Source organism: Oncorhynchus mykiss, chromosome 28 (assembly GCF_013265735.2).
Source record: "Oncorhynchus mykiss isolate Arlee chromosome 28, USDA_OmykA_1.1, whole genome shotgun sequence".
NCBI classification, from domain to species: domain Eukaryota; kingdom Metazoa; phylum Chordata; class Actinopteri; order Salmoniformes; family Salmonidae; genus Oncorhynchus; species Oncorhynchus mykiss.
The window spans coordinates 29119383-29191471 of NC_048592.1; the positions used below are offsets into that span (position 1 = coordinate 29119383).

At 42.6% G+C, this 72089-nt stretch overlaps 2 protein-coding genes, 1 long non-coding RNA gene and 1 other non-coding gene across 5 annotated transcripts; 2 read left to right on the forward strand and 2 right to left on the reverse strand.

Moving 5' to 3' along the window:
* Positions 1-1001: 1001 nt before the first annotated feature.
* LOC118944842 lies at positions 1002-4424 on the reverse strand. Its single transcript, XR_005040213.1, has 3 exons — positions 4291-4424; positions 3051-3142; positions 1002-2314 (listed from the first exon to the last, which is right to left on the reverse strand). It is a non-coding gene; the product is annotated as an uncharacterized LOC118944842 (long non-coding RNA).
* Positions 4425-18769: 14345 nt separating this feature from the next.
* LOC110508284 lies at positions 18770-21631 on the reverse strand. Its single transcript, XR_005040227.1, has 3 exons — positions 20812-21631; positions 20514-20603; positions 18770-20270 (listed from the first exon to the last, which is right to left on the reverse strand). It is a non-coding gene; the product is annotated as an uncharacterized LOC110508284 (transcript).
* Positions 21632-23605: 1974 nt separating this feature from the next.
* LOC110508871 (protein phosphatase 1L) lies at positions 23606-52652 on the forward strand. 2 transcript variants are annotated; one of them, XM_036966606.1, is made up of 5 exons: positions 24422-24491; positions 33189-33250; positions 46142-46316; positions 49587-49748; positions 50425-52652. In XM_036966606.1, the coding sequence occupies exons 3-5, from the start codon at positions 46280-46282 to the stop codon at positions 50775-50777; spliced, it is 552 nt and encodes a 183-aa protein (XP_036822501.1). In that variant the 5' UTR covers positions 24422-24491; positions 33189-33250; positions 46142-46279; the 3' UTR covers positions 50778-52652. The 2 variants fall into 2 exon arrangements, with proteins under 2 accessions (XP_021445416.1, XP_036822501.1); XM_021589741.2 differs by lacking the exon at positions 33189-33250 and having other exon boundaries at positions 23606-24491.
* A 4725-nt stretch (positions 52653-57377) lies between these two features.
* Positions 57378-59515, forward strand: LOC110508872 (ADP-ribosylation factor-like protein 14). The gene has a single exon (XM_036966793.1). It carries the CDS (start codon positions 58474-58476, stop codon positions 59086-59088), a length of 615 nt encoding a protein of 204 aa, XP_036822688.1. The 5' UTR covers positions 57378-58473; the 3' UTR covers positions 59089-59515.
* The last annotated feature ends 12574 nt before the right edge of the window (positions 59516-72089 follow it).

Here is a 72089-nt window from a genome sequence, read left to right on the forward strand (position 1 = left end):
AGGTACCATGTGAAAGTCTTTGTCTCAACAAGCACAGTGAAGTAAAAACTGTCCCAGTTACCATTTATTTGGCATCGTATCAGTTTCTCTTTTCTGCCTAAAATTTCCTGAAAATCACGTGACTTCTTGTAAATCCCCATGTCTAACTTCTGTATTTGTGTTGAGTGTCGAACTTTACCACATAAATATGCAGGGACATGTGATGACTTTCAATCAACGTGGAAAACTGACTGGATTTGTAAAAGTCATCAACATCAGTGCATTTCGTCTTTTTTTTCACCCAACTTTTACTCTAAATCCAATGACATGGTGACATTTGTTGTTGATTTCACGTTGAATTCACTGTTAGTTGACAACTCAACCAAATGTAAATCAAAACTAGACATTGAAAGGACATCTGTGCCCAGTTGGTAATAATGCATCATTGCCATTGTACAATTGCTGAATCTTTTGAACAATTGCCAGAGAAAGCACCGCAAATGATTTTCTCAGATACTTACAGCTGTTTAACATAGAGAATTGACACCGATAAATATCAAGTGTTCATTGACTGCATTAATAAGTACTATGTTCTGTTTTGTTTGTAATGAGATGCTCTCTTGTCCTCTGATTAGCACGCTTGTATCATGGAACTGTTTACATGTTCTGGAATGTTTTTAAACAGGCAGATTGTTAACACTGGTCTAATTTACAGTATTCATCTCTCATTCTCATCCTCCAGTGACAGTGGTTTTTCCAGTCAGTCACCCATTAAGGTTTAGGTGTTAATCCCATTGAACTTTGTTCCTTAGTGGCAACCTTACTTTAAGACATGACCATTCCAGTACATTTACTGAGTGCATTTTCAAGAGGATGAAAAAAACAGCATTAACAATGCTGGGCTGATGATGCAAGACATTTTGTTCCAAAGCTCTGACTTGGTAAGAGGGAACAATTTGACCATAGTTGAAATACATAGTTTAAAATGAGGATTGCATTAGGACAAATAAAGCATCACTGAATAGTTTGTCACAGTTTTTATTGCATTAAAAAGCTAAGCCAGAATATAAGATAATGAAATGCTAAATATAGTTATAGGAGCAATGTGAGTATGACCCTATTATAACCTTCTAAATGTACATTACTTAACTGAATATTGTTAGTAGTTTAGCCTCATTATCTGCTTCATCACATTTCATAGGCGCTGCACAAATCATTGATAAGCTAAGTTGATAAGCTACAGAGCAGCACCCCTGGATGGAGAGCAGTTTTGGGGTTTAAGTCCCATGCTCAAGGGCACAACGGCAGGAGGGAGTACCTGGAATCATAGACCAACAGTTCCCACAGTTCTGTTTTTATACCCTGTCCGTGGATTGAATCAGCAACCTTCCACCTCTCTAAAGCCTAATTTTGCAGCTTCTGCGCCGTCCGTTAGGTTCGTTTAAACAGAATTATGCATCGAAAGTTCGCTTCTGTCGGCACATCTCTGCTTCCGCATCTGCACACCTCCTTTTTCCAGCATGACATTTGCTTACAAATGATATGTGAAGCTTCTATGTATGTAGTGTAGGACATTATGAAGGCATTATGATGGTGTCATGAAGGCTTTAATAGATATATGTGGTTTAAAGTGTGACTATGTAGCTTCAAAGTATACATAAAACATAAAACTTCAAAGTATACATACTGAATATTTTCCAGTGTGCATGTTACAAAATCTGGTGGAATATCTAAGCTATTCCTACGTTTGCGTCTGTCTAAAATATCAGAATCTGATATGATGGAACGCTGAGAAGAGTCTATGATGTTGTTTTTCACACTCAATGTCTGATCTGCACCCTCTGTACTTATGAAGATCTCAGTTGCAGAGCTAAAATGTAAAGGCTCCGTTATGTTTCTCCGACGTTTGCGTTTGAACAGAATCATTGTCGGCTGCCCAGAGTCAGAAAAATCTTCTGCCTCAAGTTCCACTCCAAAGGACATTTTTAAGTCACGCGCAAAATCAATATTACAAATCTTTTTGAATTTAACCATATATATCTCAAATAGTCTGACACAGGTAGTACTGGGTTTCAGTGTCACCAGTAGCAATCTTTTTTAACTGACCTGACAGGTTATTAACATAGTCACACTTTAATTCCAGGATGATGAAAGAAAGAGAGAGAGAAACAGAGAGATAGGGACAGAGGGAGGGAGAAAGCGGAGTGGTTGGCGTTATCCGTCCGGGAGCCTCCAGCAGCGGTAACAGGAGGGCAGCGATGGCACATAAGTCCTCAGGGGGTCCGTGTGTTCTCCATCCACTATCTTGGCCCCTGCTTTAGCCCTGGCCCCAGCCCTGCAATGTGAAGAAAGGTTCTCAGATCAAAAATATGTTTACTCTCTTAAGCAATCAATAATTAGATTTGCATGGTATTTGGTATTTATAAATGATGAATTTGCTGATGATAACGATAATGAATATAAAGGTAATGATAAGGATTGACATAACAATCTTGACAATAGTGTCTTCAGAAAGCATTCATACCCCTTGACTTATTCCACATTTTGTTGTGTTACAGCTTAATACTTTGTAGAAGCACCCATGTCAGCGAATACCGCTGTGAGTCTTTCTGGGTAAATCTCAAATGATTTGTGAAGCTTTGCACAACTGGATTGTACAAGCTGTCAAGTTGGTTGTTGATCATTGCTCGACAGGCATTTTCTAGTCTTGCCATAGATTTTTAAGACTACTTAAGTCAAAACTAACTAGGCCACTGAGGAACATTCAATGTCGTCTTAGTAAGCAACTCCTTTTCATTGTGTATTAATTTGAAAACAATTTGAATTCCACTTTGACATAAAATCAAATCTATTTTAAATTCAGCCTGTAACACAACAAAATGTGGGAAAAAGTAATGGGGTATGAAAACAGCCCTTGACTTTTCCACATGTTTTTGTGTTACAGCCTGAATGCACTGTTTGCAACAGAATGAAGCCTTGAAAAATTAATAACATTATTGATAGTCTTCCTGACAAAAGAGACCAGACAGCGTTCATTGACAGTTAAAGTAGAGAAACATGTATATATTTACCCATTGGGAGGCCGAGGACCACACGTCCAGAAATGTATTGTTTTCATTGTGTTTTAATACATGTTGCCGATAGGAGTAGGTCTCATGATATGCTGTTGAAAGGGAAATAATAATGATTGAACCAGCTATGTAAGACTGCATGAAAGTATGAAGGCATCATGAAGACTTTATTAGATTTGTTGTATCTCCAAAGTATACTTAAAGCATATATATTTTCTAGTATACATGTCACAGCTTCACTCAAAAACGTGGTGGAATTTTTTATCTATTCGAACGTTTGAGTCTCCAAAATATCAGAATCTGATTGTAAGGTCTGCTTCCGACTCACACACTCAAACACGTAGATCCCCTGAACACAGCTCACTTTCCAGCCCACTTTTCAGCTCACACTCTCAAACCCCTAGATCCCCTGAACGCAGCTCACTCTCCAGATCCCAATCACCTGAATTCTGATCACCTGTTCACACAACTGTATATCATTATCACACCCTATTTAGTTCAGTTCTTTGCCCCCCATCACTGTGAGATATTGTTTGTTTTGTGACATACGTCTTTCAGAGCTCTGTCTTTCCTCTGATTTACTCCTCCCATGTATGATCATTTTTGCCTGCCTCACTAACGACGCCTTTTTGCCTATTCCCTACCTGTACTTTTTCCTGTTATCTACCTTTTTGCCTGATCTCCCGGATTACGTTACTAGCCTTTTCCCTGCCTTTGGACCCATGTGTATGACCTTCTGCCTGTCCCTGGACCCAGCTATCTGCCTCCTCCTGTGGTCCTTTTCAATAAACACCTGCTGCGCCCTGCGTTTGAAACCAGCTCTCTGTCTCCCCTTGTGTTCATTACGCTGATAGGACAGTGCAGAGAAGTCATTGTTTTTTACTCTTAATGGAGCATTACTAGAGCATTTTGTATACATTATTTGTATTCAGGAAAGCAGTGAGTTGCTGCACAACAGTTTTTTCACTCTTGATGCTTTATAATCTGCATCATGTATACCTGGTATATACTTGGTATGTACTCGGTGTTCTCACTTGCAGAGCAACATTTGCGTTTGTAATTAATCTTTGTCACCTGCTCAGAGTCAGAAAAGGGTTCTGCTTCGAGTTTCACCCCATTAGCCATATTTAGGCCTATGTCACACATACGTTGTTAGTGTGATATAAACAATGCAATAAGAAAATATATATTATGCAGTGTAATAAAATGCAGTCTTGATATAATGAAATTAATAATTTACCTGAAGGTGGTCAAATCACAGGACTAGCTTTGGGCTAGTGCTCTTTGAATGTAAAATTGTTTGAATGTTGAACAAGAAACCTGTTTCCTGGCTGTAGGCCTGTGTTCATGATTGGTCTCTGAAAGAACCTGACTGTACGTGTGTGTTCATGATTGGCCTGACTGGGACTTCCCTGATTTTGGTATAAAAAAAAACGTTGCCACAATTTCCTATGTCAAAAAAAAGAAAGATTTACTGTGTTCTATGAAATGAAACCAAAAGAAAGTGACTTTTTCTCTGTGGTTGTTCAATGCTGCAAGCACTATTGAATGATTTCTGATTGCATAGGGACGCAAATCTCCAGGAAATATCCCAGTTGCAATGTTAGCTGTTTGAATGTCTATTACTCTAGTGGCTAATATATCGTCTCAGAATTTCACCAATGTTTGCATTCATATGAATCAAGGCCTTTTTTCCCCATAGTTGGTAATCAAGTTAGCAGTACTGAAGACATAATTAACTGGAGCTGCAAATGCATGGGAGTCGACCAATGTATCAAAACATTATATGAAATAAGTACTATGCATTTATAGTGCATTCAGAAAGTACTCAGACCCCTTGACCTTTTCCACATTTTCTTATGTTACAGCCCTGTTCTAAAACAGATTTATTTTTATTTTTTTACCTCATTAATCTACACACAATATCCCATCAAATTCGGATCCTTCGCTATGAGACTGGAAATTGAGCTCAGATGCATTCTGTTTCCATTGATCATCCTTGAGATGTTTCTTCAACTTGATTGTAGTCCACCTGTGGTAAAGTCAATTGACTAGACATGATTTGGAAAGGCACATACCTGTATATATAAGGTCCCACAGTTGACAGTGCATGTCAGAGCAAAAACCAAGCCATGAGGTCGAAGGAATTGTCCGTAGAGCTCCGAGACAGGATTGTGTCGAGGCACAGAGGAACTCTGGAGCTCTGTCAGAGTGACCATTTGGTTTTTGGTCACATCCATGACCAAGGTCCTTCCCTTCTGTCCGTTTAGGAATGATTGAGGCCACTGTGTTCTTGAGGACTTTCAATGCTGCAGGAATTTTTTGGTACCCTTCCCCAGATCTGTGCCTCGACACGGTCCTATCTCTGAGCTCTACCGACAATTCCTTTGACCTTATGTCTTGGTTTTTGCTCTGACATGCACTGTCAACTGTGGGATCTTATATAGACAGCTGTGTGTATTTCCAAGTCATGTCCAAACAATTTAATTTACCCCAGGTGGACTCCAATATAAAACGAGTTTTGTCATTATGGGGTATTGTGTGTAGATTGATGAGGATTTTTTTTTCTTCATTTAATCAATTTTAGAAAAAGGCTTTAAAGTATCAAAATGTGGAAAAAGGGAAGGGGTCTGAATAGTTTCAGAATTCACTGTATATCCTGCGTGTTGTTCACTGTGTGTTGTTAAATGAGAAAAGACTGCAGTCAGGGACTGTTACAGTCGAGGAATACGTGTAATATTACCCATGGGGTGACCGAGGATCAGTTCTCCAGAGGAGTAATGTTGTCATTGTGTTAGTAGACTAAATGTCACTGACAGGAGATTATCCACTGGGCACAGACTTCAGTTCAATGTCTAGTTTTGATTTGCATTTGGTTGAGTTGTCAACTAACCATGAATTTAACATGAAATCAACAACAATTATCAATCAAGTTAAAATTTGTGTCCATAGGTTGATGACTTTTTGCAAATCCAAATAAGTTTTCCACGTTTATTTAACGTCATCACATTGATTGTTTGGGGTTAAAAGTATGTGTAAACATCATAGATTCACCCTGTTTTTTCTAAGTGGGAAATGTGATAATTCTCTCATGTCACGACTCCTACCGAAGGTGGCTCCCCTTCCCGTTCGGGTGGCGCTCGGCGGTCGTCGTCACCGGCCTACTAGCTGCCACTGATCCTTTTTCCTTTTTGTCTGTTTATTAGTTGCACCTGTGTTTAGTTAGGTTAATTGGTTGGGCTTTATTTACCAGCCGGCCCGCCTGCTGGTTGTGCGGGATTGTTTTCAGTGTACATTTGTACACGCCTGTAAGTCAAGGTTGTCCGTGTGTGTGGTTTTTGCTGTGCTGTTTAGTTCCCCGTGTTTGGGGCATTTGTTTGGGTTGGCGTTGTTTTCACCGGTGTGGTGTATTAAAAGTATCGCTACCCATAACTCTCTGCTTGCTGTGCCTGACTTCTTCCTCCGCTACACCCCGGGCGTTACATATGTATGTTTATAACTTTTCTATATTAGCTACCTTTACTCTGCTCTGCTGGTTCTATTGCTACAGCTACTTATGATAATTATTACAATAACCACAACAACAAAAACTATTCTTTAAAATAATAATTTTTCAACAAATTAATAACTATGAAACATTAGTAAGCACTTAATATATTTGATATATTCCCATTTTCACAGATATACATCAAGCACTGAAGTTGCTGCTCAATCATCAACATGTGCATCGACAACAATATAGTATAACTAAATCCTTGCTTTGTATTTACATGCATTTTAATTCCATGTTGTGGTGTGTAATTTAAAATATGTATGTAATGCTGTGTTGTTACCTTGTCGGCTCTGGGATTCAATAATGCAACCTTACGGTTACAGGCTACCTGCCGCCAAACATGCATTCAATATAGTAAAATAAATAACAAATTACCTGGATATTGGAAGTGCGTCCTGATTTTGCTGAAAAAAGTGGTGAAGTGACTGAAACATCTCTGTTTACCAGTTGTCATGACTGTACATGTGTGTTTGTGATTGGTCCCTGACAGGTCCTGACTTTATGTTTGCTTCATGATTGGCCACTGCTATCAAAGATAATAAAGGGAAATAAAGTAAATAAAGGCAATTTGATTTGAACCAGACTGGTTGACTGGAACATAGTGGTCCAGAGTCCAGGGCGGTGGTTGGTATGTGCCAGGGTAGGGTGAGTGTCAGCTGGGCTGTGCTGGCACATCATCCCCCTGAGTGACCTGAGTTATATTCATTATGATCTAAAAGGCAATACTGATCCCAGATCAGCACTCCTACTCTGAGACACTTTAGGAATATGCACCTAGACCTCCAGCAGACACACTCAATGTTCTCCCTTATTGAAGTCGTTCTGACGAGCAAATAACGTCATGATTTTGACGGGACAAGTGACTCCAAGTCATAATTGGACTTTTCTGTCAAATCCAAATCTGACGGTCTAGACAAGATGATGCAATGAGTTGATAAGTTAATGATGAGCAGTACAGTCCCTGATAACTCTTACCCAGTCAGAACGCACACCTTCGGCCGACAAATCAAAATGTGTAGGGAATATGTAGTTTGCACATTGGTAAGATGTCACAGAAACATCAGAATAGAATGTTGATGTCTGGCCGACGTATAAACGATGTAGAACTGTAGAATTTAGAATGTAGACATTCTATATACATCTGCAAATCAAATCGAATCCAATTTTATTTGTCACATACACATGGTTAGCAGATGTTAATGCAAGTGTAGCGAAATACTTGTGCTTCTAGTTCCGACAATGCAGTAATAACCAACGAGTAATCTAACCTAACAATTCCACAACTACTACCTTATACACACAAGTGTAAAGGGATAAAGAATATGTACATAAAGATATATGAATGAGTGATGGTACAGAACGGCATAGGCAAGATGCAGTAGATGGTATTGAGTACAGTATATACATATGAGATGAGTAATGTAGGGTATGTAAACAAAGTGGCATAGTTTAAAGGGGCTAGTGATACATGTATTACATAAAGATGCAGTAGATGATATAGAGTACAGTATATACGTATACATATGAGATGAGTAACGTAGGGTATGTAAACAATATATTAAGTGGCATTGTTTAAAGTGGCTAGTGATACATTTTTACATCAATTTCCATTATTAAAGTGGCTGGAGTTGAGACAGTATGTTGGCAGCAGCCACTCAATGTTGGTGGTGGCTGTTTAACAATCTGATGGCCTTGAGATAGAAGCTGTTTTTCAGTCTCTCGGTCCCTGCTTTGATGCATCTGTTCTGACCTCGCCTTCTGGATGATAGCGGGGTGAACAGGCAGTGGCTCGGGTGGTTGTTGTCCTTGATGATCTTTATGGCCTTCCTGTGACATCGGGTGGTGTAGGTGTCCTGGAGGGCAGGTAGTTTCAAATCAAATCAAATCAAATCAAATCAAATTTTATTTGTCACATACACATGGTTAGCAGATGTTAGTGCGAGTGTAGCGAAATGCTTGTGCTTCTAGTTCCGACAATGCAGTAATAACAAGTAATCTAACTAACAATTCCAAAACTACTGTCTTGTACACAGTGTAAGGGGATAAAGAATATGTACATAAGGATATATGAATGAGTGATGGTACAGAGCAGCATAGGCAAGATACAGTAGATGGTATCGAGTACAGTATGTACAAATGAGATGAGTATGTAAACAAAGTGGCATAGTATAGTATAAAGTGGCTAGTGATACATGTATTACATAAGGATACCGTCGATGATATAGAGTACAGTATATACGTATGCATATGAGATGAATAATGTAGGGTAAGTAACATTTATATAAGGTAGCATTGTTTAAAGTGGCTAGTGATATATTTACGTCCTTTCCCATCAATTCCCATTATTAAAGTGGCTGGAGTTGAGTCAGTGTCAGTGTTAGTGGTGGCTGTTTAACAGTCTGATGGCCTTGAGATAGAAGCTGTTTTTCAGTCTCTCGGTCCCAGCTTTGATGCACCTGTACTGACCTCGCCTTCTGGATGATAGCGGGGTGAACAGGCAGTGGCTCGGGTGGTTGATGTCCTTGATGATCTTTATGGCCTTCCTGTGACATCGGGTGGTGTAGGTGTCCTGGAGGGCAGGTAGTTTGCCCCCGGTGATGCGTTGTGCAGACCTCACTACCCTCTGGAGAGCCTTACGGTTGAGGGCGGTGCAGTTGCCATACCAGGCGGTGATACAGCCCGCCAGGATGCTCTCGATTGTGCATCTGTAGAAGTTTGTGAGTGCTTTTGGTGACAAGCCGAATTTCTTCAGCCTCCTGAGGTTGAAGAGGCGCTGCTGCGCCTTCTTCACGATGCTGTCTGTGTGAGTGGACCAATTCAGTTTGTCCGTGATGTGTATGCCGAGGAACTTAAAACTTGCTACCCTCTCCACTACTGTTCCATCGATGTGGATAGGGGGGTGTTCCCTCTGCTGTTTCCTGAAGTCCACAATCATCTCCTTAGTTTTGTTGACGTTGAGTGTGAGGTTATTTTCCTGACACCACACTCCGAGGGCCCTCACCTCCTCCCTGTAGGCCGTCTCATCGTTGTTGGTAATCAAGCCTACCACTGTTGTGTCGTCCGCAAACTTGATGATTGAGTTGGAGGCGTGCGTGGCCACGCAGTCGTGGGTGAACAGGGAGTACAGGAGAGGGCTCAGAACGCACCCTTGTGGGGCCCCAGTGTTGAGGATCAGCGGGGAGGAGATGTTGTTGCCTACCCTCACCACCTGGGGGCGGCCCGTCAGGAAGTCCAGTACCCAGTTGCACAGGGCGGGGTCGAGACCCAGGGTCTCGAGCTTGATGACGAGCTTGGAGGGTACTATGGTGTTGAATGCCGAGCTGTAGTCGATGAACAGCATTCTCACATAGGTATTCCTCTTGTCCAGATGGGTTAGGGCAGTGTGCAGTGTGGTTGAGATTGCATCGTCTGTGGACCTATTTGGGCGGTAAGCAAATTGGAGTGGGTCTAGGGTGTCAGGTAGGGTGGAGGTGATATGGTCCTTGACTAGTCTCTCAAAGCACTTCATGATGACGGATGTGAGTGCTACGGGGCGGTAGTCGTTTAGCTCAGTTACCTTAGCTTTCTTGGGAACAGGAACAATGGTGGCCCTCTTGAAGCATGTGGGAACAGCAGACTGGTATAGGGATTGATTGAATATGTCCGTAAACACACCGGCCAGCTGGTCTGCGCATGCTCTGAGGGCGCGGCTGGGGATGCCGTCTGGGCCTGCAGCCTTGCGAGGGTTAACACGTTTAAATGTCTTACTCACCTCGGCTGCAGTGAAGGAGAGACCGCATGTTTTCGTTGCAGGCCGTGTCAGTGGCACTGTATTGTCCTCAAAGCGGGCAAAAAAGTTATTTAGTCTGCCTGGGAGCAAGACATCCTGGTCCGTGACTGGGCTGGATTTCTTCCTGTAGTCCGTGATTGACTGTAGACCCTGCCACATGCCTCTTGTGTCTGATCCGTTGAATTGAGATTCTACTTTGTCTCTGTACTGGCGCTTAGCTTGTTTGATAGCCTTGCGGAGGGAATAGCTGCACTGTTTGTATTCGGTCATGTTACCAGACACCTTGCCCTGATTAAAAGCAGTGGTTCGCACTTTCAGTTTCACACGAATGCTGCCATCAATCCACGGTTTCTGGTTAGGGAATGTTTTAATCGTTGCTATGGGAACGACATCTTCAACGCAAGTTCTAATGAACTCGCACACCGAATCTGCGTATTCGTCAATGTTGTTATCTGACGCAATACGAAACATCTCCCAGTCCACGTGATGGAAGCAGTCTTGGAGTGTGGAGTCAGCTTGGTCGGACCAGCGTTGGACAGACCTCAGCGTGGGAGCCTCTTGTTTTAGTTTCTGTCTGTAGGCAGGGATCAACAAAATGGAGTCGTGGTCAGCTTTTCCGAAAGGGGGGCGGGGCAGGGCCTTATATGCGTCGCGGAAGTTAGAGTAACAATGATCCAAGGTCTTTCCTCCCCTGGTTGCGCAATCGATATGCTGATAAAATTTGGGGAGTCTTGTTTTCAGATTAGCCTTGTTAAAATCCCCAGCTACAATGAATGCAGCCTCCGGATAAATTGTTTCCAGTTTGCAAAGAGTTAAATAAAGTTCGTTCAGAGCCATCGATGTGTCTGCTTGGGGGGGGATATATACGGCTGTGATTATAATCGAAGAGAATTCTCTTGGTAGATAATGCGGTCTACATTTGATTGTGAGGAATTCTAAATCAGGTGAACAGAAGGATTTGAGTTCCTGTATGTTTCTTTCATCACACCATGTCACGTTGGCCATGAGGCATACGCCCCCGCCCCTCTTCTTCCCAGAAAGATGTTTGTTTCTGTCAGCGCGATGTGTGGAGAAACCCGTTGGCTGCACCGCTTCGGATAGCGTCTCTCCAGTGAGCCATGTTTCAGTGAAGCAAAGGACGTTACAGTCTCTGATGTCCCTCTGGAATGCTACCCTTGCTCGGATTTCATCAACCTTGTTGTCAAGAGACTGGACATTGGCAAGAAGAATGCTAGGGAGTGGTGCGCGCTGTGCCCGTCTCCGGAGTCTGACCAGAAGACCGCCTCGTTTCCCTCTCTTTCGGAGTCGTTTTTTTGGGTCGCTGCATAGGATCCACTCCGTTGTCCTGTTTGTAAGGCAGAACACAGGATCCGCGTCGCGAAAAACATATTCTTGGTCGTACTGATGGTGAGTTGATGCTGATCTTATATTCAGTAGTTCTTTTCGACTGTATGTAATGAAACCTAAGATGACCTGGGGTACTAATGTAAGAAATAACACGTAAAAAAACAAAAAACTGCATAGTTTCCTAGGAACGCGAAGCGAGGCGGCCATCTCTGTCGGCGCCGGAAGTACGGAAGTAAGTAGTTTGCCCCCGGTGATGCGTTGTGCAGACCTCACTACCCTCTGGAGAGCCTTACGGTTGTGGGCGGAGCAGTTGCCGTACCAGGCGGTGATACAGCCCGACAGAATGCTCTCGATTGTGCATCTGTAGAAGTTTGTGAGTGCTTTTGGTGACAAGCCAAATTTCTTCAGCCTCCTGAGGTTGAAGAGGCGCTGCTGCGCCTTCTTCACAACGCTGTCTGTGTGGGTGGACCAATTCAGTTTGTCCGTGATGTGTACGCCAAGGAACTTAAAACTTACTACCCTCTCCACTACTGTCCCGTCGATGTGGATAGGGGGGTGCTCCCTCTGCTGTTTTCTGAAGTCCACAATCATCTCCTTTGTTTTGTTGACGTTGAGTGTGAGGTTATTTTCCTGACACCACACTCCGAGGGCCCTCACCTCCTCCCTGTAGGCCGTCTCGTCGTTGTTGGTAATCAAGCCTACCACTGTGGTGTCGTCCGCAAACTTGATGATTGAGTTGGAGGTGTGCATGGCCACGCAGTCGTGGGTGAACAGGGAGTACAGGAGAGGGCTCAGAACACACCCTTGTGGGGCCCAGTATACATTTGCACAGGGCGGGGTCGAGATGCAGGGTCTCGAGCTTGATGACGAGTTAGGAGGGTACTATGGTGTTAAATGCTGAGCTGTAGTTGATGAACAGCATTCTCACATAGGTATTCCTCTTGTCCCGATGGGTTAGGGCAGTGTGCAGTGTGATTGGGATTGCATCGTCTGTGGACCTATTGGGGCGGTAAGCAAATTGGAGTGGGTCTAGGGTGTCAGGTAGGGTGGAGGTGATATGGTCCTTGACTAGTCTCTCTAAGCACTTCATGATGACGGAAGTGTTTAGCTCAGTTACCTTAGCTTTCTTGGGAACAGGAACAATGGTGGCCCTCTTGAAGCATGTGGGAACAGCAGACTGGGATAAGGATTGATTGAATATGTCCGTAAACACACCAGCCAGCTGGTCTGCGCATGCTCTGAGGACGCGGCTGATGATGCCATCTGAGCCTGCAGCCTTGCGAGGGTTAACACGTTTAAATGTTTTACTCACGTCGGCTGCAGTGAAGGAGAGTCCGCAGGTTTTGGTAGCGGGCGTGTCAGTGGCACTGTATTGTCCTCAAAGCGAGCAAAAAAGTTATTTAGTCTGTCTGGGAGCAAGACATCCTGGTCTGCGACGGGGCTGGTTTTCTTTTTGTAATCCGTGATTGACTTTAGACCCTGCCACATACCTCTTGTGTCTGAGCTGTTGAATTGCGACTCTACTTTGTCTCTATACTGACGCTTAGCTTGTTTGATTGCCTTGCGGAGGGAATAGCTACACTGTTTGTATTCGGTCATGTTTCCGGTCACCTTGCCCTTGTTAAAAGCAGTGGTTCGCGCTTTCAGTTTCGGGCGAATACTGCCATCAATCCACGGTTTCTGGTTTGGGAATGTTTTAATTGTTGCTGTGGGTATAACATTGTCAATGCACTTTCTAATGAACTCGCTCACCGAATCAGCGTATTCGTCAATGTTGTTGTTTGACGCAATGTGGAACATATCCCAATCCACGTGATCGAAGCAGTCTTGAAGCGTGGAATCAGATTGGTCGGACCAGCGTTGAACAGACCTGAGCGCGGGAGCTTCTTGTTTTAGTCTCTGTCTGTAGGCTGGAAGCAACAAATTGGAGTCAGTGGTCAGCTTTTCCGAAAGGAGGGCGGGGGTGGGCCTTATATGCTTCACGGAAGTTAGAATAACAATGATCCAGAGTTTTACCAGCCCTGGTTGCGCAATCGATATGCTGATAGAATTTTGTGAGTCTTGTTTTCAGATTAGCCTTGTTAAAATCCCCAGCTACAATGAATGCAGCCTCAGGATGTGTGGTTTCCAGTTTACATAGAGTCAAATGAAGTTTGTTCATGGCCATCGATGTGTCTGCTTGGGGGGGGGGGATATATATGGCTGTGATTATAATCGAAGAGAATTCCCTTGGTAGATAATGCGGTCGGCATTTGATTGTGAGGAATTCTAAGTCCGGTGAACAGAAGGACTTATGATCACACCACGTCTCGTTAATCATAAGGCATCAACCCCTTGTCCCTCTTCTTACCAGAAAGATGCTTGTTTCTGTCAGCGCGATGCGTGAAGAAACCAGCTGGCTGCCCCAACTCCGATAGAGTCTCTCGAGTGAGCCATGTTTCCATGAAGCAAAGAACGTTACAGTCTCTGATGTCTCTCTGGAATGCTACCCTTGCTCGGATTTCATCTACCTTGTTGTCAAGAGACTGGACATTGGCGAGTAGTATGCTAGGGAGTGGTGCGCGATGTGCCCGTCTCCTGACCAGAAGACCGCTTCGTTTGCCCCTTTTACAACGTCGTTGTTTTGGGTCGCCGGCTGGGATCTGATCCATTGTCCTGGGTGGAAGGCAGAACACAGGATCCGCTTCTGGAAATTCGTATTCCTGGTCGTAATGATGGTGAGTTGACGTTGCTCTTATATTCAGTAGTTCCTCCCGACTGTATGTAATGAAACCTAAGATTACATGGGGTACCAATGTAAGAAATAACACATAAAAAACAAAATACTGCATAGTTTCCTAGGAACGCGAAGCGAGGCAGCCATCACTGTCGGTGCCAAGACGTCTTGCCAATGTGTTAACGCTCTCCATACTCCATCGTCCCAATGTATCATTTATATACATGCATTTGAGTCCACCATTGTAAAAGAGTGTAACAAAAAATAATATCATACATCACCTTAAATATTCAGAACACTTAACTGACAATAAAACTTCATTGGGATAGGGGGCAGCATTTTCACTTTTGGATGAAAAGCGTGCCCAGAGTAAACTGCCTCCTACTCAGTCCCAGAAGCTAATATATGCATATTATTAGTATTATTGGATAGAAAACACTCTGAAGTTTCTAAAACTGTTTGAATGATGTCTGTGCGTATAACATAACTCGTATGGCAGGCAAAAACCTGAGAAAAAAATCCAAACAGGATGTGGGAAATCTGAGGTTTGTAGTTTTTCAACTCAGCCCCTATTGAAGATACAGTGGGATATTGGTCATCTTGCACTTCCTAAGGCTTCCACTAGATGTCAACACTCTTTAGAACGTTGTTTGATGCTTCTACTATGAAGGGGGTCTGAATGAGAGGGGATTGAGTCAGGTGTCTGGCAGAGAGCCACGGCTCGTGACGTGCGGTCATGAGAGAATTAGTTCTCATTCCATTGCTTTTCTACAGACAATGGAATTCTCCGGTTGGAACATTATTGAACATTTATGATAAAAACATCCTAAAGATGAATTCTATACATCGTTTGATATGCTTCCATGACCAGTAATATAACTTTTTGGAATTTTCGTCCGACCTTTCCGCTGGAAGTTGCACTCGCGTTTCGATTTGTTTACCAAACGCCCTAACAGGTATATGGACATAAATGATGAACTTTATTGAACAAATCAAACATTTATTGTGGAACTGGGATGCCTGGGAGTGCATTCTGATGAAGATCCTCAAAGGAAAGTGCATTTTTATAATGCTATTTCTGACTAATGTTGACTGCGCATCATGGCGGATATTTCTTTTGGCTGGTTTGGGCTCTGAGCTCCGTACTCAGATTATTGCATGGTATGCTTTTTCCGTAAGGTTTTTTCTAAATCTGACAAAGCGGTTGCATTAAGGAGAAGTGTATCTAAAGTTCCATGCATGATACTTGTATTTTCATCAACATTTATAATGAGCATTTCTGTGAATTGATATGGCTCGCTGCAAAATCACCGCATGTTTTGGAACTACTGAACATAACACGCCAATGTAAAATGAGATATTTGGATATAAATATGCACTTTATCGAACATAACATACATGTATTGTGTAATGTGAAGTCCTATGAGTATCATCTGATGAAGATCATCAGAGGTTAGTGATTCATTTTTATCTCTATTTGTGCTTTTTGTGACTCCTCTCTTTGGCTGGAAAAATGACTGGGTTTTTCTGTAACTTGGTGGTGACCTAACATAATTGTTTGTGGAGCTTTCGCTGTAAAGTATTTTTGGAATCAGACACTGTGGCTGGATTAACGAGAATTGTATCTTTAAAATACTTGTACTTGCCTAATACTTGTATGTTTGAGAAATTTGATTTATGAGATTTCTGTTGATTTGTATTTGGCGCCCTGCACTTTCATTGGCTGTTGGCGAGTTATTCTGAATGAGATAACACAACACTATTATCACTATTATCATAGGTTCAGAACTTTTGTGAAATAGCACAGTTACAAATAGAAATCAAACTGGACGGACATCAGAAATAGAGGAAGGAATAAAAACAAACCAAATGTAACTATTGTAAAATAGATTGTGTCTGTAAAATGTGTATAAGATATATAAACTGAAGGTAGAAGCCTAAGTGTTTGTTGGTTTACTCCAACTGAGGGAAGGTTGGTAGGGTTTGGGAGGGAATAATAAAGGTATATTCTAAAAAAAAGGTATGTATGTCAATATAGGTATGTGTATGTATTTATGTGTATATGTATGTATGCGTGTATGTATATGGATATATATATATTTACCCCAAAAATATGTGGGGGATTGGAAATGATGCAGACAATTACATTGATGGAAGCAACATTCTTTACACAATATTATGCTGATCCACCCCTTAAAAATAAAAAATAATCATGGTGCTGAGTTTTTATTCCACACATCGATGTTTGGCTTTTTTCCATACCTTTTTAAATAGTTAATCTAATAATATCCTGCTCTCCCTCAATCCAACTCCAAGGAGATGACATCATGGAGGTCTTGGAAGGTCATTGGCCACTCCTGATAACTGTCTCCTTTTCTTTTTTCCATCTGATGACAACTTCCTCCTCTTGTTTTGGGGAAGAGTGTCTCCTCAGAGCTCTGTCCGTTCCCCTGCTCGGAGCTCGCTTCTCCTCCCTGCTCTGTGCTCGGCTCAGAGTTCTGAGAGGGTCTCTTCTGGCTTTGTCTCTTGCTGGATGTCGGCCTTCCTCTTGAAGCAATTCGAAGAGCTTTGGCAGCATCTGATGGTGTGTTTACCTGCCCTTACACCACGCCGGGGGCTACTACTGCTTCCTGCTTGCCCAGGTAGAGCAGTCCCATCCTGGGGTGAGTCAGCAGCAGTGTTTGGGGCCACTGGTGGGGCATCATCCACAGACAGACTGGGATCCAGATTGAGGGTCTTGGTGTTCCCACAGAGGCGATAGACACCGCCACTGTCCTCCACAGCCTCACAGCCAGGCTGGGACTCCTCCAGGCTGGGGCTAAGGTCTCCAGAAGAGAGGGTGAACAACACCACTTCCAGGGGGGATCTTGGTCCCTGGTTAAGCCATCAGAAGCCAGTGGAAAAGCATCTCAGCTGACTGTTTGGGTGGCAGCTTCGATCATGTCCACCTCACTCTCAGATGTCGAGAAGTCCAAATTGCTGAGATCTCTTTTGCTCTTAGGCATTATGGAAGCAGAATTGGTTGTGGAGTCTTCACTAACACCACCCTAGCTATTTTGTAGAAGTGGGGCCAAATCAATTGTACCATCCTCACTCTTTGGCATCAGTGGGGCAGAATAGCTGACATGCTCCCCTCTTTCTGATGTGGAAGAGTATGAGCCGCTATATTCCCCCTTACTCTCTGACCAAGATGAGTCGTTGACACTGGATGAATCACTTAGTTCTACATAGTGATCCCTGAAGATGGGAACCAGAGTATGAGGTGAGGAATCACTTGAGTCTTCTAGTTCATCCCGTGAGGATGGTGTCTGTAAGGGAGTGAAGGATGTCTACAGACTTCTAAGCCATGCTGTGACAAAGCCATCATAATTGGAAGGGAAGGGCTTAAATCTTGCTTTTGGTCTTGTTGCATGTCTTAATGAGGCGGCAGGGTAGCCTAGTGGTTAGAGCGTTGGATTAGTAACCGGAAGGTTGCGAGTTCAAACCCCCGAGCTGACAAGGTTTCTGTCGTTCTGCCCCTGAACAGGCAGTTAACCCACTGTTCCCAGGCCGTCATTGAAAATAAGAATTTGTTCTTAACTGACTTGCCTGGTTAAATAAAGGTAAAAAAAAAAAAAAAAAAAATGATCATTCTGTATTTCAACTTGCTTTGGATCATTCATAACGTGCGTGACTTGACATGTCACCTTTTTGGAAGTCTACTTGAACAAGTTGCAGGCTGACTGACTGGATGTCATATTAGTTGTCCAGCTGATCGTCTTGGCAAGATGTTATTGGAGGAGATGGTGATTCACTGACATCTTCATGGTGGTCTCTTATAGGATGCTTGTCATGATCCTGCTCCCCTCTTGGGACTCTTCAGGGGCAGGATTCTCCCCATCCTTCTGTCCTTACCATCTATCTATATGAAGTGAAGATTAGACAATCTTTATAAAAACATTATGTTACTTCTCAAAGGTCTCACAGTAGAGAACTGATAGAAATCAAATGTTTCTGTCTGCCACTGTGATTGCTATGGTATTCTAGAATGTTGTAGAACTTGTAGTTTCCATGGAGATTTACTCTTCTAAAAGAGGGCCAGTGACATCACAGTGCTGCTTTGTGACTTCACATTTTCTAACTGTAGAAGGCCTCCTCTTAGTTTTCTATCAATATCACATACTTTGTAGTAGTTTTGATACATTTACATGTAGGCCGTGGTACATGGCAGCTAAATCCTGAATTACGTATACAACACATACAAGTCATTAAACAATGAAACAAAAACAGTAAATCAGGAAGTCAGGGATGGAGCTGAAGCTGTTTGTCTTGGTAGCATCAAACAATGGCTTGAGTGGTGGGAGGCAACATCACAGGTCACAGGGATGAAGCATGACAGTCACCGCCAGGGGGGAATTGTGCTAGTACAAACCTGCTTTATTTTGATTTAAATGTATGTGGGTGGTGTAACATAAATAATTATAGCATGTGTGTGTTTTCCCCCTCTACATTTGCTTGAATATCAACATTATTTTAGTGTATTTAAAAAATAATTTTACATGAGACTGTAGAATTAATACAATCCTCATTCAGCCCTCCTCTTCAAACTGTGATGTCCCAGTGCCCTCTAGTGGGGGAAATAACATGCACGTTTCATTCAGATATATTTTGGTGGTGACCGTGGACTAGTACATCAGTAGGCTATAAAAAATAATGCATTCATACATCACTCACCATCACCCACAGACCTTGGAGCTATATTTCTATGGCACAACAATGATGACAGCTTTTTACTCTTAGGATCACATTAAAGTAGTAATGGGTGAGATTGTCCCTAAGCAGAGCTGGGATTGGGCAGTTGACAAATCTAAAATCAGTCGTAGTAAAGTCTAGATAGGTTCAGACCTAAACTCACAGAATTCAAGCAATTTTAACTTCAAGCATTAGCAGTGTTTTATTGCATTGATAGCAACTGTAAGCGTTGTATAAAGCAGGGGTTCCCAAACTGACCCACCGATTGAGGTGTCTTTTGAGTCGTGACCCAACATAAGGGTCGAGCTGTTAAAAAAGAAAAAACAGACACAGACCAAAGAATAAGTAACAAATATTATCTTGGCATCTAGATAAGAAAATGAAGCAGTTTCAAAGCTAATCTCCTGCAATTCCACACATCCTGCCATGGAGCTGAAAGAACATTTTGCAATTTTAAAGTCAATTCCCTGCAATTCTATGCGTTTTGCCACGGAGCTGAGATATTTTGTTTTCTGTTTTTAAGCTAATTTCCAAACGTTGACATGGCTGGTGTTCTTATGCTCAAGCATTTTAACTAAATCAATGGGGGCCTGATTGTCTAGCGCTATTTTCTTGATTGTAAATTCTCAAAAATTATAGGCTATTATTGAAAAAAATATAGGTCCATTATCTTTTATACATACATTATATTTGGTTTTAGTCATTTAAGTTTACACTGAAAAGTTTTTCCACTGTTTGGGAACCACTGGATACAGTGTTACAGCCTTTACCATCAAAATACAGCAAGCATTTGGTCAGATTATTTTGATAGCAATAAGCAGGAACAAAGTTAGCAGCAGTAGCTATATTGAAAGAGATGATTTATCAGAGTAGTGAAAAGAGTTTGGAGGCGATCCAGTCAGCATAAGTTGTCAGATAAAGCTCATGCAGAGGTCAAGCCGGGTTCACAGACGAAGTCGTAGGTCAGGCCTTGGGTTCGGCATAGAGCAGGAAGACGGTGAAGATGCTGTCGTTCTCGCTTCTGGAGTAGACCTTTCTATCCTTGTCTCCCAAGTTGCCCCGGAGCACCAGGCAGACCCATGTTTCCTTGATCTCCTTTCTCACCTATCATAAGAAAGAGAGAAGGATTGGTATCTGAAACATGTCAACATATGAGGATAGATATCAGTCTCAAGCATGAATATTCTATTTTAGATCAAAATTTGCGATTTGATTAAAAACAGCACCAGATAACGACGTATTCAGGAATGAGATAACAGATAGCATAGCAGCTCACACTTCGGACTGTAAATGTATAAACCCAGATTACCTCCTTTAAAAGTTGTACATGAGAATTGACAAGCTTACCTTTATCTCCTTCCAGTCCAGTAGCTCCAGCCATTCCATCCAGTCCAGGAGGTCTCATGAGTCCAACATCCCCTGTCACTCCAGGTACACCTGAAAGAAAACAGGGGGAAGGAGGGGAAGAGCAAAGGTATGAGGGATGGGGATATGAGGAGATATTTAGGAGTACACACCATGAAGACAATATAACTGCAAGCACACCACACACAACCTACAGTAATGGTCACAAGCCACTACAGTACTATGTATACTTTTAGTCAACCTATACTGAAATAAACACAATGTATATTATTTAGTCTACCTGGAAGTCCCCTCTCTCCTCTCGGCCCTGGGGGTCCCCTCTCCCCTGTGGCCCTTCCCGGGGGACAACATGGCATCTGGTTGGAACTCTGTGGTGGTGTTCTGCCTGAAGCCCAGACGGGATGGCAGTGAACCACCTCCTCCCACTCCACCACCTCCTCCTCCTCCAGTGCCACCTCCGCGACGGCACTTCTTGGTATTCTGAGGCTTGGGCCAGCAGGTGTGTCTGGCTGGACCTGAGATGGAGGCAGGACCTGTACGCTCAGGCGTCACAACGACCACACCACGCTGGCAGCACCTCAAAGTGGAAGGGTCCAAAACACAACCCCAGAGGGAGGGATGAATGTCTCAAACGAGCCTCCATGACCAGTGAGCACCTTGATGCAACATCCTACCAACCTTTAGGAAACCAAAGATTATGGATATACTGCCAAGATACATGTCTCACCGCCCTAGCAGTGGGAGTCGTTGTCCACAAAGTGGCACGACGGGCTGTCTAGCTCCAGTACTGCTGACTTTTACAACTCCTCTCAGAGGGCATTATGGGTAGGATGTCCACCTTCTATCTTGACACTGGTTGGGTGTGGCTTGAAGTTGAACAATTGAGCCCCCTAGTGTGCTGCGTTGTGGCCTGGTCAGTGAACCCAACACCACCTCCTCAATAGGTACACAACACACCCCTCTGAGGCTGTGTAGGTGCCTCATGACAGGGTCCTACACATAGAGATATACCATATATATGAAGTATTCAGACCCCTTGACTTTTTCCACATTTTGTTACATTACAGCCTTATTCTAAAATTGATTTAAATTGTTTTTATTCCTCGTCAATCTACACACAATACCCCACAATGACAAAGCAAAATCAGGTTTTTAGAATTATTTGCAAATGTATAAAAAAATATATGTTTTTTAAATATCACATTTCCATGAGCTTTTCTGACCCTTTACTTTGTTGAAGCACCTTTGGCAGCGATTACAGCCTCAAGTCTTCTTGCTGTACAAGTTTGGCACACGTGTATTTGGGGAGTTTCTCCCATTCTTCTCTGCAGATCCAGGCTCTGGCTGAGCCATTCAAGGACATTGAGAGACTTGTCCTGAAACCACTCCTGCATTGTCTTGGCTGTGTGCTTAGGGTCGTATTCCTGTTGGAAGGTGAACCTTCATCCCAGTCTGAGGTCCTGAGCGCTCTGGAGCAGGTTTTCACCAAGGATCTCTCTGTACTTTGCTCTGATCATTTTTCCCTTGATCCTGACTAGTCTCCCAGTCCCTGCTGCTGAAAAACATCCCCACTGCATGATGCTACACACTACCATGCATCACCATATGGATGGTGACAGGTGTCCTCCAGGCGTGACGCTTGGCATTTAGGCCAAAGTATTTAAATCTTGGTTTCATCAGACCAGAGAATCTTGTTTCTCATGGTCTGAGAGTCTTTTAGGTGCCTTTTGGCAAGCTCCAAGCAAGCTGTCATGTACCTTTTACTGAGGAGTGGCTTCCATCTGGCCACTCTACCATAAAGGCCTGATTGGTGGAGTGCTGCAGAGATGGTTGCCCTTCTGGAAGGTTCTCCCGTCTCCACAGAGGAACTCTGGAGGTCTGTCAGAGTGACCATTGGATTCTTGGTCACCTCTTTGACAAAGGCCCTTCTCCCCAAATTGCTCTAGGAAGAGTATTGGTGGTTCCAAACTTCTTCCATTTAAGAATGATTGAGGACACTGTGTCCTCGGGGACCGTCAATGCTGCAGAAATGTTTTTGTACCCTTCCCCAGATCTGTGCCTTGACACAATCCTGTCTCGGAGCTCTACGAACAATTCCTTCGACCTCATAGCTTGGTTTTTGCTGTGACATGCATTGTCAACTGTGGGACCTTACATAGACAGGTGTGTGCCTTTCTAAATCATGTCCAATCAATTGGATTTACCACAAGTGGACTCCAATGAAGTTGTAGAAACATCTCAAAGATGATCAATGGAAACAGGATGCACATGAACTCAATTTCGAGTCTCATAGCAAAGGGTCTGAATACTTATGTAAATAAGGTATTTCTGGGTCACTGCCCTGGGGCATTGGGATATGTTTTAGACCAGAGGAAAGAGTGCCTCCTACTGGCCCTCCAACACCACTTCCAGCAGCATCTGGTCTCCCATTCAGGGACTGACCAGGACCAACACTGCTTAGCTTCAGAAGCAAGTCAGCAGTGGTATGCAGGGTGGTATGCTGCTGGCAGTAAGATGCTAGATCGAATCCCTGAGCTGACAAGGTATAAATCTGTCATTTTGTCCCTGAACAAGGCAGTTAACCCACTGTTCCTAGGCCGTCATTGTAAATAAGAATGTGTTCTTAATTGACTTGCCTAGTTAAATAAATAAAAAAATAGGACTGGAGTCAGCCGCCAGAGAGCTACAACATTTCTCATGTTGTGCTTTGGATGCAGTTTATAGGCTAGTGGCTATTCAATGGTCACCAACCGTTTCCCGGGCAGCCTTTGGTGGGCGTGCAGGCTTTTGTTCCCTCCTAATACTAACAACTGATACCAGTGTAATATGCTTATTAGGCCTAATAATTTTAAAATACATTTGATAATAAAATGTGCAAAGAGGAACGCTATAGACAGACCTACATTAAGACAGACCTACATTACAAATCCTGAATATTAAGACTATTATAAACACCCTCGCTTGCTGCAGCTGTTGTGATCATGATCCATCATAGGACGTTGTGCAGCAGCTGCGCACACTGTCATCACTGACTATAGAGTTGAAGACGGGGGGGGGGGGGTGCGCAAGGGGGTTGTTGTTGACGCGGGTGAGTAGAGGCTGAATGGGAGCGTTTCCCACACAAGAAACGGGGTCACCGCAAAAACAGGCCACCGAAACTGAAACCCCTACTCCGCCCCTGGTGACAACTCCTCCTCACATTCCGGTGGGTCGTCTCCCGTTATTCGCGAAGCCTACAATGGGCTACAGACTACAGCGACTTCATTACGAGTTTTTTCGGCGAATCCTCGTGCTTCAGCTGTTATTTCGCGAGCCAGGACAGTCTCACTTGTCTTTCAAGCCCGCTTTCGTCATTCGCTCTTGCTCTTCAGTGTTACATTCCGTTGAGCGTTAAGGCTGGAAATAGCCTGCATTGACAATTTAAAGCCAGTTTGATATATTTATAGCAGTTCTGACATCAAACATTGATGGTGGACGTTTTTTATTTTTCCCTTGAACGGATATAATGGAGTGAATTGACCTGCACGAGAGAGGCAACCGTCAACAGTTTTCTTGCGTGTGATGATAGGAGACACAATGACGCTGTTGTCTCTTCTGGGTCGGATCATGCGTTATTTCCTCCTCAGGCCAGAGACATTGTTTCTGCTATGCATTAGCTTGGCCTTATGGAGTTACTTCTTCCACACGGACGAGGTGAAGACCATCGTCAAGTCCAGCCGGGATGCCGTGAACATGGTGAAGGGGAAAGTGGCGGAGATGATGCAAAACGACAGGTTGGGGGGGCTGAATGTCCTAGATGCGGAGTTCTCCAAAACTTGGGACTTCAAAAACAACAATGTAGCAGTGTACTCCATTCAGGGGCGGCGCGACCACATGGAGGACCGATTCGAGGTGCTCACCGACATCACCAACAAGAGTCACCCGTCTATATTCGGGATATTTGACGGTCACGGTGGTGAGGTAGGTGCAGTGGCTATTTTAGCATGTAAATCTTGATGGGGCAAACTCCCCAAAGGTTTTTAGATGCAGCCACAACACAACACTAAACAATACATTCATTGCACTACAACCGTTAGGGCCTACATAAAGCTGTCCCAACAGCAGAGCTTTCTATTCAGCACTATGGAGTGAATGAATCCTCCCCAGCGCTACACCTGGCTATCAGCGGAGTCTTGTCTGGCAGCGAAACAGTTCATTCAGCCTCCTTTACTGCCTTTAAAAAAACATAACTGATATGACTTGTTTAAACAAATGTGGTTTCTACTGACAATTGAGATGTACAAACTATGGCATAAGGGAACAACGAGCGAATAAGAGGCAATCCGAGCTAGGACTGTCATTGTCAAGAACTATTTGTTCAGTACTTTTGAAATGTACAGCAAAATAATTCAGAACATGGGCCATTCTTACAGTATTCTCCCAGAACACCAAGTCAGAACCGTAGGATAAATAAAGGGGGCATATAAGCAGACAATGAAAGCTCTTACAATGTTTGATGACATTTCTCTAAAACAGGCTATAGGCTACATGTGCACCACCAAGTCAGAACAGTAGGCTAAATTATGAGGGGGAAAGGGACCAAATTATTAGGGTGAGGCACATGGGCTACTAACAGCTTACTACACAACATGCACTTAGTATTACTTTCTTAGCTACAGACTATTACACAATTTATGCAGCAGCATAAAATACATTTTTGGACTCACCTGCTGTGCTAGCTTGAACAGGAAGTTGGCACGGCGGTCCTTCTTGTGGCCACATTTTGTAATCAATGACTGCCGTTCTCTGGTTTTATGGTGCTTTCAAGACAACTGGGAACTGAAAAAAAACAATCATGATGTCGGTGAACTTCAGGTCGGCGCTGTAGAAAGAGGCCCGAGTTCTCGATTTGGAATTCCGAGTTGGATGACCTTTCAAAACTTATTTTCCCAGTCAGGGCTCACTTTTTTCCAGAGTTCCGCAGTTGTCTTGAACTCACTGAAAATGAGATTTCCCAGTTTCCAGTTGTTATGAGCGCCGCAGAAGTAATGCTGGATTGACAGCATGGACAATCTATTCAACCTTTTCTGTCCCATGGCATATTAATGTTTATCCTTTTAAGGTTGGAAAAGAGACCCTTATAACTTGTTTTGGCTGCAATCTCGCAAACAGGATCGATATGACAACTACCAGTGAAAATAGAGGGCGCCAAATTCAAACCACAGAAATCTCATAATTACAATTCCAAAAACATACATGTGTCTTATATCATTTTAAAGGTAATCTTGTTGTTAATCCCACCAAAGTATCCGATTTCAAATATGCTTTTCAGCAAAAGCACTACAAACGATTATGTTAGGTCTCCACCAAACCACAATAAGCACACCCATTTTCTAGCGAAATATAGCATTCACAAAAAGCAGAAATAGAGATAAAATGTATCACTAACCTTGAATTATCTTCATCAGATGACATTCATAGGACTTCATGTTACACAATACATGTTTTGTTTGATAAAGTTCATATTTATATCAAAAAATCTGAGTTTACATTGGCGTATTAGATTCACTAGTTCCAAAAACATCAAGTGATTTTGCATAGCCACATCGTTTCAACAGAAATACTCATCATAAATGCAGATGATAATACACATGGAATTATAGATATAGCTCTCCTTAATGCAACCACTTTGTCAGATTTCAAAAGAAGTTTACGGAAAAAGCAACCCATGCAATAATCTGAGACGGAGCTCAGAATATTAGCCAAATTAGCCGCCATGTTGGAGTCAACAGAAACCAGAAAATACATGATAAATGTTCCCTTTCCTTTGATGAACTTCATCAGAATGCAGTCCTAGGAATCCCAGGTCCACAATAAATGCTTGATTTGTTCGAAAATGTCCGTTATTTATGTCCAATTAGCTACTTTGGTTAGCGCGTTTGGTAAACAATTCGCGCGTCCACTATAACGTGACGAAATGTCTAAAAGTTCCGTAACAGTCAGTAGAAACATGTCAAACGATGTACTGAATCAATCTTTAGAATGTTGTTTACATATATCTTGAATAACATTCCAACCGGAGAATTAGAATGACTTCAGATGACCGGTGGAACGCAGGTCCTTCCCCTGTGAACGCGCATAGTGAAAGCATGGTCAACTCGTGGCAGTGGTGACTATTTCCTGTCTCATTCAACCCCCCTTCACATTAGAGTCATCAGACAAAGTTCTATTGACTGTTGACATCTAGTGGAAGGCGTAGGAAGTGAAAACTCATCCATATCTCGCTGTAATTTCAATGAGAGCTTGGTTGAAAATCTGCCACCCCCAGAAAAAATCCAAACAGGAAGTGGAATTTCTCAGGTTTTTGCCTGCAATATGAGTTGTGTTATACTCACAGACATAATTCAAACAGTTTTAGAAACTTCAGAGTGTTTTCTATCCAATATTAATATGCATATATTAGCAACTGAGACTGAGGAGCTGGCTGTTTACAATGGGCACCTTTTCATCCAAGCTACTCAATACTGCCCCTGCAGCCATATTAAACTCAGACTTGGAACACACACCCACTCCACTGAATAGCAGGCTAGTGATTGCAACACTCACAGTTAGCCACTGATTCCTTCCAAACCACTCATTGTTGAATTTGCGATTTACAACTTGTTGTGTAATGTTTATGTCCAATGGCCGATGAGCACCAATACGTTTGATCTATAATTTCTCTTCATATGACAAGGATTGAAAAGGATTTTCCAATAAATTGTCAACTTGATTCATGAAGATGACTGCTTGTCTAGCTTGCTAGCTAAGATTTTGAAAGTATGATGTTGACATGATCAGTTCAACCAAAGCTACGGTAGATATAACGAGATTTGACGTAATTTATCTGTGGCCAATGACCTTGAGCCTTCTTGGATGGGCAATTCTAATGTAAATCTACGGCAGCACCCAAGGGGCTTGAATTTATGAGCTCTCCCCGTAGATTTTGCGGTGAAGTAGTGTCCCCATGAGTGACAGAACACTGAGCCAATCACATCGCAACTAGAGAACGTTACCAACCCCTACACTCCGTATTTTCCGCTGGCTGACCCACCACCACAGAAATCACTGAGCTAGGCTAAAACACTTAGATTTTGGAGCTGCCTTACTCAAGAAAGCAAAAAAAGAGACCATGTTTGTATGCAGCTTAATTAACTAAATTATTTCGTTTTTACATTGTTTGCGAACTGTTATGTGACACATATTAATGCCAAAATAACATGCAAAACAGGCAACCCATTATTTTTTTAGCTAAACAGGTGGGTCTCAAAACAGGCGGGGCCCTGCCCCACTTGCCCTGAATGATGGGTCCCACTGGGTAAGTGTTTCTCAAATCCATAGCCTGGTAAAAGAGGCCTATATGTTTATCACCATTAATTAGAAATATTAGCTTAAAACACAAAGGATGCTTTTGAACATCATTAGCGTCTGTGGTCAGCACAGCATCCTCATTGGATTTGGAATGAGAGAGTTAAGTCCAAACAAAACATCTTCTCACTCCAGCTTTCAGGGTACATTAAACTATCAAACAGAGCATTTTAAAAGTCACACGGTCTTAGGCCATCCTAACCATGACCAGAATCTAAGTTGAGTAGGCAGCATCTAAATCCTCTGCAGTACGATTTACAGGGTCTCTCCGCTGGCCTATTCACTATTTAGTAGAAGGCCCTGTGTATGTCGCCTACCACTACTACCCTTTGATGAAACTAGAATCACCCTCTGTGTTTTTGTGTGTTGTCCTCAGCTCAAAGACATAGGAATTGAATTGCAAACCCACACAAAGAACCAGTCTTGAAGCTTTGTGTGTCGCACATGGTGTGAACCATTTTTTCTTCCTTTGACTGTCAAGGGTCAGAGAATGCCCAAGGTAGCCTTCAGACCACATGTATAGGGAGCCATCTGCCAATTCAGTGTCCACAGTGAGCTTGTAGCCAGGTTTCTCTTTCTCACAGACACTATTACAAAGCTCTTACACCCTATTACACACTATTACAAAGCTATTACACACTATAACAAAGCTATTACACAAACACGATTGCAAAGCTATTACACACTATAACAAAGCTATTACACAAACACTATTACACATTATTACAATACTATTACTCTATTACACACTGTTACACATCTGTGTTTTAGAAGTCACGAATGCCACTTTAGTATTGTGACTGTGTCCAAATCAAAATACTAAAAGATTTACACTGAGTGGACAAAACCTAAAGAACACCTGCTCTTTCCATGGCATAGACCGACCAGGTGAAAGCTATGATCCCTTATTAATGTCACTTATTAAATCAATTTCAATCAGAGTAGATGAAGGGGGAGACAGGTTAAAGGTTTTTTAAGCCTTAAAACATGGATTGTCTATGTGTGCCAATCAGAGGGTGAATGGGTAAGACAAAATATTTAAGTGCCTTTGAACGGGGTATGGTAGTAGGTGCCAGGCGTGCCGGTTTGTGTCAAGAACTGCAACGCTGCTGGGTTTTTCACGCTCAACAGTTTCCTGTGTGTATCAAGAATGGACTTGACACAACTGTGGGAATCATTGGAGTCAAGATCACATTCTGAGTCAAAATGCAAGCCAAGATCTACCACTTTTTTTTGCATGACTTTAAAAAAGTAAGCCTATTCAACATTATCCAATTAAAAACAGTTACTGTATATAGCCATGAGGTTTGTGCAGTAGGCTATAGGCCCAATACATGGTCATTGGCTATGTATGCTTGAATTGCCCTGGCAATGTGGTTCCTCTGACCATTTTGAAATTATATTACCACATTTTAGGTGTATGAAGACATTGGTAATAGATTATTTGTTGTATTTCTTGTGAGGCACAGCTGAGTAAGCATAATAATTCACTTTTTTTCTGCATTTGATGGTCAGTCTGAGGTGAGGGAGGGAGCAGCGATGAGGCTGCCTCTCACCCAACTCACCGTCCCTCCTCTCTCCCTTCCTCCACTGAGAAAAGGAGATAGTCTTCCAGCTGATGGTCAGTCTGAGGTGAGGGAGAGAGCAGCGATGAGGCTGCCTCTCACCAGACTCACCGTCCCTCCTCTATCCCTTCCTACACTGAGAAAAGGAGACAGTCTTCCAGCTGATGGTGAAACTTAAGTCGCATTGCATTATTTCTGCCTCATGCACCAATTCATGTTGTTACTCCTATGACCAGAGAAAGTAAAATATTCCTTTATTAACTTGTTATGGCTGCAATTCCGATATCGGGATAAGTGTCATCAACAACTGCTGAATAGCATAGCATAACATACAATAAATATTACTATAAATATTGATATTCATGAAATCACAAGTGCAATATAGCTTAGCCTTTTGTTAATCTACCTGTTGTGTCAGATTTTGAAATGATGCTTCACAGCGAAAGCAATCCAAGCGTTTGTGAAAGTTTATCGATCGCACGATAAAACATTAAGTACACTTAGCATCAGGTAGCTCGGTCACGAAAATCCGAAAAGCAGTCAAATTAATCATTTACCTTTGATGATCTTCAGATGTTTTCACTCTCGAGACTCCCAGTTACAAAACAAATGTTCCATAAAGATTATTTTTAGACCCAAAATACCTCCGTTTGTTTGTCGCGTTATGTTCAGAAATCCACAGGAAAGAGCGGTCAAGACAACGCAGATGAAAATTCCAAATAGTTTCCATAATGTCCACAGAAACATGTCAAAGTTTTTTATAATCAATCCTCAGGTTGTTTTAAAAATATATAATCGATAATATATCAACCGCAAATGTCTTTCACGGTAGGAGAGGGAAAAGCAATACCTATCCAAATTCTGTTGCGCGAGCAAAACTCATGTGACCACTTGACGCGATGTTATCGCTCTGGCTCATTTTTCAAAATAAAAGCCTGAAACTATGTCTGAAGACTGTTGACACCTTGAGGAAGCGATAGGAAAAGGAATCTGGTTCATATCCCTTTAAATGGAGCAATGGAAGGCTATGGAACGTGGAGTTTTCAAAATAGAAGCCACTTCCTGTTTTGATTTTCCTCAGGGTTTCGCCTGCAATATCAGTTCTGTTATATTCACAGACAATATTTTTTACAGTTTTGGAAACTTTAGAGTGTTTTCTATCCAATAATAATAATAATATGCATATATTAGCACCTGAGACTGAGGAGCTGGCCGTTTACAATGGGCACCTTTTCATCCAAGCTACTCAACACTGCTCCTGCAGCCATAAAAAGTTAAAATTTCTGACGGCTAGGCGTCCTGTCAGTGGGACACCTGTCAACAACTTCTGGTGAAATTGGAGGGCGCGCAATTCAAATAAATAATCAAAGCTATCAAAGCTATTCAAATGAATAAATTATGGATATTAATATTTAGGTACATACTCTTATATCGGTTAAAAGCTTAAATTCTTGTTAATCTAATTGCATTGTCCGATTTACAATGGGCTTTACAGCGAAAACATGCCATGCAATTGTTTGAGGACGGCGCCCCACATCAAAATATTTTTCAACCAGCACGTTTCATAAATTCACAAATAGCGATTTAATATTACTTTTTGAAAATCTTCCTATGATTTGCAATCTAAAGGGTCTCAGCTACAACATGTAGTGTCGTTTTGTTAGATAAAATCCTTCTTTATATCCCAAAAAGTCAGTTTAGTTGGCGCCATCGATTTGAGTAATCCATTCATTCAACATGCAGAGAAAGGAATCCAAAAAGCTACCGCTAAACTTGGTTAACCTTTTGCGTGTAGGGGGCAGTATTTTCATTTTTGGCTAAAAAACGTACCCATTTGAAACTGCTTATTTCTCAGCCCCAGAAACTAGAATATGCATATCATTGTCAGATTAGGATAGAAAAGACTCTAAAGTTTCCGAAACGGTCAAAATATTGTCTGTGAGTATAACAGAACTGATATTGCAGGCGAAAACCGGAGGAAAATCCAATCAGGAAGTGCCTCTTATTTTGAAACCTCTCTGTTCCTATGCATGCCTATCCTCCATTTAAAGGGATATCAACCAGATTCTTATTTCTATGGCTTCCCTAAGGTGTCAACAGTCTTTAGACATAGTTTCAGGCTTTTATTTTGAAAAATTAGCGAGAAAGATCACATTGCGTAAATGGATAGGTGGGGGCTCTCAAAGTGAGTTTTGCGCAACAGAGTAAAGTGGCCATTGTTTCTCCCTGTCCCATTGAAAAACCTAAACTCCCAGTTGATATATTATCGAATATATATTTTAAAACCAACCTGAGGATTGATTATAAAAAACGTTTGACGTGTTTCTGTGGACATTATGGATATTATTTTGAATTTTCGTCTGCGTTGTCGTGACCGCTCTTTCTTGTGGATTTCTGAACATAACGCGACAAACAAACGGAGGTCTTTTGGATATAAAAATCATGTTTAGGGAACAAAAGGAACATTTGTTGTGTAACTGGGAGTCTCGTGAGTGAAAACATCCGAAGATCATCAAAGGTGAACGATTAATTTGATTGCTTTTCTGATTTTCGTGACCAAGATACCTGATACTAAGTGTACTTAAAGTTGTCATGCGATCGATAAACTTACACAAACGCTTGGATTGCTTTCACTGTAAAGCATCATTTCAAAATCTGAGACGACAGGTGGATTAACAAAAGGCTAAGCTGTGTTTTGCAATATTGCACTTGTGATTTCATGAATATGAATATTTTTAGTCATATTATTTGACTGTGGCGCTATGCTATTCAGCGGTTTCTGATGACAATTATCCTGCTTAAGGGATGGGTAGCGTCAAGAAGTTAAAACAAGTCAAAATGCGTTTCTATGTAATCCTCAGGTACCCTAAAATGTAATTAAACTATAATATTTCATACGGAAAGAAGTATGTTCAATAGAAAAGTGATATTAGCAGGTTGCCATCCTCTTCATCGTGCGCACACAGACTGTTTTCCAGCTCTGTGTTCCTGTATCAAAACACAGAATTCTTCCTCGTTTTGGATTAAACAAGCCTGAAACCTTGAACAAAGACTGTTGACATCTAGTGGAAGCCATAGGAATTGCAATCTGGGAGCTGGATTTAACTTAGTCCCTATACGTTATAATGGAAGAGCATGGGCTCTCAAAAATAAAAATTCTGGTTGTTTTTTCTTTGCAGCTTCTCCTACCATATCTATTGTGTTATAGTCTCCTACATTATTTTTACATTTCTACAAACTTCAGAGTGTCTTCTCGCCAATGGTACCAATTATATGCATATCCTGTCTTTAGGGCCTGAGTAACAAGGCAGTTTACTTTGGGCACATCAGTCAGGCGGAAATTCAGAAAAAATACCCTAGCCCTAACAAGTTTTAACAACACAAGCTTATCGAAACACTTTACTACACTCATTCATTGCAGCTGCAGTGCTGGTTGTAGCGTGAGTGGAATTACGGAGAACATGCATTTTATGTCTTATAAAACTGTTGACAAATTGTTGACAGTGCTGAATAACAACTTAAACATGAACTTACTAATGAAAACAGCAGCTTTTTGTTGTATTTGTTTAGTCTCTCTCTAGTCATGGTTTTTAATGAGAACTCTTTGCCTTCCCGGCGCAGGGCTTCTGAATCAGGTGCACCTACCGCCAACAGAGAGAAAAAAATTAAATAGGAAGGCAAGGCTTTATCGTTGTTTTTTTTACAGAAATGTTTGGTGATCGACTAGGAGTGGCTTGGAGATCGACCGGTTGGTGACCACTGTAACAGGTATTCAAGTCTTCCATTTTTAAAATTGATCAAATTTGAGATTCATGTAGATTCATCCTCTCTACCTTTTTATCTTTTGTGGGAGAAGTTTAATTTAGTTGTAATTGTTGGCTATTCAACAAGATGTGCATCATGTTTTGGCTGAATTAGCAGTTAGCAGTTCTCTCTAGGCTGTTATCAAATCAAATGTTATTTGTCACATGCGCCGAATGCAACAGGTTACCTTACAGTAAAATGCTTACTTACAAGCCCTTAAGCAACAATGGTTTAAGAAGTTTTAAGAAAAAAAAAGATTAAAGAAAAGTGTTAAATAGAAAATAAAGGAAACAAATAATTAAACAACAGCAGTAAAATAGCAATAGCGAAGCTATATACAGGGGTTATCGGTACAGAGTCAATGTGCGGGGGCACTGGTTAGTCGAGGTAATTGAGATAATATGTACATGTAGGTAAAGTTAAAGTGACTATGCATAGATAATAAACAGAGAGTAGCAACAGTGTAAAAGAGGGGTCTGGGTAGCCCATGATTAGCTGTTCAGGAGTCTTATGGCTTGGGGGTAGAAGCTGTTAAGAAGGTTTTTGAACGTAGACTTTGCTCCGGAACCGCTTGTCGTGTGAGAGAGAACAGTCCATGACTAGGGTGGCTGGAGTCTTTGACCATTTTTAGGGCCTTCCTCTCACACCATCTGGTATAGATGGCAGGAAGCTTAGCCCCAGTGATGTATTGGACCGTACGCACTACCCTCTGTAGTGCCTTGCGGTCGGAGGCCAAGCAGTTGCCATACCAGGCAGTGATTCAACCAGTCTCTCGATGGTGCAGCTGTAGAACCTTTTGAGGATCTGAGAACCCATGCCAAATATGTTCAGTCTCCTGAGGGGGAATAGGCTTTGTCGTGTCCTCTTAACGACTGTCTTAGTTTGTTTGGACAATGATAGTTTGTTGGTGATGTGGACACCAAGAAACTAGAAGCTCTCAACCTGCTCCACTGCAGCCCCTTCGATTAGAATGGGGGCGTGCTCGGCCCTCCATTTCCTGTAGTCCACAATCATCTCCTTTGTCCTGATCAAGTTGAGGGAGAGGTTGTTGTCCTAGCACCACATGGCCAGGTCTCTGACCTCCTCCCTAAAGGCTGTCTCATCGTCGTTGGTGATCAGGCCTACCTACCACTGTTGTGTCATCGACAAACTTGATGATGGTGTTGGAGTCATGCCTGGCCATGCAGTCATGAGTGAACAGGGAGTAGAGGAGGGGACTGAGCACGCACCCCTGAGGGGCTCCCGTGTTGAGGATCAGCGTGGCGGATGTGTTTTTACCTACCCTTACTACTTGGGGGCAGCCCGTCAGGAAGTCCATGATCCAGTTGCAGAGGGAGGTGTTTAGTCCCAGGGTCCTTAGCTTGGTGATTAATTTTGAGGGCACTATGGTGTTGAACGCTGAGCTGTATTCACTGAATAACATTCTCACATAGGTGTTCCTTTTGTCCAGGTGGGAAAGGGCAGTGTTGAGTGCAATAGAGATTGCATCATCTGTGGATCTGTTTGGGCGGCATGCAAATTGGAGTGGGTCTAGGGTTTCTGGGATAATGGTGTTGATGTGAGCTATGACCAGCTTTTCAAAGCACTTCATGGCTGTAGACGTCGTTAGTCATTTAGGCAGCTTATCTTAATGTTCTTGGACACAGGGACTATGGTGGTCTGTTTGAAACATGTTGGTATTACAGACTCAGTCAGGGACAGGTTGAAAATGTCAGTGAAGACTCGGAATACACGTCCTAGTAATCCGTCTGGCCCAGCGGCCTTGTGAATTTTGACCTGTTTAAAGGTCTTACTCACATCGGCTACGGAGAGGGTGATCACACAGTTGTCCTGAACAGCTGATGCTCTCGTGCATGCTTCATGCATTCTTGTTGTTACATTGCATTTTCTAACAATTTAAAAAGCACTCTGAAAACCAAAGCCAGTTAAACAAACCAACTTTGACTTTCAACCAGGGGTTGGAACCAAAATTATTTTCCAATCTTTTTGTTGTTAACAGAACCACAGTTGTTTCCCGTTCCATTCCACTGTTTTGACCAGCAATATAATGTTCTGAACCGGTTTGAGACAACAAAAAAAGAAACTGGTTTATAGTGTTCCTTTCTGGTCCTTTTTTAACCTGTGAAATCAACAGTAGTAAGCTAATTAAATTACTTCAGCAGTCAGTGTGAAAGTTGGAATAGTAGAATGCACAAGCTGCAATTTCGACATCAGTTCCTCTTGTCATGTTAGTCATTGCATACCTTAGAGAGCTATTTATAACTTGTCATAAATGTCCAGATCAACTAGACCATGTCAGCTAACGTTTTTTTATTTAGGTTTCCCATAAATATTGTTGTAATTTTTTTGTTGCCTTAAATATCACATCAATACTCATTAGACATGTATATAATTGCAATACATTTTTCTTCAAAACTGCAACATTTTCTTTGCACTCCATGACAAAATGTGTAGAATTGCAGGAAATAAGCTTTAAACCTGCACAATTCTCTCCACCAACAAGAGGGGTGTGAACAGTTTGTCATGAACAGTGCTTGTGCACATAAAAATTGACGGGGCTCATGCACGCACGGGGGGCGCTACATGTTCCCCAATGCTGGAAGGGGGACCCAGAGTGAAAAAGTTTGGGAACCCCTAAAGTAGCCTATGGTAACGTCAGTACAGTAGCCTATGGTAACATCAGTACAGTAGACTATGGTAACGTCAGTACAGTAGCCTATGGTAACGTCAGTACAGTAGACTATGGTAACATCAGTACAGTAGACTATGGTAACATCAGTACAGTAGACTATGGTAACGTCAGTACAGTAGCCTATGGTAACGTCAGTACAGTAGACTATGGTAACGTCAGTACAGTAGCCATCAGGACAGTAGCCTATGGTAACGTCAGTACAGTAGCCATCAGTACAGTAGCCTATGGTAACGTCAGTACAGTAGACTATGGTAACATCAGTACAGTAGACTATGGTAACATCAGTACAGTAGACTATGGTAACGTCAGTACAGTAGACTATGGTAACATCAGTACAGTAGACTATGGTAACATCAGTACAGTAGACTATGGTAACATCAGTACAGTAGACTATGGTAACGTCAGTAAAGTAGCCATCAGTACAGTAGACTATGGTAACATCAGTACAGTAGACTATGGTAACATCAGTACAGTAGACTATGGTAACATCAGTACAGTAGACTATGGTAACATCAGTACAGTAGACTATGGTAACGTCAGGACAGTATTCATCAGTACAGTAGACTATGGTAACATCAGTACAGTAGACTATGGTAACATCAGTACAGTAGACTATGGTAACGTCAGTACAGTAGCCATCAGTACAGTAGACTATGGTAACGTCAGTACAGTAGACTATGGTAACATCAGGACAGTAGACTATGGTAACATCAGTACAGTAGACTATGGTAACGTCAGTACAGTAGACTATGGTAACGTCAGTACAGTAGACTATGGTAACGTCAGTACAGTAGACTATGGTAACATCAGTACAGTAGACTATGGTAACATCAGTACAGTAGACTATGGTAACATCAGTACAGTAGACTATGGTAACGTCAGTACAGTAGACTATGGTAAAATCAGGACAGTAGACTATGGTAACATCAGTACAGTAGCCTATGGTAACGTCAGTACAGTAGCCATCAGTACAGTAGACTATGGTAACATCAGTACAGTAGCCATCAGTACAGTAGCCTATGGTAACATCAGTACAGTAGACTATGGTAACATCAGTACAGTAGACTATGGTAACATCAGTACAGTAGACTATGGTAACGTCAGTACAGTAGACTATGGTAACGTCAGTACAGTAGACTATGGTAACATCAGTACAGTAGACTATGGTAACGTCAGTACAGTAGACTATGGTAACGTCAGTACAGTAGACTATGGTAACATCAGTACAGTAGCCATCAGTACAATAGCCTATGGTAACATCAGTACAGTAGACTATGGTAACATCAGTACAGTAGCCTATGGTAACATCAGTACAGTAGACTATGGTAACATCAGTACAGTAGACTATGGTAACGTCAGGACAGTATTCATCAGTACAGTAGACTATGGTAACATCAGTACAGTAGCCTATGGTAACGTCAGTACAGTAGCCATCAGTACAGTAGACTATGGTAACGTCAGTACAGTAGACTATGGTAACATCAGGACAGTAGACTATGGTAACATCAGTACAGTAGACTATGGTAACATCAGTACAGTAGACTATGGTAACATCAGTACAGTAGACTATGGTAACATCAGTACAGTAGACTATGGTAACATCAGTACAGTAGACTATGGTAACATCAGTACAGTATACTATGGTAACGTCAGTACAGTAGACTATGGTAACATCAGTACAGTAGCCATCAGTACAGTAGCCTATGGTAACATCAGTACAGTAGACTATGGTAACATCAGTACAGTAGACTATGGTAACATCAGTACAGTAGCCTATGGTAACATCAGTACAGTAGACTATGGTAACATCAGTACAGTAGACTATGGTAACATCAGTACAGTAGACTATGGTAACATCAGTACAGTAGACTATGGTAACATCAGTACAGTAGCCATCAGTACAGTAGCCTATGGTAACATCAGTACAGTAGACTATGGTAACGTCAGTACAGTAGCCATCAGTACAGTAGCCTATGGTAACATCAGTACAGTAGACTATGGTAACATCAGTACAGTAGCCTATGGTAACATCAGTACAGTAGACTATGGTAACATCAGTACAGTAGACTATGGTAACATCAGTACAGTAGACTATGGTAACATCAGTACAGTAGACTATGGTAACGTCAGTACAGTAGCCATCAGTACAGTAGCCTATGGTAACATCAGTACAGTAGACTATGGTAACGTCAGTACAGTAGCCATCAGTACAGTAGCCTATGGTAACATCAGTACAGTAGACTATGGTAACGTCAGTAAAGTAGCCATCAGTACAGTAGCCTATGGTAACATCAGTACAGTAGACTATGGAAACATCAGGACAGTAGACTATGGTAACATCAGTACAGTAGACTATGGTAACGTCAGTACAGTAGACTATGGTAACATCAGTACAGTAGACTATGGTAACATCAGTACAGTAGACTATGGTAACATCAGTACAGTAGCCTATGGTAACATCAGTACAGTAGACTATGGTAACATCAGTACAGTAGACTATGGTAACATCAGTACAGTAGACTATGGTAACATCAGTACAGTAGACTATGGTAACATCAGTACAGTAGACTATGGTAACGTCAGTACAGTAGACTATGGTAACATCAGTACAGTAGACTATGGTAACATCAGTACAGTAGACTATGGTAACATCAGTACAGTAGACTATGGTAACATCAGTACAGTAGACTATGGTAACATCAGTACAGTAGACTATGGTAACATCAGTACAGTAGACTATGGTAACATCAGTACAGTAGACTATGGTAACATCAGTACAGTAGACTATGGTAACATCAGTACAGTAGACTATGGTAACATCAGTACAGTAGACTATGGTAACATCAGTACAGTAGACTATGGTAACATCAGTACAGTAGCCATCAGTACAGTAGCCTATGGTAACATCAGTACAGTAGACTATGGTAACGTCAGTACAGTAGCCATCAGTACAGTAGCCTATGGTAACATCAGTACAGTAGACTATGGTAACATCAGTACAGTAGCCTATGGTAACATCAGTACAGTAGACTATGGTAACATCAGTACAGTAGACTATGGTAACATCAGTACAGTAGACTATGGTAACATCAGTACAGTAGACTATGGTAACGTCAGTACAGTAGCCATCAGTACAGTAGCCTATGGTAACATCAGTACAGTAGACTATGGTAACGTCAGTACAGTAGCCATCAGTACAGTAGCCTATGGTAACATCAGTACAGTAGACTATGGTAACGTCAGTAAAGTAGCCATCAGTACAGTAGCCTATGGTAACATCAGTACAGTAGACTATGGAAACATCAGGACAGTAGACTATGGTAACATCAGTACAGTAGACTATGGTAACGTCAGTACAGTAGACTATGGTAACATCAGTACAGTAGACTATGGTAACATCAGTACAGTAGACTATGGTAACATCAGTACAGTAGCCTATGGTAACATCAGTACAGTAGACTATGGTAACATCAGTACAGTAGACTATGGTAACATCAGTACAGTAGACTATGGTAACATCAGTACAGTAGACTATGGTAACATCAGTACAGTAGACTATGGTAACGTCAGTACAGTAGACTATGGTAACATCAGTACAGTAGACTATGGTAACATCAGTACAGTAGACTATGGTAACATCAGTACAGTAGACTATGGTAACATCAGTACAGTAGACTATGGTAACATCAGTACAGTAGACTATGGTAACATCAGTACAGTAGACTATGGTAACATCGGTACAGTAGACTATACTTCTTTGGGGGGGGGGGGGGGGAGCAGGTAGCCCAAACACACAGGTAGCCCAAACACACGCACACACAGGCAAAGATTTTCAGCTGGCAGGCAGACACTGGAATAACTTTCTGAGTGACAGATTGAGGGCTTTGGATAGGCGTTTTTTGTGGGAATAGAAGAAAATGCCTTGACAGAATGTTATTAACCATTTCTGTTCCTTGAAAATTTTTATTTTCCGGTTTTCGGTTGTGTACCCTGAACCGGTTCCAGGCCCTGCTTTCAACCATTGAAAGTTCCACTCTATGACATTCTAATATGGGGTGGCGGGTAGCCTAGTGGTTAGAGGCGGGTAGCCTAGTGGTTAGAGTGCTGGGTCAGTAACCTAATCGAATCCCCAAGCTGACAGGGTAAAAATCTGCCCTTCTGCCCCTGAACAAGGCAGTTAACCCACTGTTCCTAGGCTGTCATTGAAAATAAGAATTTGATCCTAACTGACTTGCCTCGTTAAATAAAGGTAAAAAAAATAATAATTACAAATAGATCCTGTTAAAGGGAAAGAAGCATGAATTTCTAGCAACAACACAGTGTGGTCAAAGACTCAGTAACTGAGTTGTAGTCACAATCTGGTTACCTATAACTACAAACAGTTATGTTTTAGTGTTTTTACATATTTCTGACCAAGTGTTAGCGCTGGTGAGCTACTATGTACATCTACAAAGAAAAAAAAACATGCAATAATGTGGAAAAACTGCAACTCTTTTTCTCCTGTGCGTTTGGTATCAGTAGTCAAGTGAGTATTGTAGTCGTTTTCCGTTGTTTGTAGCTAATGCAGTAATACCCACATAGTGCAGTAATACCCACAATGACGGGGTTATGACTCATTTGTGGCTCAAAACTGAGAAGCAAGCTTTGAAGTCGGAATGATTTGTCAGGTTGAAGCGAGTAGTTTCGAGCATGGGAACCCTGCACACGTCTACTGTATGCAGTAATCATTTCACCCAGGAGGACTTTGATGGCTTAGTATAACCAGTTGAAGGCAAGATTTGGAATGGGAGTTCCTGTCTGTGCTAGACTAGTTGTTCTCTGGTTTACTACTTACATAGACCGTGGTGGTTGGCTAGTTAGCTGGTTAGCTAGCAGGCTAAAATGACTTAACTTTAGCTGGATGGCTTGCTGGCTAAGATAACTGCATATACCAGTAACATTATTTGATAACTGGTTAAATGCCGTTATATATTTAGAAAACTTTGGTTTACTTTAATGTAGCTGTACGCTAGGTGTTGATAGCAATGTAACGTTAGCAGGCTAGCTGGCTAGCAACCTTGCAAGAAACAATACACACAAAGTATTTGCTTGTAAGTTTGCTTAGTGTAATCGATTTGGTTTAATTTGAAGTTATTTCTGTTACAGTTTACTTTATAGGGAGTAGGCTGGCATGCCTGTTTTTTTCCAGCATTCAGAATTCTGATTTTTTAAAATATAATAACTAAAACAAATAGAAAAGTGAGGTGTAACTTTGCATTGGGACTTTTAATGCATATGCTAATGCAAACCCATATGTTACATGTGGTTACGTTTATGCTACCTACCCTTTAAGATAAGGGACGTCCTTGGCCTTGTGTAGTGGAGTCTGAAAGGGTAGGCTGTTTACATATCTATCTGGAACTTTCAGACTATTCCTATCCTATGATTAAATATTTAACCTTCCTGTCTGGTCCCCTTACCACCCCTGCTGTGTGTGTGTGTGCATGCATGCATGCGTGATCCTGTTACCCTTCCTGTGGTCATGGTGACTGAGTGACATGCATGAGCTATGACTATGAAGGTGGACCTTGTTCTCAGTGGGAGTTTTGCCAGGAACACACAAATCAGAGCCCCCCCCCCCAAAAAAAAAAACACACACGTTCAAGTCAGAACTTCTTATCTGAAATCCAGGGGTTTCTGGGTAACTTGATCATCTTTATTAATACTTTTCCATCTGTACACCAGTGAATCGACTCCAACCCTGTTGCCTGGGTTGGGTTTGGTTTGCTAGAGACAGTTGTGTGGGAACATGGAAGATGCCACGCTTAGCTATAAGGTTGGTCAGGTTCACCTGGATGGCTGTGAAATAACCCTTCATACCTGTGATCTGGTCATAGTTTGAGAATGTGTGATTGAGGTAGGCCTCTTTGATCTGTTTGCAATAGCTTCTTGGTAGATACCATGAATCTTTGTTTAGGAGTGGAACGCTTCGTGTCTCGCCAGTCTCTTTGTCACAAACTGAACATGATGGCCAACAATCCCCGGAACACATCTGCCTCCTCCTTCGCTCCCGCTTGTGACAAGAACCATACCAATCTTTCACCATTTCCAGGCTGGAGCTTCTGTAACTCCTGTACTCGGCCAGCAGGGGGTGTAGTTCCTGCAGGTAGGAGCCCAGAGCTGCATGGGCAGCTGTCCCATTGTCCTGCTCCAGACGGGCTTGGTGCACCAGCATCTGGGAGTGGAAGGCGGCTCTGTTGACCCAGTGCTTGAGTGCCCGCGTGCTAATGTGGCCGTCGTGCAGCATGGAGTTCTTCAGACGAGTCAGCTGCAAGCTGAGCTCAGCCTCCAGACGGCGCGTGTCCTTCAGCAGGTGCTCACTAGCCCCCACATGCATCCGGTAGCGCTTCAGGTACTCCTCCATCAGGTCACGCACTTCTGAAGCTTTCTCTTCAGCAAAGACACGGCAGAGCAGGTGGGACACGTCTCGCTGGGGCTCCCCGTGACCTGCTGCGCTGATCTCTAAGATCATGGAGACCACCAGAGCACCAATGCCCACTGCGTTGGGCACACTGCTCAGGCCGGCAAGAACCGCACCCAGGCTGGCCACGTAGGATGGGGCCTGGCTGCCCACAAAGGCCAGCAGCTGGGCAGAGTGGTCCTGCAGCACGACCGACTAGTTGAGCCCAGAATACCGCAGGAGGGAGTCGTCGATGCCTACATCGGGCAGGCCCCCTTGATTGTAGAGTTGGTTCACAAGGAAGGCCTGGTCCTCCTGAGAAATCACGAGGGGAAGGTTCCACAACATTGTCAGTACTGCCAGAGGCACGTCAAGAGAAACATGCACAGTAGACTAGGTTGCTGAGTGAATGAGTTATAAGCGCATGCATATGGGTTTGTGTTGTGGAACTTTTTATCAGAAGGGGCTGGGGGGAGTGTTGAATTAACCTATCCTGAGCTGAGCTCTTTTGGCAAACATGTGGTGGCAGTAACAGAGATGTGTTAGTTGGAGAAAGCACCAAACCCAACACACTCAGAGGACTAAATGTTCACCTTTTCAGTATGAACCTTTCAGTTACCCAAGTCTGTAGAAGTCCGCCTTCAAGTCGCAGGAGGGGTTTGTGGTAAATGTGAGGACACATATTATTATTTTTATTTTTTTTTTTATTTTTTTTTAACCAGGCAAGTCAGTTAAGAACAAATTCTTATTTTCAATGACGGCCTGGGAACAGTGGGTTAACTGCCTGTTCAGGGGCAGAACGACAGATTTGTCAGCTCGGGGGTTTGAACTCGCAACCTTCCGGTTACTAGTCCAACGCTCTAACCACTAGGCTACCCTGCCGCCCCACATGCTCAATTGCTTTTTTACAAAATATTTTCTGCAAGTTAAAATAAATGTTTGCTTTCCCCTGGTATCAAAAGGAGCAAAATGTCTCCTTAACAAATATCGTGTACAGAACAGCTTGTCTCTGTCTGAGCAGTGTGTCCTTAAACTACAAATATGTAGCAAATTCTGAACTCTATCCTTTTTCAATCTTTTCGCAGTTTAATGGTCTTCATCACCAAAGTCAGATCATTTCAAGATGCAAAATATACATTGAATTGAATGAAAAAAGGTTGAATACATGGCTTAGTCATTTGGGCTCTTGGATGGGTAACTTTACATTCACTATTCAAGGCTCCCTGTGTTCCTCCCAAACAAATTGAACTAATTCATGATTACACTCAGAGAGAGCGAGAGATTACTCACACTGGTGACTAATGAAGACTGTTTTAATCATTTATTTTATTCAATTTCACTTCCTAATTACATGCTCCTCTCCTCTCTCTCAAATCAATCTGCTCCTACAATTATCATCATGAGTGAAATGAGTTTGTTCGTTAATATCTCATCTGCCTCGTTTAATTGGATGGCTTGATTACAGAACTGATTAAAACACAAGAACTATTGATCGCAAAGTATAAGAATATGCAAACGATGACATGAGTGTGTCGCGTCTCAAGTCTTAAGAGTTTTGAACGCTTCTATAATGAAATATATAAACTTCCAGCAGCTGAATTAATATTCAATATGATGAACATGATCTGAGGAGAAAGGAGGCAGTGAACATAAAGAAAATGGCTAAAAAAAGAGAGCAGGAAGGAGGGAGGAATGGAGAGGAAGATTTGAATGATGTTGAATAATTCAGCACAGAACACCTGGCGAACCTTCCTTCTCTGTTTTCTTTTCCATGTATCAGAATAGAAATAATCAGTCAAATACTGAAAATACACCTCTTTAAATCCAACTGAAATCACATTTCTACGTGTAGTAAAACCAAGGATATTTACCCTAAGACCTGACATGGTGCTCTGGTCCCGTTCGCTCAATAAGGTCTTCATCATTGAGCTCACAGTACCCTGGGAGGACTCAGTAGATGAGGCTTATGAGCGAAAACATCTGCCCTATGCTGATCTAGCTGCCGAAGCACGGCATCATGGCTGGAACACAGAAGTCCGACCAGTGGAGGTGGGCTGCAGAGGTTTTGTGGCAACATCTACAACCAGACTGCTTAGAGACCTGGGAATTAAGGGCCAGAGCCAGCGTTCGGCAATCAAAGCTGTATCGGAGGCGGCAGAAGGCAGCAGTCAGTGGCTCTGGATGAAGAGGAAAGACCCCAGCTGGGCCCCGAAGTGAGAGGGCCAGGAGGTATGCGGTCAACAATGCTTGACTCAGGAAGGAGGACGCCCCTGCCATGCATAGTCCCATGGGATGTTGGCTATCAACAACAAGGCAACTTCTATGACTAATTGGGAATGGGACGCAAGCGTAGGATTGATCACCCTGTCGCTGGCCGCCTTTGGGGAGGGTGTATAGTGTGAAAGGCCGAAATACCCTAGGAACCAAAGGTACACTACTGAGTGCTTGCACAAAGGATAGTAACATCTCATCCTGTGTTCTTGGAATCAAACTGTTCTAATTTGAATATATAAAGAGAAACAGACCGTCTCTTTAACAGCACTGGAAACCAGTGTTAACCTTCATGCCCCCCGGGTTTGGCCCATGGTAATTGATTAGTCATTATTCATTGATTAATTAATATTGGAAATGAGCAAAGACACCAAGTGTGCATTTGAGCATGCATTTTAAAATCTCTTACATATTGCCTCCATTCACCCAGTGCTGTATGTAGACACATGAATTATCTGTAGACAGCCTGCCACATTGAAACCCTTTCTACATACGGTATAAAATGTGCTCGTCAAATATAATTTCTCTGGTCTTGCACTATGTATAGCTTTTGTTTGGATATCTCTGGTGTCACGTTCTGACCTCTATTTCCGTTGTTTTTGTATTTATTTAGTATGGTCAGGGCGTGAGTTGGGTGGGTAGTCTATGTTTGTTTTTCTATGTTTTGGTCTAGTTCTATGTTCGGCCTGATATGGTTCTCAATCAGAGGCAGGTGTTCGTCATTGTCTCTGATTGGGAACCATATTTAGGTAGCCTGGGTTTCACTGTGTGTTTGTGGGTGATTGTTCCTGTCTTTGTGTTTACACCAGATTGGGCTGTTTTGAGTTCTCACGTTTCTTGTTTTCGTTAGTTTGTTCATGTATAGTGTCTTCATTAAACTACAATGAACAACCACCACGCTGCGTTTTGGTCCGCCTCTACTCCACAACAAGAGAACCGTTACATCTGGTAGGTCCTAGAAAACATTGGTGTCATGCCTTTTGGTGTGTATTTCAATAGTACTTTTTTGTGTTTTAAACTTGTAGTTTGGGCTCAATGTATTATAAGATGAGGAACTTGTTTGGACTTTGAATTCAGATTGAACAATTTCCATGATATAAACAGACAACTTTCTCCTGGCTGTATTCTTGCAAAATATGGGCACTAAGACAACCTGTGTCCTTGAGAAATAGGCTATCAGTCATTTACAGCATCGGAGGCTCACCACACTGCTGAACACAGAAAAAGAAATGTGCCTCGTTCAAACATTTAATCTGGATTCATTTACAGGCAAAAAAAACAAGCATTCTGTACCGCTGTACAAGTAAAAGAACAGAATTGTATCAACCAATCATCAGAAAGTTGACCGGTCAAATAACTGAAATTCAACCACAACCGTGATGAAAAACTTTCTAAATACTTATATTGCTCTCTCTCTCCACCCTTTTCCCCTCTCTCTCTCCATCTCTCACAGGCTGCAGCGGACTATGTAAAGGCCCACCTTCCGGAGGCTCTGAGGCAGCAGTTGCTGTCCTATGAGAGGGAGAAGAGGGAGAGCGTTCCTTCCTACCCCAGCATCCTGGAGCAGCGTATCCTGGCTGTAGACCGAGACATGGTGGACAAGCTCTCCGCCAATCACGACGAAGCAGGTGAGGGACTGTAGGAGTGCTGATCTAAGATCAGTTTAGCCTTTTAGGTTCTGGATCAGCACTCCTTCTCTGAGATGTTTATGAGTACGAGGTCGGACGGGTTAAAAATGAGGCAATACTGCAGATTGGTTAAGACATTAAGTCCAATACACTCGGACAGAGATGGGTCAGAGGGGGAGAGGCGAATTTTAAAACCCAAATCTATTTTGCATGAAGAAACAACCTGTCATTCATCACAAACTTTGAATATCTGGGTTTTGCCTCTTTACAATGCAGAAAGACTGCATTTTATCAGTGGACACCACTCGTTTTTATTACAACACACCTGTCATCATTTTTTTCTTTACTAAAGTAGAGGTTTATTATTGCTAAGGGTACTACATAGGTGTAAACATACATTTCTTAGCAAGAGATAGCACTTGTATAGTCTAAGAAAGTAGCAGAAATATGCAGAAAGTAGTTTTGAATGCATTTTATTGAAGGGAAACAATACGTTTTGAACTTTTTGGCAACATAGTGATATATTCTTATATACTGTACAATGAGGAATTAAACTACAAGATACTAGTCTTCTCCCATTTGTTTAAATATTGCCCCCACCCACAAGGTGTATAAACAACAACAATAAATACGAATAAAATAAGATAATAGATACAAAAACATAAAGAACATAAATCAATCAACTCTAATTAGCACATGTAGGACAGTATGCAGTGTGTGTACATGGACTTTGCAGATGTATTTCTCACATGTAGGACAGTATGCTAGTGTGTGTGCATGGACTTTGCAGATGTATTTCTCACATGTAGAACAGTATGCTAGTGTGTGTGCATGGACTTTGCAGATGTATTTATCACATGTAGGACAGTATGCTAGTGTGTGTGCATGGACTTTGCAGATGTATTTCTCACATGTAGGACAGTATGCTAGTGTGTATACATGGACTTTACAGATGTATTTCTCACATGTAGGACAGTATGCTAGTGTGTGTACATGGACTTTGCAGATGTATTTCTCACATGTAGGACAGTATGCTAGTGTGTGTGCATGGACTTTACAGATGTATTTCTCACATGTAGGACAGTATGCTAGTGTGTGTACATGGACTTTGTAGATGTATTTCTCACATGTAGGACAGTATGCTAGTGTGTGTGGATGGACTTGGCAGATGTATTTCTCACATGTAGGACAGTATGCATGTGTGTGTACATGGACTTTGCAGATGTATTTCTCACATGTAGGACAGTATGCTAGTGTGTGTGCATAGACTTTGCAGATGTATTTCTCACATGGGCAGCACATAGTATTGTTTTACAGTCCTTCTTTGGGGACAGAATTAGCATCTCCTCCTCTTGCCTGCTCCAGCTACAGCCTCAGGTGGATCAGGACAAGATTCAGCCCCCTGAACAGCTTTCACCAGCTCTGCAGAGGCTGCTGTGAGGGGGAGGCGCTCCCTTCTTTGAATGTGTGGGGTTACAAGTGCCTTTCCCAGCTGCTCCAGGAACAACACCCTCTTGTTCCGCTTATCAGGCCTCCAGGTAGAGTTGATTGTGTCCCATATCACAAAGGCATTGTATGAGGACACATAAATAATGTTATGGAAGCTGACCAGGGGCCAGCGGGCAGTCATCCTCCTGCAGCTGTAAATTCCAATCAACTTGTTCAGATTGTCAACGCCTCCTTTGTTGTGGTTGTAGTCCAGGATGATGGCTGGCTTCCTGTCCTCACGATCACTGATCTCAGCCGTTTTGTGCAGTGTGCTCAGGAGGACCACACTCTTGTTCCTCTATGGGAGGTAAGAAACTAGAGTGGTAGTGGGGGTGAAGGCAAACTTTGATGAGAAGGCCTGTCTTCCCCTTGTTGTGAGGAGTGCAGGGGGAGCTCAGGCTTGTTCTTTCTAACTGTGCCAACCATGGTGATCTTCATCTTTAGGAGCTGCTGGCTGAGTTCATAAGAGGTGAAGAAATTGTCACACGTGACATTGTGCCCCCTCAGTCCATCTGTCACATCAAGCACAACCCGCATCCTCTGGTTCTTCTCCGGTCCTCCACTGGTCGGCTTCCCTGTGTAGACTTGCATCTTCCAAGCGTATCTGGATTGTGCGTCACAGGCCACCCATATCTTGATGCCATGAATTTGTCATCTCCATGATTTTTTTTTACGGCTGGTGTAATGTAGATATCCTGGGCATGGGCAACTGCATGTCTTGTGGGCCCTGGGGTCATCCTTATAACCATTTGTGCTTCTATCCTGCCCTGGCTGTCATATTGTGACAAGGACCATGTTATTTTGCTGTTCTTTGACAAAAATGTCTCTCTTTCAGCTTGGGGGATTTCTTCTTCATCTGAAGATTATGCATCGTGCTCTGGGTTGTATTCTTCCCCATCTTCTTCTTCAGATACCTCCTCCTCTTCTAAATCATTGTTCTTTTGTTTCTCCTGGACATCTGAGAAAATCTGATATATGACCTGTTGGGCACTGAAACATGAAACACTTTTTCTAATGTTGGGGTGACTCTAGGAAAAGTCATCAAATTCAAGTTTTCTCTGCTGTTAAACATAGTGGCGGGTCATTTTTTACCCTTAAGACAACACAAGGGTTAAAACAGGTCAGAGTTGACCCTCTTTAAAATATCCCAATCACTTCATGCCTAAAGGGAGAAAAAAATAATAATTTGGAAATGTAAAGTACTTTTGATTTTTTTACAGATTTGGTCTGTAAAAGTAAAGCTGAATACATCAAATTTAATATTATTTATTATGGCGGGGGTGAAATGTCTCCATGGAGACAAGCTTTGGAAGGTCAAGACACAAAGTCAGTGTCACGGAGTACACGAAGCTGCTTTGTTGCCCTGAGAGATTTATTGTCAGCCCTGAGAAATGGATTAGATGAATGTACTGGAAACAGTACCTTATAAATCACTGGATTTTTCAATGGAGGAGGACATGAAAAGGTAGACCTTTGTCAGATACGTTATTTGGGCCTTCTCCTGTTACCTGGACTTTCATAGCTGTGATGGAAATACAGTATGGCTCTCAGTATTGTGGTTGGTTAGCGGACTTTGATACACTTGTGGTATTCTGAGAATGAGAATCACAGGTGAAAAACCTGTACTTAAAGGTTAATTACACTCAGATGTTTTCAGATAATAACAGTAGTCTAATGTCAAGATGAGTCCTCGTCCCAGGCCATCGCTTGTTTAGATCATCTATGGTTTTGGAATGTAATGTCCCTTTAAATTGAAATATCACCTCTGTCTCCCTCTCTCAGGTACTACATGTCTGGTGGCCCTGCTATCGGACAGGGAGCTGACGGTGGCCAACGTTGGGGACTCACGAGGCGTGTTGTGTGACAAGGACGGAAACGCTGTGGCATTGTCACATGACCACAAGCCATACCAGCTGAAGGAGCGCAAGAGGATCAAGAGGGCAGGTGAGCGGACCACCAGCATGGGTGAACAGCACCACAACGCTATGGGGGCGTTAAAAAGATGTGTTTGTGTCAAACCTAGCTAAACTCAACACAGTGAATTCACATATTGGGGTGGGTTTCCTGAATCAGATTAGCCCTACTCATGAACTAAAGACCACTTTAATTGGAGAACTGTTTCTTAGTCCAGAACCAGGTTTAATCTGTGTCCAGCAAACCGGCCCTTAGTGTTCGGCACAGAAACAAAACACACATACCATTTTCTTGGCTGTGGAAGGTAGTGCATAACGTCATGACGACATAAAATGTTTCCCATACTTGAGCAGATGACAATGGCACGCTAGGATGAATCACTAAAACGAATTAGTGTCAAAAGGAGAGACTGCAGAATTGCAGCCTTGACTCACCACCTATTGGCCCTCTTTTGAAGTGCAAGAGAAGTTGAATACATTACTTGCTCTGACAAATGATAGGAAGCACTGATATGCTGAGGTGGATTTGGTAAATAGAATATCTATAAAAATATAGATATGTAATTTGACTGTGATACAGAAATTCCCTTGCTCCATCTGCACTTTTTTTCCGTGTACACAATCAATGATCAATGTCCCAGTGTGAGATAATAAAGTTACTGAGAGTTTAATCATAGGGCATTGCACTTCCATTCCTTCACCACCAGGGGGCTTCATCAGCTTCAACGGCTCATGGCGCGTCCAGGGCATCCTGGCCATGTCTCGCTCGCTGGGCGATTACCCCCTAAAGAACCTCAATGTGGTCATCCCCGACCCCGACGTGTTGACCTTTGACCTGGACAAGCTGCAGCCCGAGTTCATGATCCTGGCGTCGGACGGGCTGTGGGACGCCTTCAGCAACGAGGAGGCTGTGCGTTTCGTGCGCGAGCGCCTGGACGAGCCGCACTACGGTGCCAAGAGCATCGTGCTGCAGTCTTTCTACCGCGGCTGCCCCGACAACATCACCGTCATGGTGGTCAAGTTCAAGAGCGGCCCCGTGGGGAGCAAGGCTGAGGAGTAGAGGCGGTGATGTCACAAGTTTGTGATGGGGTTATTATGTTATAGATAGACTCTCCTCCCGTATGGATAGTGCAGCAAGCAATCAATGGGGAGGATTGGGAACTGTTGCAACATGCATACCTGGCATTCTCTTTGAAACTCATGTATAACCACACCAACACCAACATCCTAAACTATGTAGTTTATTTTTCATTTCTGACTATGACTTTTGGATAGAGAAGTATTTTTGCTTGAATTATGGCCTTAACTCGGAAGCTGGAGTGCTTGATCATCTTGACACACTCACACATACACACGTCCATCTGCCGTCTCACACATTGGCATTCAGCACGAACACACAACTGGAGATCACCTCTTCTTCATCACTGAGATGACTCTCTGACTCAAACAGTAAAGCAAACTGATCTAGTGTTCTCTGCACGCCCTGCTGCAGTGTGTTGTACTGTCACAGGACTGATACTGTCCTAAAGAAAACTGTAAAAGAATAAGCACCTGTTGAGACTTTTCATTTTGGTGGAATGATAAGCCCTTACGTATCGGCCCATAAAAATGTTCTTGGTCATATACAGGATCAGTTATACCCTGATCTAGTTCCAGCCATTGCCTTTTTCGTCAACATAGTCTTAACAGGGCTGATGTTAAGTTACTGTATTATGGTACTGGACCTGTATAGGACATTTGTTTAGCCTATCCGTGTTTAGGAAAGATCTGTGGATTTTAGCACTCAGGTGTTGATGCCTTCGATCATGGGAATCGTACAGACTGGGAGGTGCATCTCAGACTGCTTATTAAAGCACCGTTACCCATGGCGACTGAGTTAAAGGCTACACAGCTGAAACAGGAAGGCTAATTGACAGTAATATGGCCACCCGTGTGTTAATTTTACAAGTGTGCTACTGTATTGAATACTACTATTATGACTGTATTTCCAACAATTTCTCACAGGCTCACCTCAGAATTTGACGTTCATTCATGTTTCTCAAACATCAAATTTCGAAGTTGTTCCAAACATCAAATTTCAAAGTGTTTAACGTTTTTTTAACTAGACATTTTTTAGGTTAGGGTAATGTTTAGGCATTAATTCAGAATTATTACGGTTATACATGAACCTTTCAGAATGAAGGTTTGGGATAGGCTTAAAACCAAAATATAAAAACTGCTTTCTATCGCTGGATTTGAATATGCAACTTTTGGAACCAAATGCAGATGTTTACACCCAACCGCCATCCCCTTTCACAACGTCCTAGCAAAACCCAAACCTACTGGAAGGGAACAGCACTGACTGTTGTCCTTAGTGGCTAGTTTCCTCTTTTATCTCCCGGAGTCCTCAGACATGGATGGACATTGAATACTGACTTGTATAAGGGGTGACCTGCCTGGTATTTATTTCATAGGTACATAATTTTAATTTAAAAAATATATATGTTATATTATCATATACACCGAATAGGTGTTGTTTATAGGGTTAACCATAGTACGGTGCCCTTGTAGCAAATTAAGGTTAAGTGCCTTGCGCAAGGGTATATCGACAGATGTTTTATTTTGTCTGGTCGGGTATTCAAACCAGCAACCTTTCAGTTACTAGCACAACGCTCTAACAGGTAGGTTATCTGCTGCCCTATGATGTGGCAAACCGTTTATCATTTAACAATGTACCTTAATTGCCTTATTTTTTCAGTTTTAATCTTGTCAAAACAAAACATACACCGATGTTTATTGTTCACCTCTGCATACAGTATGCATACGTTGATAATGCAACAAGCATCACTTGTAGACAGTTCACCAACAAGTCACTCATATAATCTGCCAAACACAAAATGTATGAATTTTCTGAATGCAGTCTGTCAGTATTAAAATCCAATGCTACCATGTCAAATGTTGCTGTTTTCGTTTGTTATTCCTGCCAATTTGACAGACTGTGCAGACAGTCTATTTAGCTGCCACTGCACTCTGTGATTTAACACAGTAAATTACTTTTTAACATTATAGGTCCAATAATTTATTGAAAATATAATACAGTAAAGGAATTAATAAACGGGTTTGTCTGACCTCTGTTGCTTATTCATGTATGGCAATGTGTATGTGACCTTTCTGTAGCCTACAAACCAAGTATGGCCGCCAAGAAACAGTATTGTGCACTATTCTCTGGGGCCCGTGAGAAACCACAATGACGCACGAACAATCATATCTCTGTATTCATGTTTCTTGCTTCACCAGTGTGCTGGATTGTCACACATTGAATACGTTTCCCATCAGTCACGTCATGACACTAAACAATTGATTGGGTTTTATTTGAAAATCCTCAATGATGACAACAAGCATAAGAATGTTTGGGCTGGTGAGATCACAGCCAGAAAGAAAACATATGACGTTGTTGATACACTTCTGGGACTGCTAGACACAGGCACAAATAGTTCTGTCTGCGCTATAACTCTAGTAACCAAACACCCTACCACTAGCTACAGAGGCTTGGCAGTTGCTGGCGTGCCTCGCCTAGACAGCGCGCAAGCTAGGGCCAAGTCAAAACTGACGGCCGGTGCCAGGTGGAACCGGCCTTAGAATAGCATGTTGGTCTACATTTGTAAATAGTCTTATCGAATGTGCAAAATGCCAGAGACGTGTGGTAACATTCAACAGGTTTTCCGTAAACCAAAGTCACTGTACTTAACGCCGCCTTACAGGAAAGCTAAGCTCATTATTTGGGATACTGAGCCTCTATAAGAAGTATTCGGTCATTGGGCCAAGCGAGACACGTGTGTAGCAAACAACAGCACAAGTGAGGAAAGACAGGACCTTTGAGGGTGTTTGCAATTAGGGTCTCTATCTGAGCTTTGGTTCTTCCGGAGCTGACTCATATCTGCTTTTGAGGTGAATTTGGTCTTAGTTTTGAAGAATGGGTCAGCGCGGTTCCAAGCCCACTGTAGTAGAGGTGTGGGAGCTGTTCCAGTGCTTTGGTGCTCAGGCGCCCGTGAAACGCAATTCAGTGTATCAAAAAATGAACGAAAGCTCCACGCGTGCCCTTACTATCCGGTTCCAAGAGACGGTGAAGAGGCCGGACCTCTCGTATGACGCCGGGATTCATGAGAGGAGTACGCGACCCCACTCATGGCACTACAGCCGCCGGGACACGGGACTGGTATATGTAATGGATGACCCGACGGGTGGAGTTTGGATGAAGCCGAGAGAGAAATGGACAAGATCCTGAAACATAGTGACATCTATGGTTTTAAATTGGTCTCTATTCATGAGAAAGTTTAGCATTCTCTAGTAGGGTGCTTCTCGGGCTTCTGCGCAATCGTGGGTAATCGCCGCGGCGTACTTGTGCGGTGTTTCTCTCAAGGGGACAGAAGATCAGTGATTGAGAGAAGTTTCAGGGGGATGTGCTTGACCGCACCACCTTGCACTGACCAGTGAGAAAAATAATTACATCGGATTGATTACTCTCTGGGTGCATGTTATCCAGCAGATTGTTATCATCCACTGTCCTAAGGTTAATACACCAAACGTTGTATTATCATTAATTAATCTAACATTTGTGGATGAAAATGCATGTTTGGAAGCACAGCCTAATCAGGTGCCTCCACTCTGGAGTCGCCTTAGTCCATTCATTGTGCCATTGTTCTTTGCGCACATTTATCCTACATTTTCTTTGACGTGTTATCCAGCATGAGCAAGTTTCATTTTAACCAGTATGTTCATAGGCCTGCCTATTCAGTGAAAACATATTTAAGCACAATTCAGGTGTCAACTATTTAAAACCCTGTGGAACGGACTTCATAATAGGCTCGATAAAGTGGATTATCTTGGCACATATGCAGTCCTAGGCCACCTGCTGGCAGAAAAAGGAACAATGCCGCCGTCATGTGGATGAGAACATTTATGTCTACAATGACTACAGCAAAGATACTTATTATTATTTATTTATGTATTTATTTATTTATTTATTTATGTTACTAGTCTTCTCATCGCAACCCTTACACAAAAAAGATTGCAGTTTTGAAACTGTAAAAGTGCAGTAACTGCGGTCGACTGTGGTATTATTTGGATGCAGTATTTTCAGCATACTGCAGTTAAACTGCACTCTGACTGCAATCTTTTTTTGTAAGGGAAACAATGGTATAAGTAAAACTGAAGAGATATGCCAAGGGCAGGAGCCACACCCATGAACTTCGACTTGACCTTTTTAGGCTACCAGCATACTACTGCATCGAAATCAATCAACACAACCAGGGTTTGATTGTGATGTGTCTTTTTCTCTTTCCAGACTGAGTTTGGAAATACACTCATCTATTTCTGTTTTGTGGTGGGCTGTATTTGTAGTCAGCAACTTGATGGGACCGTTTGGCATTTACAGTAATATGAAGATAGAAATTCCACCGTGCAAAAACTGGTTGAATTAACGTTGTTTCCATGACATTTCAACCAAATAATGAAATGTGATGACATTGAATCAGCGTGGGAAACGGATTGGATTTAAGGGAATTTCGTATTTTTTCACACAGCTTTTAACCTAAATCCAATGACATGGGAAAATTTTTTGTTGATTTCACAATGACATTTCACATTAGTTGACAACTGCGCCCAGTGAGTATGGAAAGATCACGTGTATATTTAAACCAAGCATAAGTAATCTGGCAACACAATCTCACACTCAATTCTTGCAAATATGTACAAAAACTATTTCAGCAGATTCTGTGGGTTTTTGTGTGTCTTAATTCGTGTGAAAATACACTTTTTTGTGCAAATTAATTATTAGGAAAATACACATTTTTGTGCGACTTCATTCATAGGAAAATACATTTTTGGAGGGCAAACTTCGGAAATATCTTTTGAAAGTTGTTAGAGAGATGATGGTCAATGGTGTTCTACACTGCATTTTTTTGTGTCCCACATTTATTTATATTTTAAAAGTAACGCGTTAACAACACAATATAACGCAATAGTAACGCGTTAACAACACAATATAACGCAATAGTAACGCGTTAACAACACAATCAACCAGGTTGTCACCAAAATTATTGTAATATAACAGTAGCCTTATGTTCTTATTTTTTCTTTTATATACCAATACTGTTTTCTATGTTACAAGGCTCCACTTTTTAATTGTTTTTTTGTGTGTATCAATGAAGATACTTGATTGGGGAATGGGGATACATTTTTATGATGGGAAATGATAAAACACACACACGAACATTTACACACATACACACACACTCACATTGTTTGTACTCATGTTATAGCCAACTCCTAGAATTTTGTATGAATAATTTATCAAACATCTGTATCTAGTTGTCATGTATTCATTATCTATAACTGGTTACATGTTTGTAGTTTGCATTTTTCTGTAATGATTAACATGGTTAAATAGTCGTAAATCTCTGCTTGATTTAGCTTTTGGTATATTTGGCATTTTTATACACATTCTGTATTTCCACTGAAGAAAGCAATAATTAACCAACACACTACTGTAAATAAATGGACACCGCCTGTTATAAAACGGAAATTGCTCTCCATAAAAAAAGCTCAGTCTGAAGCCATTCAGCTATGGGGTTCACAGCCCTACAGTATAATAATGATACAAGTTATATCACTTTAAAAATGGGGTTATTTACAACCTATGGGGTATAACATGTTGGGAAGAGAGGCATAGGAGAATATGAAATGAATTAAATACCCTAACCCTAGGCTATGTTCAATGTCAGCAGCAATTTCCAGTGAGAAATTCTCAGTCTGAAAGACGTTATTGGGATATGGGTTTCACAGGCCTATAATACTGATATAAGTTATATCACCTTAAAAAAATGTTTATTTATAACCTCAGGGGTATAAGATGTTGGGCAAAGTGGTATAGGGGAGTTTGACATATAACCCCTAACTTGAGTTCAGTCTTCACCAATTAGAAACCAAGAGGGACCTAGCTTCGTCCTTCCTGACTGGGAAAGGCTGTAGAAAATCCTACAGCCATCTCATTAGATCAGAACAGGATGGATCAACAGTGATTCATATTACTGGTTTGCATCCAATTAAAAGGATAGTTGTGTTTTGCTGCATAACACACATTATTTGTCTATCCATATGATGTGGATCATTGTCAGGTTATTAGCTCTATAAGCTTCAGTAACAACAGAACACCATGGTTTGTAATAGCACTTTAAACAGGTAGTTTGTAAATGTGTAAAATATGTTTGTTTTGGGTACACACTAGTGAGTTAACTTATTTAAATGAGACAGTCACAGAGGATTTTCTTCTGAATAACTGTTCAGGGCAAAGCACTTTCCAAACATATTTTTCTTTGCAGGTATTATGTTTCCCCACATTTATTGATGAATTAATTTCCCATCATGAAAATGTATCCCGATCTTCAATCAAATACCTTTATCGATACCACAAAAAAACAGGCAAATACAGCTTTTTCTCCAATCTGGCAACCCTCATAAAATCTGACATAGCACCAGTATCCCAAAGCATAGAAAACATCATAGGCATAAATAAAAAACATAATGCTACTATTTTATTATAAGTATTTCAGTGATAACCTGGTCGATTAACAATATTGGGTTGTTAACGTTTTTTATATATATATATATATATATATATATAAATGTGTGACAAAAATAAGCAGTGTGGAACACCACTGCCCCAAATGCACTGCTCCAATAACTTTCAAAATATTTTTCCTAAGTTTGCCCCTAAAATTTTTTCCTATGAATGAAGTCGAAAAATGTATCTTTTGCTACGAATTAAGTCACACATTTTTTTTTGTATTTTCACACTAATTATTAAGCCACACAAAAACACACAAAATTTGCTGAAATACTTTTTGTACATATTTGCACTAATTGAGTGTAAGATTGTGTTGCAACTGAATATGACCAGTTAGTTTAAATGTAATACTAGGCCTGAAGGCTACAGGCAGCAACTGAGAACCAAGCAAAAATGTGTTATTTCTTTATTTCTCTCTCTTTCATCTAAACACCTTTGGAATTGTTCTCCATTGTTTGATATGTAACTATAATGTAAGTTATATTGCCTGCCTGATGGTTTTAATGAGATTTAAGGTATCTGTATCTGTCAGATTGAAGTGGAAAATGCAATATATTCTATATGGTGTCCTAATGGCCCATATATTATTTTAGCTATAGGCTAGGCTACACATGACATAACCAATGGTTGCCATGGCCTTAAGTACATCTGAATGACATAATGATATACTGTTATCTGATGATATAGAGGGTGCGTGCGTTCGTCTCCATGCGTACACTTTGTTCAACTTAACGTAAAGGTCAGACCATTCGAGGTGACGCTTCAATGTGTCTTTAGAGCAGGTTAAATACCATTCACATGGAGGATTTTACCATGTGAAGTGTGATAAAAACATTAGGCTATCAAATCTGCGCATGTGTCACATTGTTGTATTGTTTGTGTCAACAGCGCACTGATTTGAGTCACGCTAGACTGGCTCATTTGGTGGATAAGTTCCTAACCAAACAACAGTCATATCTTGCTTCATATAGGACCTACTTTGACCCTTGCTTATCGGTGAACGAAAGGTTTATAGGTAGCATGTAATCGCTTACCTGGTAACAGAAAGGCAACGCACTGGGTAAACACCGCAGCTCGAGGCAGAGAACAGTGATATCACTGCCTCTCCCTGATTTGCGTCTTTGCCAAGTAGTCGGCTTACGCTTTACCACACATGGGACAGCGGGGATCGAGACCCCAACCCGAGGCCCGAGTTCTCCTATTGGGTCTCGACTCAGCGGGGAAATCAACCCTTCTTTACAAACTGAAATATAACGAATCGGTCAATACCGTTCCCACCATCGGTTTCAATGTGGAGATGATAGAAGCCAAGAAGAAGAGGGAGACAGTTGCTCTGACCGTGTGGGACGTGGGCGGCCAGAATACAATGAGGCACTACTGGAAGAGCTTCTATCAGGACACTGCTGGACTGGTGTTCGTGGTGGACAGCTCAGACAGGCGCCGGTTGGACGAGGCCCGGCGGGAACTAGATCACGCCCTGAGGAGTGAATTCTTACGGGGTCTGCCTGTGGTCATCCTCGCCAACAAGCAGGACCTTCCCGAGGCCGTATCCGTCACGGAGATAACGGAGCGCTTTCACCTGAGGACGATGAGCGTTGAGCGGGACTGGTTCGTTCAGCCCTGCTCTGCCGTGACCGGTGCTGGGCTTATAGAGGGCTTCCAAAAGGTGGCACACCTGCTCAAACTACCATCAGAGGACGTTCAAGACAATATTAAAGAGACAGTGCAGTATCTACGATCAAAATCAGTCACGTCAATGGGTTTGTAATGTTTGCAATGATAGGATATGTCAAAAGTTATTGACAAATGATGATAATTTGTTTTTATTGTTTACGGATGAATATCACATTTCACTATGATCAATGTGTTTCTTGAAAAGGTTGTCACAGTGCAATAGACTACATGGAAACGAAATCAATCCACGAAGCTATTCAATTGACTTTAAATCAGCCTATGACATTTTTTCCAAATAAGTTTAATACGTTTGTATCAGATTATTTCCTCTGAGAAATATGGTCATACATAATGTTAAGTCGCATATAGACCTAATAATTAACATGTCATTATGGACTTTGGGGAGCAATGCGTAAAAACGCACCCCAAATGGTCAAATTCACTTTTCATCTTTTATGTAGACCTATAACCTAATATATATGTCTTGTATCTAATAAAATGTCTTCCCTACATGCTATATCTTTTTCCCACCTAAACATGTAAGGAGGTATGTAAGGCCTCTTTCACACGTATTACATTTTTGCGTAAGGCTATATGGCACTTCTTGCGTACTAAAACTCAGGAGTGACCGATTTGATTAATCTGTGTTAGTTTAACATAATAGGCTCTAAACAACACTTGTGAGAGTTACCAAACGTCATTATGCTGACAGTGAAGGTCAGTTAGCCTGGTTCTCTCAGCGATGACATACTGTTGGAGAGGCGCAGGTGGACGTGTCGGGTTCCTGTTCTTGTCCCGCTTGCTCCGTGGTCTCCAACCGACCTCTGTCCCCCTCCCGCACGGTCTCCTCATATGTTGGCAAGTACTTCACCTCATCGTAGGCGGGTAGAGAGACAGGGGGAGCTAGGTCAGTAGCAAGGCTATGCGATGTGTAGCTCTCCAGGAGCGGGTCCTGAGATACGGTTATCCGTCCGTTCAGGAGCGGGTGCGGATCATGGCTGTCAAGCTGTCGCCTGGGTCTCGAGCAGGCAATCCGCTGGATGAAGTAGCCCAGGGCAAACAGAAGGAGCAAAAGGAGGACCCCGGAGAGTTTCCGCGTAACCATTGCGATGTTGTAGAAGGTGCTGTGAACCGTGTGCCTGCAACAGCCGACGACGACACTGTCGTTACCGTGCGTGCAGCATATTTGGTCGTCTCTGCAAAGGATCTCTCCACAGTTTCGGAGCGCATGTCCAATGTTTATAACAAATAAGGAGAAAAATGTAAAGCTCGGCGTGTGACCTTTGAGATAAAGACACATTATTCTTAAAGAAAATGCTAGAAGTCTTCTGTTTTGAATGTAAACATGTCAAGTTGGTTGGAACGACGTACGCTATAGTTTACTAGAGGCAATGTGCAATGAGCCAAAACCATAGATCGATGGCACTGGGTGAGCCGTAGCATCTGAACATGCGGTGTTGAAAAATGAATCTGGAATTGTCATCCATATTGTCTCTCCGAACGTGTTTACATAGCAAGCTCACTGAGCCAAATGCTTGTAATCTAATTTCTGTGTCTGATTATAAACGGATGACCTCCATCACTAGAGTACAAAATTGGTTGTGGTTTATCAAATTAGGCCTTTTATGCATATAGAGCGTTTATTTTGGTTAATTTTCTCTTTTGGTTCAAAACAACCATCGCCAGACCATTGTAGATAGTATTGACTGGAATACATATCTAGGCTATGGGCCTTTTAAAAATGTGCTTTGTTGAAATAGTCAACTCATTGCATCATCCGAAGACTAAGTGCCTTTAGAGTGCACTTCAGTGTCCACTTTCAGGGCATTAAATCCAAATGAGCAATTATCTGCCTGCTATTAAATCATTAGCGAGCACCCAATGGCCAATTGTTGGAGGGTTGTCATTAGATACAGTAACTGTTACAGGTAAACAGTTGGCGCCGGCGGACGGAGAGATCAATTTGTTGTCTGAATTGTACTCAAGATCAGTAATGATAAACCCAGAAATCGATAGGCTACAGTTTATGTTCGGTCTTGTTGTAGATGAGTGATAACTCTGGTGCAACTACAACAAGGCTATCCGATGTAGGCCTACGACGGCGATCGTGAGTGACTGGCTCTCCACGGTCCTGACACCCGTTTTGGGCGTACACTGACCTATCTATGGTACTTAACAGTAACGCAGTAGTCTAATCTTGGTTACCCAGAAGTATATTTTCACAGAAATGTGTGTTGTTTTTACTTTGTCATTCTTGACAATTGTCTACCTGTTTAGAACAAGCACTCTAGCATCCAATATTACATGGGGAGTGGAAACAGCGTAGGCCTATGTTCTATAGGGAGTGGAAACAGCGCAGGCCAATGTTCCAAAGGGAGTAGAAACAGCGCAGGCCAATGTTCTATAGGGAGTAGAAACAGCGCAGGCCAATGTTCTATAGGGAGTAGAAACAGCGCAGGCCAATGTTCTATAGGGAGTAGAAACAGCGCAGGCCAATGTTCCATAGGGATTAGAAACAGCGCAGGCCAATGCTCCATAGGGATTAGAAACAGCGCAGGCCAATGTTCCATAGGGATTAGAAACAGCGCAGGCCAATGTTCCATAGGGAGTAGAAACAGCGCAGGCCAATGTTCCATAGGGAGTAGAAACAGCGTAGGCCAATGTTCCATAGGGATTAGAAACAGCGCAGGCCAATGTTCCATAGGGATTAGAAACAGCGCAGGCCAATGTTCCATAGGGATTAGAAACAGCGCAGGCCAATGTTCTATAGGGAGTAGAAACAGCGCAGGCCAATGTTCCATAGGGAGTAGAAACAGCGCAGGCCAATGTTCCATAGGGAGTAGAAACAGCGCAGGCCAATGTTCCATAGGGAGTAGAAACAGCGTAGGCCAATGTTCCATAGGGATTAGAAACAGCGCAGGCCAATGTTCCATAGGGATTAGAAACAGCGCAGGCCAATGTTCCATAGGGATTAGAAACAGCGCAGGCCAATGTTCTATAGGGATTAGAAACAGCGCAGGCCAATGTTCCATAGGGATTAGAAACAGCGCAGGCCAATGTTCCATAGGGATTAGAAACAGCGCAGGCCAATGTTCTATAGGTAGTAGAAACAGCGCAGGCCAATGTTCTATAGGGATTAGAAACAGCGCAGGCCAATGTTCTATAGGGATTAGAAACAGCGCAGGCCAATGTTCCATAGGGAGTAGAAACAGCGCAGGCCAATGTTCTATAGGGAGTAGAAACAGCGCAGGCCAATGTTCCATAGGGATTAGAAACAGCGCAGGCCAATGTTCCATAGGGAGTAGAAACAGCGCAGGCCAATGTTCTATAGGGAGTAGAAACAGCGCAGGCCAATGTTCCATAGGGAGTAGAAACAGCGCAGGCCAATGTTCTATAGGGAGTAGAAACAGCGCAGGCCAATGTTCCATAGGGATTAGAAACAGCGCAGGCCAATGTTCCATAGGGAGTAGAAACAGCGCAGGCCAATGTTCCATAGGGAGTAGAAACAGCGCAGGCCAATGTTCTATAGGGAGTAGAAACAGCGCAGGCCAATGTTCTATAGGGAGTAGAAACAGCGCAGGCCAATGTTCTATAGGGAGTAGAAACAGCGCAGGCCAATGTTCTATAGGGAATAGAAACAGCGCAGGCCAATGTTCTATAGGGAGTAGAAACAGTATAGGCCAATGTTCTATAGGGAGTAGAAACAGCGTAGGCCAATGTTCTATAGGGAGTAGAAACAGTATAGGCCAATGTTCTATAGGGAGTAGAAACAGCGCAGGCCAATGTTCTATAGGGAGTAGAAACAGCGCAGGCCAATGTTCTATAGGGAGTAGAAACAGCGCAGGCCAATGTTCTATAGGGAGTAGAAACAGCGCAGGCCAATGTTCTATAGGGAGTAGAAACAGCGTAGGCCAATGTTCTATAGGGAGTAGAAACAGCGCAGGCCAATGTTCTATAGGGAGTAGAAACAGCGCAGGCCAATCCAATGTTCTATAGGGAGTAGAAACAGCGCAGGCCAATGTTCTATAGGGAGTAGAAACAGCGCAGGCCAATGTTCTATAGGGAGTAGAAACAGCGCAGGCCAATGTTCTATAGGGAGTAGAAACAGCGCAGGCCAATGTTCTATAGGGAGTAGAAACAGCGCAGGCCAATGTTCTATTGGGAGTAGAAACAGCGCAGGCCAATGTTCTATAGGGAGTAGAAACAGCGCAGGCCAATGTTCTATAGGGAGTAGAAACAGCGTAGGCCAATGTTCTATAGGGAGTAGAAACAGCGTAGGCCAATGTTCTATAGGGAGTAGAAACAGCGCAGGCCAATGTTCCATAGGGAGTAGAAACAGCGCAGGCCAATGTTCCATAGGGAGTAGAAACAGCATAGGCCAATGTTCTATAGGGAGTAGAAACAGCGCAGGCTAATGTTCCATAGGGAGTAGAAACAGCGCAGGCCAATGTACCATAGGGAGTAGAAACAGCGTAGGCCAATGTTCTATAGGGAGTAGAAACAGCGCAGGCCAATGTTCCATAGGGATTAGAAACAGCGCAGGCCAATGTTCTATAGGGAGTAGAAACAGCATAGGCCAATGTTCCATAGGGAGTAGAAACAGCGTAGGCCAATGTTCTATAGGGAGTAGAAACAGCATAGGCCAATGTTCCATAGGGAGTAGAAACAGCGTAGGCCAATGTTCTATAGGGAGTAGAAACAGCGTAGGCCAATGTTCTATAGGGAGTAGAAACAGCGCAGGCCAATGTTCTATAGGGAGTAGAAACAGCGTAGGCCAATGTTCCATAGGGATTAGAAACAGCGCAGGCCAATGTTCCATAGGGATTAGAAACAGCTCAGGCCAATGTTCCATAGGGATTAGAAACAGTGCAGGCCAATATTCCATGGGGATTAGAAACAGTACAGGCCAATATTAAATGTGGAGTGGAAACAGTGTAGGCCAATGTTCTATAGGGAGTAGAAACAGCGCAGGCCAATGTTCCATAGGGAGTAGAAACAGCGCAGGCCAATGTTCCATAGGGAGTAGAAACAGCGCAGGCCAATGTTCTATAGGGAGTAGAAACAGCGCAGGCCAATGTTCTATAGGGAGTAGAAACAGCGCAGGCCAATGTTCTATAGGGAGTAGAAACAGCGCAGGCCAATGTTCTATAGGGAGTAGAAACAGCGCAGGCCAATGTTCCATAGGGAGTAGAAACAGCGCAGGCCAATGTTCTATAGGGAGTAGAAACAGCGCAGGCCAATGTTCTTTAGGGAGTAGAAACAGCGCAGGCCAATGTTCCATAGGGAGTAGAAACAGCGCAGGCCAATGTTCTATAGGGAGTAGAAACAGCGCAGGCCAATGTTCTATAGGGAGTAGAAACAGTGCAGGCCAATATTCCATGGGGATTAGAAACAGTACAGGCCAATATTAAATGTGGAGTGGAAACAGTAGAGGCCAATGTTCTATAGGGAGTAGAAACAGCGCAGGCCAATGTTCCATAGGGAGTAGAAACAGCGCAGGCCAATGTTCCATAGGGAGTAGAAACAGCGCAGGCCAATGTTCCATAGGGAGTAGAAACAGCGCAGGCCAATGTTCCATAGGGATTAGAAACAGCGCAGGCCAATGTTCCATAGGGATTAGAAACAGTGCAGGCCAATATTCCATGGGGATTAGAAACAGTACAGGCCAATATTAAATGTGGAGTGGAAACAGTGTAGGCCAATGTTCTATAGGGAGTAGAAACAGCGCAGGCCAATGTTCTATAGGGAGTAGAAACAGCGTAGGCCAATGTTCTATAGGGAGTAGAAACAGCGCAGGCCAATGTTCTATAGGGAGTAGAAACAGCGCAGGCCAATGTTCTATAGGGAGTAGAAACAGCGCAGGCCAATGTTCTATAGGGAGTAGAAACAGCGCAGGCCAATGTTCCATAGGGAGTAGAAACAGCGCAGGCCAATGTTCTATAGGGAGTAGAAACAGCGCAGGCCAATGTTCTATAGGGAGTAGAAACAGCGCAGGCCAATGTTCCATAGGGATTAGAAACAGCGCAGGCCAATGTTCTATTGGGAGTAGAAACAGCGCAGGCCAATGTTCTATAGGGAGTAGAAACAGCGCAGGCCAATGTTCTATAGGGAGTAGAAACAGCGTAGGCCAATGTTCTATAGGGAGTAGAAACAGCGTAGGCCAATGTTCTATAGGGAGTAGAAACAGCGCAGGCCAATGTTCCATAGGGAGTAGAAACAGCGCAGGCCAATGTTCCATAGGGAGTAGAAACAGCATAGGCCAATGTTCTATAGGGAGTAGAAACAGCGCAGGCTAATGTTCCATAGGGAGTAGAAACAGCGCAGGCCAATGTACCATAGGGAGTAGAAACAGCGTAGGCCAATGTTCTATAGGGAGTAGAAACAGCGCAGGCCAATGTTCCATAGGGATTAGAAACAGCGCAGGCCAATGTTCTATAGGGAGTAGAAACAGCATAGGCCAATGTTCCATAGGGAGTAGAAACAGCGTAGGCCAATGTTCTATAGGGAGTAGAAACAGCATAGGCCAATGTTCCATAGGGAGTAGAAACAGCGTAGGCCAATGTTCTATAGGGAGTAGAAACAGCGTAGGCCAATGTTCTATAGGGAGTAGAAACAGCGCAGGCCAATGTTCTATAGGGAGTAGAAACAGCGTAGGCCAATGTTCCATAGGGATTAGAAACAGCGCAGGCCAATGTTCCATAGGGATTAGAAACAGCTCAGGCCAATGTTCCATAGGGATTAGAAACAGTGCAGGCCAATATTCCATGGGGATTAGAAACAGTACAGGCCAATATTAAATGTGGAGTGGAAACAGTGTAGGCCAATGTTCTATAGGGAGTAGAAACAGCGCAGGCCAATGTTCCATAGGGAGTAGAAACAGCGCAGGCCAATGTTCCATAGGGAGTAGAAACAGCGCAGGCCAATGTTCTATAGGGAGTAGAAACAGCGCAGGCCAATGTTCTATAGGGAGTAGAAACAGCGCAGGCCAATGTTCTATAGGGAGTAGAAACAGCGCAGGCCAATGTTCTATAGGGAGTAGAAACAGCGCAGGCCAATGTTCCATAGGGAGTAGAAACAGCGCAGGCCAATGTTCTATAGGGAGTAGAAACAGCGCAGGCCAATGTTCTTTAGGGAGTAGAAACAGCGCAGGCCAATGTTCCATAGGGAGTAGAAACAGCGCAGGCCAATGTTCTATAGGGAGTAGAAACAGCGCAGGCCAATGTTCTATAGGGAGTAGAAACAGTGCAGGCCAATATTCCATGGGGATTAGAAACAGTACAGGCCAATATTAAATGTGGAGTGGAAACAGTAGAGGCCAATGTTCTATAGGGAGTAGAAACAGCGCAGGCCAATGTTCCATAGGGAGTAGAAACAGCGCAGGCCAATGTTCCATAGGGAGTAGAAACAGCGCAGGCCAATGTTCCATAGGGAGTAGAAACAGCGCAGGCCAATGTTCCATAGGGATTAGAAACAGCGCAGGCCAATGTTCCATAGGGATTAGAAACAGTGCAGGCCAATATTCCATGGGGATTAGAAACAGTACAGGCCAATATTAAATGTGGAGTGGAAACAGTGTAGGCCAATGTTCTATAGGGAGTAGAAACAGCGCAGGCCAATGTTCTATAGGGAGTAGAAACAGCGTAGGCCAATGTTCTATAGGGAGTAGAAACAGCGCAGGCCAATGTTCTATAGGGAGTTGAAACAGCGCAGGCCAATGTTCTATAGGGAGTAGAAACAGCGCAGGCCAATGTTCTATAGGGAGTAGAAACAGCGCAGGCCAATGTTCCATAGGGAGTAGAAACAGCGCAGGCCAATGTTCTATAGGGAGTAGAAACAGCGCAGGCCAATGTTCTATAGGGAGTAGAAACAGCGCAGGCCAATGTTCCATAGGGATTAGAAACAGCGCAGGCCAATGTTCCATAGGGATTAGAAACAGCGCAGGCCAATGTTCCATAGGGATTAGAAACAGCGCAGGCCAATGTTCCATAGGGAGTAGAAACAGCGCAGGCCAATGTTCCATAGGGAGTAGAAACAGCGCAGGCCAATGTTCCATAGGGAGTAGAAACAGCGCAGGCCAATGTTCTATAGGGATTAGAAACAGCGCAGGCCAATGTTCCATAGGGAGTAGAAACAGCGCAGGCCAATGTTCCATAGGGAGTAGAAACAGCGCAGGCCAATGTTCTATAGGGAGTAGAAACAGCGCAGGCCAATGTTCCATAGGGAGTAGAAACAGCGCAGGCCAATGTTCTATAGGGAGTAGAAACAGCGCAGGCCAATGTTCCATAGGGAGTAGAAACAGCGCAGGCCAATGTTCCATAGGGATTAGAAACAGCGCAGGCCAATGTTCCATAGGGAGTAGAAACAGCGCAGGACAATGTTCTATAGGGAGTAGAAACAGCGCAGGCCAATGTTCCATAGGGAGTAGAAACAGCGCAGGACAATGTTCTATAGGGAGTAGAAACAGCGCAGGCCAATGTTCCATAGGGAGTAGAAACAGCGCAGGCCAATGTTCCATAGGGATTAGAAACAGCGCAGGCCAATGTTCCATAGGGAGTAGAAACAGCGCAGGACAATGTTCTATAGGGAGTAGAAACAGCGCAGGCCAATGTTCCATAGGGAGTAGAAACAGCGCAGGCCAATGTTCCATAGGGAGTAGAAACAGCGCAGGCCAATGTTCTATAGGGAGTAGAAACAGCGCAGGCCAATGTTCCATAGGGAGTAGAAACAGCGCAGGCCAATGTTCTATAGGGAGTAGAAACAGCGTAGGCCAATGTTCCATAGTGATTAGAAACAGCGCAGGCCAATGTTCCATAGGGAGTAGAAACAGCGCAGGCCAATGTTCCATAGGGAGTAGAAACAGCGCAGGCCAATGTTCCATAGGGAGTAGAAACAGCGCAGGCCAATGTTCCATAGGGAGTAGAAACAGCGCAGGCCAATGTTCCATAGGGAGTAGAAACAGCGCAGGCCAATGTTCCATAGGGAGTAGAAACAGCGCAGGCCAATGTTCTATAGGGAGTAGAAACAGTACAGGCCAATATTAAATGTGGAGTGGAAACAGCGCAGGCCAATGTTCCATAGGGAGTAGAAACAGCGCAGGCCAATGTTCCATAGGGATTAGAAACAGCGCAGGCCAATGTTCCATAGGGAGTAGAAACAGCGCAGGCCAATGTTCTATAGGGATTAGAAACAGCGCAGGCCAATGTTCCATAGGGAGTAGAAACAGCGCAGGCCAATGTTCTATAGGGAGTAGAAACAGCGCAGGCCAATGTTCCATAGGGAGTAGAAACAGCACAGGCCAATGTTCTATAGGGAGTAGAAACAGCACAGGCCAATGTTCCATAGGGAGTAGAAACAGCGCAGGCCAATGTTCTATAGGGAGTAGAAACAGTACAGGCCAATGTTCTATAGGGATTAGAAACAGCGCAGGCCAATGTTCTATAGGGAGTGGAAACAGCGCAGGCCAATGTTCCATAGGGAGTAGAAACAGCGCAGGCCAATGTTCCATAGGGAGTAGAAACAGCGCAGGCCAATGTTCTATAGGGATTAGAAACAGCGCAGGCCAATGTTCCATAGGGAGTAGAAACAGCGCAGGCCAATGTTCCATAGGGAGTAGAAACAGCGCAGGCCAATGTTCTATAGGGAGTAGAAACAGCGCAGGCCAATGTTCCATAGGGAGTAGAAACAGCGCAGGCCAATGTTCTATAGGGAGTAGAAACAGCGCAGGCCAATGTTCTATAGGGAGTAGAAACAGCGCAGGCCAATGTTCTATAGGGAGTAGAAACAGCGTAGGCCAATGTTCTATAGGGATTAGAAACAGCGCAGGCCAATGTTCTATAGGGAGTAGAAACAGCGCAGGCCAATGTTCTATAGAGATTAGAAACAGCGCAGGCCAGTCTTCCATAGGGAGTAGAAACAGCGTAGGCCAGTCTTCCATGCAATGTAGAAACGATGGGAAGAAGTAATGCTGCATCTCCATTCGTAGGCTATCAACAACCTGCATGACAAGGACTTAAAGGTGCATTCTGCAGATCAAACAAAACAGATTCTGCGCCACCTTTTGAGTAAATAGTTTAGGGATGAAGCTGGAGAAATCCAATGTAACCCCCCAAATTCATAGATAAAGCTATGGATGCAAGGATTGACCATCCATGAGATCAAAATGATAGTTTAAACAATGTTTGAAGCTATACAGTGTTTGTTTACAATTTCATTGTTTACAAATAATGGAGTAAAACAAGATTATATTTGGGGTTCTGATGGTGTATACAGTTGAACTAATACGTCATTATTTATAAGTTATATTATCCAAGAATCAATGGCTACATATAGTTCATTAAAGGTAAAAAAATAAATAATAATAATAATAATGTACAGTCATGGCCAAAAGTATTGGTACCCTTGCACTTTTTTTCAAATAATGCACAATTTATTTCGGGAAACTGTTTAAATAAAACAATATTTTGGTATCCACATACTGAATGTACATCTTTGGTTTGCAGTTTAACAAAACAAAAAAATCTGAATTTACTAAATGTTAGCTAATTACACAAAGAAATCCTAAAATGGCCAGGACAATATTTTTGTCAGTTGTGGTGAGTTGCAGGTGCCTGCAATATAAAATGACTAATTCAACCAGTTTGAATAGAGAAAAGGACTCATTCTCCTGTTTTGTGTCACTGTATGTACCGCAATGAACATAGAGAAAATAAATAAAACCAGATAATTATCTGAGGAAGAAGTCAGACACAAGATTGTAGCCAAGCATGGACAATCTCAAGGCTACAAGTTCATCGCCAGAGACCTTGATGTGGACAGATGAGACCAAATTAGAGCTATATTGTAAAGCACACCATCTCTGTTTACACAAAACAAAATGAATCCTTCAAAGAAAATAACACCTTCCCTACAGTCAGACATGAAGGTCCAGAGATGTTCTGGGTGCCTTCAACATGTGCATGGCATCATGAAATCAGAGATGTTCTGGGGGCCTTGGACATGTGCATGGCATCATGAAATCAGATATGTTCTGGGTGCCTTCAACATGTGCATGGCATCATGAAATCAGAGATGTTCTGGGGGCCTTGGACATGTGCATGGCATCATGAAATCAGAGATGTTCTGGGGGCCTTGGACATGTGCATGGTATCATGAAATCAGAGATGTTCTGGGTGCCTTGGACATGTGCATGGCATCATGAAATCAGAGATGTTCTGGGTGCCTTGGACATGTGCATGGCATCATGAAATCAGAGATGTTCTGGGGGCCTTGGACATGTGCATGGCATCATGAAATCAGAGATGTTCTGGGGGCCTTGGACATGTGCATGGCATCATGAAATCAGAGATGTTCTGGGGGCCTTGGACATGTGCATGGCATCATGAAATCAGGAGAATACCAAGGCATTTTGGAGTGCAATGTCATAACCAGTGTCAGAAAGCTGCGTCTCCGTTGAAGGTATTGGGTCTTCCAGCAGGACAATGACCCCAAACACACTTCAAAAAGCACCCAGGAATGGTTCAAGACAAAATGCTGGACTGTTCTAAAGTGGTCATCAATGACTCCAGATCTACAGTGCCTTGCGAAAGTATTCGGCCCCCTTGAACTTTGCGACCTTTTGCCACATTTCAGGCTTCAAACATAAAGATATAAAACTGTATTTTTTTGTGAAGAATCAACAACAAGTGGGACACAATCATGAAGTGGAACGACATTTATTGGATATTTCAAACTTTTTTAACAAATAAAAAACTGAAAAATTGGGCGTGCAAAATTATTCAGCCCCCTTAAGCTAATACTTTGTAGCGCCACCTTTTGCTGCGATTACAGCTGTAAGTCGCTTGGGGTATGTCTCTATCAGTTTTGCACATCGAGAGACTGACATTTTTTCCCATTCCTCCTTGCAAAACAGCTCGAGCTCAGTGAGGTTGGATGGAGAGCATTTGTGAACAGCAGTTTTCAGTTCTTTCCACATATTCTCGATTGGATTCAGGTCTGGACTTTGACTTGGCCATTCTAACACCTGGATATGTTTATTTTTGAACCATTCCATTGTAGATTTTGCTTTATGTTTTGGATTATTGTCTTGTTGGAAGACAAATCTCCGTCCCAGTCTCAGGTCTTTTGCAGACTCCATCAGGTTTTCTTCCAGAATGTTCCTGTATTTGGCTCTATCCATCTTCCCATCAATTTTAACCATCTTCCCTGTCCCTGCTGAAGAAAAGCAGGCCCAAACCATGATGCTGCCACCACCATGTGTGACAGTGGGGATGGTGTGTTCAGCTGTGTTGCTTTTACGCCAAACATAACGTTTTGCATTGTTGCCAAAAAGTTCAATTTTGGTTTCATCTGACCAGAGCACCTTCTTCCACATGTTTGGTGTGTCTCCCAGGTGGCTTGTGGCAAACTTTAAACAACACTTTTTATGGATATCTTTAAGAAATGGCTTTCTTCTTGCCACTCTTCCATAAAGGCCAGATTTGTGCAATATACGACTGATTGTTGTCCTATGGACAGAGTCTCCCACCTCAGCTGTAGATCTCTGCAGTTCATCCAGAGTGATCATGGGCCTCTTGGCTGCATCTCTGATCAGTCTTCTCCTTGTATGAGCTGAAAGTTTAGAGGGACGGCCAGGTCTTGGTAGATTTGCAGTGGTCTGATACTCCTTCCATTTCAATATTATCGCTTGCACAGTGCTCCTTGGGATGTTTAAAGCTTGGGAAATCTTTTTGTATCCAAATCCGGCTTTAAACTTCTTCACAACAGTATCTCGGACCTGCCTGGTGTGTTCCTTGTTCTTCATGATGCTCTCTGCGCTTTTAACGGACCTCTGAGACTATCACAGTGCAGGTGCATTTATACGGAGACTTGATTACACACAGGTGGATTGTATTTATCATCATTAGTCATTTAGGTCAACATTGGATCATTCAGAGATCCTCACTGAACTTCTGGAGAGAGTTTGCTGCACTGAAAGTAAAGGGGCTGAATAATTTTGCACACCCAATTTTTCAGTTTTTGATTTGTTAAAAAAGTTTGAAATATCCAATAAATGTCGTTCCACTTCATGATTGTGTCCCACTTGTTGTTGATTCTTCA

Excerpts from the sequence above, each read along its gene's own strand:
- LOC110508871 (XM_021589741.2), top strand. The coding sequence starts at position 24,093 with ATGATAGGAGACACAATGACGCTGTTGTCTCTTCTGGGTCGGATCATG. Across the intron at positions 46,317-49,586 it reads CGCCAATCACGACGAAGCAG|GTACTACATGTCTGGTGGCC; the intron begins GTGAGGGACTGT and ends TCCCTCTCTCAG. Across the intron at positions 49,749-50,424 it reads CAAGAGGATCAAGAGGGCAG|GGGGCTTCATCAGCTTCAAC; the intron begins GTGAGCGGACCA and ends CTTCACCACCAG.
- LOC110508872 (XM_036966793.1), top strand. The coding sequence starts at position 58,474 with ATGGGACAGCGGGGATCGAGACCCCAACCCGAGGCCCGAGTTCTCCTA.